This window comes from Adiantum capillus-veneris, chromosome 25 (assembly GCF_014529385.1).
Source record: "Adiantum capillus-veneris isolate H3 chromosome 25, ASM1452938v2, whole genome shotgun sequence".
In the NCBI taxonomy this organism is placed as follows: Eukaryota; Viridiplantae; Streptophyta; class Polypodiopsida; order Polypodiales; family Pteridaceae; genus Adiantum; species Adiantum capillus-veneris.
In genome coordinates, this window is record NC_140955.1 from 4,375,370 (window position 1) to 4,436,317 (window position 60,948).

General features: G+C 41.0%; 1 protein-coding gene across 1 annotated transcript; it reads left to right on the top strand.

The window, feature by feature from the left end:
- Positions 1-29,612: 29,612 nt before the first annotated feature.
- LOC147424345 (protein SLE1-like) lies at positions 29,613-60,113 on the top strand. The gene is made up of 3 exons (XM_086500835.1): positions 29,613-29,642; positions 29,776-29,923; positions 60,025-60,113. Exons 1-3 carry the CDS (start codon positions 29,613-29,615, stop codon positions 60,111-60,113), a joined length of 267 nt encoding a protein of 88 aa, XP_086356961.1.
- The last annotated feature ends 835 nt before the right edge of the window (positions 60,114-60,948 follow it).

The window sequence follows — 60,948 nt, forward strand, 5'->3', positions numbered from 1 at the left end:
ACGAGACTGATTCCTCTTTCCACCTTTGTACTTTTCTTTGGTCCTTCCCCTGACAACTAAGGCTGTTCCTTTGCCTTTGTCCATTGTCTTTGTATTGGTTTCTTCAGTAAGCAGACTTCCTTCTACACCTGCTATGTTCAAACCATCTGGAGGTGCAGAATTACTCAAAGCTGTGCGAAAAGTGTCCCAACTTTCCAGCAATGTGATCCACAGGAACATAGCTCTAACAGGTTCATCAAACTTGACACCTTGAGCTGACAACTGACTATAGTTTGTGTTGAATTCATTCAGATGATTGGATATAGGTGTCCCTTCTTTCATCTTCAAGTCAACAAGCTTCTTAAGCCAGTATACCTGTGAAGCTGCACTCTGCTTCTCATAAAGATCACTCAGCTTTAACCATGCTTGATAAGCCGACATCTCGTCTGCTACATTGAAGTAAATGCTTTCTGCCAAAGTCAGCATAATGGTAGAAAGTGCCGATTCATCCATTTCGCTCCATTCATCTTCGTCCATATCTTCTGGTTTTATCCCCTTGAGCTTTATAGGTTTTATCTGCTTCTTTTGTACCAACACGTGCCAAATCTGCTTCTTCCACCATGGGAAATTGGTTCCATCCAGCTTCTTGATATTGTAAAGAGCAGTGTCCTGTGATCCAGCCATAGCTACGCTTCACAGTGGTTTACTTTCCTGGGAAAAATTCGGCAGAGTTTCCCCTATAAACTGACCTCTGAACCAATATCAACCTGTCAAATGAACCAAGAAAGCTTCAGATTCTGCATAAATTTTGGCAGAGTCTCCTTTGTAGAATGGATCTGGTGTACAAAAAAACAGACCAAAAACAACTCAAAAAACACTGTCTCTCTGACACTGTAAGCTGTGGGTAAACCTGTCCTGCACCTGTACTGTCTCTCACTGTCCTGTCACTGTCCTGTAAGCATAGACTGCGACAATGCCTCAACGGCAGTAAAGCAAAGATGCAATCCCAACTGTCTAACTCACAATCAATACATCCTAGCTACCTATCTAAGGGTGCTCGAGGGATCGCTCCAAGACCTGTATCATCGAAAGGATCTCAACATTCGAGAATCCCCCAGCTCAATAAAACCTCACTCGACCCTCAACAAAGGCTGCAGTAAATCTGACAGTACATAGACTTCCCACAAAGTCATACATCCTCAAATTTCCCAATGTATGCTGTAACTGCTGCGGTGGTTGTTTGCTGCGTGACTCACAGCCAGCAAACCCTCAACAGACATACATCATCTCTGACAATACATCCCATGTGGAAGTACCTGCAATGTCAGGATGAAATCTGGAATATCAAGTAGTAAACACAAGCTACCTGATGAACTAGTGGATGTCGCCTACAGCCTGTGTGTAGATGCGCCCGTGTCGTATGTGACACGCCTCCAAGAACTGTGAGCCGTCCTTCGATGTGTAGACAACCACAAATCAACACTCTGGGAGTGTCGATATCCTCAGCACCTGCAGTCGTAGGCCGAAAACCCCAAATTTGCAGAGTCGGATCTGCATCCGCCGAGACCACGCAGTCGAAAATGGCCTGCGCAGACCTTTGTCGAAGCCGAACGGTGGCCGAGATGACCTCAGAATGAAATTCTGAGAACAGCAAGCCCTTCCGGTTTACCCACAAGATTTGGGGCTGTGTCTTCGCCTGTCGAATTTCACTCCAATCTGAGCTGGTGACTCTAGCCTCCTGCAGTGCTGCCCCAAGCCTCCATCTGAGCTTTGATACCAGTTGAAGGAGTACGAGCGGAAGTGCGACGCGAGAGAGAGTGCGAGAAGAAGAGCACGACGATATGGTGAACTCGCTCTACTGTAATGTGTAGAGCATAGTGAGTTCTTATTAGGTTTTTACAAAAGAATATGTGTACATACCTGGCGGCCCGCCCACTTACCTGGGCGACCACATTGGGCTTTATACCCCAAGAATGGGTATGAGTTCATGACAAAGATGCCCTTATTTTCTTCAACCCTAGATCAATTAAAAACTTGATTCCCATCAACGTGGCTGCCTACCTTGGCATTGATGAATACACGAAGGGACTCCATTGAAGCTTTGGTGGAAAATGGCACTTACGGTTCTATACACCTTTGGTGGGCTCACTTCAAGTCCGCATCCAGGAATTTCTAGATGCGGTGGATATCTACATCAAGGAATTAGTAGGTTGTTATATTCTGTTAGAGATGCCCCGATTCCATAAGTATGATGCTCTCCTTCCCATCACGATCAAGAGATTCTCCTCACCATAGAGATAATTGGAAGTAAAATTTTGGGGCTCCTTGTTTTGTCAAGAAATTAATAAAGAGACCTCTTTTTTCTTAATGATCTATACAAACTCTAACTCTACACATGAAATTTGTTCCTTTATCTTCTCAAGATCAAAGTCATGTACACTTCTTACATCAATACCATAATTTTTTTGAAGAACCCCCCTCGTCTCTAGGGTCAAAGTTGACGATGCGAAAGCAATGAACCAAGGAGAGAAGCACGCGAGAGAGAGAGAGAGAGAGAGAGAGAGAGAGAGAGAGAGAGAGACTTTGAACCAACTAACCTACCTTGGCAATGGATTGATGAATACAATGGGGGACCTGAGGTGCTTATATACTAGCCTTGGGGCCCATAAGTACCCCCCTAAGCAATCGCCCGACCCAATGTGCGCTCCTTGCCGCACTCTCGAAGTAAGGGACTTGCCAATACACCGTGTGCGAGCCACAAATGGCTCCAAGCACACAACAAGCCTAAACTAGCAAGATCAAGAGAGCAAAGGGTGTGTCACTCACCGCTCTACGCTCGCCTTCGTGGTGGATTCCTCGCCGCGATGAAGAAGAAGCTGCAATCGTGCCGCGCTCAACTGCTTCGCCTCCGCCGTGCCTTCATAATGCTCGATCGCACACACACTCTCCCTCTCTCTCTCTCTCTCTCTCTCTCTCTCTCACACATACACACACACACAAGGAGGTGAAGAAGAAGAAGATGGAGATGGAGATGGAGCAAGAGCACTCTTCTATTGCACAAATGAGAGAATGAGTAAAAATTAGGTTTAGTTGGCTTTTATATGAGCTCACCCCATTCACACTTGGGCGCCCACGCTTAGCCGACCAACTAATCCCTTGAATGTCCCAGTTAGAGTGCGCCTCTCATCGGCGATCACCCTTACCCTGTTCCTATTGGTCCGACAAGCCCGGTACCTGACTCTAAATAATACAACGTTTATAGATCATAGGGTGTCCGTGTGCCGTGACGGTTAACATGCCCCCCTTCTTGATGTAGATTCCGTCCTCGGAAGCTATCCAGTTGAAGCTCGTTCGTCGAGATAGGAGAGCAGTTGACATGGATGTGCGTAGCCTTCTTCAGTCACTGTAAAATCAGACAACATTGGCACAGTAATTGCATTCTCATAAGTGATTAAAAAGCATATGCAATTTTAGGTAGACACATTGATTGGTAAAAAAATTTCAAACAATTTGTCAGCAATGAACATTAAATTGCAATGTAATCAAATGCATAAACAGATGTAAAGGTAAAAAATTAAACAAGTCTGGGGTCGCTAATTTGACGGTCGAAAGGCACTAGAGATCGAATATTGATACCATGGGTAAGCTTCTTAATTTTCAGTGGTCAATTAAGTTGTTTAATCGCGAGAGCCAAGTATTCATGTTTGAGGGCTGGCTAGAGGCTATACCTAGAAGACCTTGTAGTTAAGCTACCATAAAAGGAATTTCTCATGAAATCATCGCCTGACTGATTACTTTTTCTTTGACCCCCCAAAGTCTTTTCACATTGATTCAATTATGATGTGTGTGCTTATTTTGTATGCCTTGGGTTTTTTGCTTTTCAAGGAAAAGTGCCCACACTGGGAACCTCTAGGGCTCTAGTACCATAGGCTATACATGTGAGTGAAGTACCAATTTAAGCAGGGATTTCTCTTCCAGCTTAAAATTTTACATTGTGGCACTTTGATTTTTGTTTGTTCATTTTCAGCATTTTAATTTTGTAACTTTGGGGGGTCATATAACATTGTTACCCTCCCCAGACTCATCACATTAGTAAACTCCCTTTATAATACTTAAGCTAAAGGTCAATAGGGTTAAGCCCACTAGAAAGCCCTAGTACATTTCATACAATGCTGCCTAAATCGGATTAATAACTTAAGTAACCATTGCTTATTAGGAAGGCATTCCCCATGGTATTGAGAGAAGATTTCTAATACCTAGCTTGGTCAAACTAGCTTAGTCGGACTGCTTGATTTTTAAACCTAGACAAGTGATTATGACAAAACATTACATTGAATTAAATGTTTGATAGTAAGCAAATGCGGTGAATATTAGGCTACCAATCACAATCAAAGCAGACAAACATGGATGCAAAAAGATAAGGGCAATGCTAATGGACATAAAACACCTGTTTGTGTTGATGGTCGCGCTTGATTTGAAGTGTGAACGAGAGAAAGGTTCCATGAAGGTCCAAATCCTATCAATAGCAACACGCTCCTGTACACACTAGGAAACAAAAGGAATACCTCCAGGAGGCACATTAGTGGGAAAAGAGAACTTCGCTAATCTCTGAACTCTAAAACAGAAACACTCCTATCGTACTAATCTTACCTACCCTCCATCACTCAAGTGATGAGGATCAAAGGTGTTTTATGGCATAGGTTTCTGTTTCACTGTACTAGATGTGACATGTGTAGGTCTGGGTCAATGTTTTGACTTTTATTGCGCATACTCGTTTGCAAATTGCTCTTGCTCTTTATTTTTATTTTTATTTTTTTTTGTGAGTACAAAGCTTTATATGTACATTCCCTAAGATCGGAGATTAAGAGGTCAGGGAGAAAGGTTGAGAGGGAAGCAAGTGAATGATGGATGTCCACAAACACTCCCCCCTTCCTTGGGTAGATCATACCGTTTGAAATGAGCTTGTCACCCTTTGAAACCAATTGTTCCAGTTGGTAATAGGTGAGGATTTTTTCCAGTAGTTTTCTATTACCCTAGGTGCCTCGTCAAGTTGCAAGGGTGGTAAGGTACTCTCCCAGGATCGAACTTGAAGTGGTTCATCAGGTGATTCTTGAACACTGGGAGGTGTGGATTCTTTTGTAGCTTCATGGAGGTCCACTACTATAGATGGAGGCTGTGTAGAAGCTTTTACCTCTATGGATGTATTACATGATGAGCTAGAATCTTCATGGGACTCCCCCCTTCCTGAGCTAGGTGGAACAAATCGTTCTTTCTTTGGTACCCAAACTAGCTCGGGAGCGGGTGTGTAGCATTCTGTGATTTTTTTCTTCCCACGATCATTGATTCGTTTTGGAGCTACGGGATTGGGCTCACTTGGGTCAGGTGATAGGTAAGAGCACAATCTACGTTTTGGCACCCAGATTTGATCATTTCCTTGATAGTAGCCTTGGGCTTCCAATAGTCGTTTAGGGATCCATCGCAACATTTTCTTACTTTTCTTGGAGCGAGTGGTACGTTTCTTAAAAGGCTTCTGTTTTTTAGCACTAGCTATGGTCACTAAAGAAGCTTTAGGGACCCACTTGTATGTTTTCTTCGTTACATTAGGATGAGTCTTGTCGGAAGCGATATGCATTGCTTGTAGCATATTTAAGGGTACATGCATTTCATCCCCTCAGGTGTTACCCAGGTCGTCCCCCTATTTCCCCAAGTGTCTATGGTTGCTGCTAGGTGGACCCAATCCACATTGTCCGACTCAGTCATCCCAGGTAGGATATCCATATAAGGAGAATCTTGGCCAATGTCTGTATCCTTCTTACAAGTGTAACAATATTGTAGTGGGGCCGAGTGAAATGTGGTGTCAGAGTGATGATCAATAATGGTTTTACTCCCTAAGGGGTGTACCTTACCAGTCACCAAATCCACTCTAAGGACAGAGTCTTGGAATTGCAAATAGACATGATTTTTAGACCAATCGTGAACCATTTGTGCTTCCCTCATGAATGGTCGTCCTAAAATCATTTCATATGACATAAGGTGTTTAGAGAAATCCATTACAATGAACGTATGTCGTACCTTGTGTCCTAGAACTTTGATCTTAAGATCCTTGAGCATCCCCATAGGTTTGGCTATGGTACCATTTGCCATCTTTACCACAATGTTAGTAACACTGAGGCGGGGTTTTCCCATGGATTCCCAACAATCTTTTGTAACGATGCTAACTCCCGCACCACCATCAAGAATTCCCTTTATAGTTAATCCCTTGGTAGTGATGGGTAGGGTCGCATTAGACTCGTCGCCTTCAAAATACTGCCCTAATTCGTTAATGGGTACCTCGATCACGGACTCGTGTCCATCTAAGTCAAGTGATTGCACATGATTTTCCTCATCAATCATAATCGAGGCAGGCCTATTTGGTTGCGCAAACTGCGGTAATCCCATTCGTAGCTCTCCGTTAAGGAATGCTCGAAGTGCAAGGAATAACTCAGGATCTCCATACAACTTTGCTATGATCGTGGTTCGGACCTCAGAAGACATGAAGTCCACTAGTTTGGCAACATTCATTGGCATTTTGCAGGGTGTAGGTCCTTGACTAGGAAGTGGTGAGGATGGAATCTCATATTCCTCAATGGGATCATGTATTCCTTCGTTAAACATCCTTTCCAACAAGAAAGGTGTATGCTCACTTTTTGATGTCTCGTCCTCACTCCCTTCTTGGATGATACTAGATATGGCTAACGGTCTATGGTTCATGTGAGGTGGATGAACTTGCGTGGGAAACACTGTGTCATGAATCTTGACATGCATGGGTTCTGGTTCTAGTTCCCCTTGAGTCTCCTCCACTAAACCTCTTAGATGTTTCACCTGCTCAATCTCGTCTACTGGGTTTGGGTACGTCCCAATCTTCTTTTTACGATTCTTCCCTTTTTGCCCCTGCGGTTTATCTTGGGGGTCTTGGATTGGATTTGGAAACACTTGTGGTGTTTTCAGAGGCTCTTTATGGTTTTCTCTTATTCGGTTTTCATTTGGTTCCATGTTACGGTTTTCTTTGTCGGTCTTTCCCTTTGTGGTATTGGTTCTAGTCTCCATTGTCTCGATTGAATCTGAATCATCCTCGAGGTCATTCATATACACGGGGTCATCTCCTGTTCCTATGTTTGTTTTGGAACTTGGCTTTGAATTTCCCGTATTCTGCGACCTCTTCCTTCGTGTCTTCTTTTTCTTTGCTTGGATAACTGACGCGGTATCTCTCTCTTCGAGGATATGGCCTAGCCCTTGAAGCATGGACCGTGTAATCGCATAAGCGGGTGCGACGGGTGGTATTGGAGATGTCACACTAGCAATTTCGACCAAATTTAGGGGTGTGATTTTAGGCGCATTTGGGTTATAGGGGCATTGGGCAATCAAGTGATCTATGCCACAACGATTACATGTGAGTATTGGCATTGCAGACGTGCTCCCTTGATTCATTTGCATCTGTGCAGCATTCTTTTGCAGCCTAATAGGGCACTCCGCTGCCCGATGTGGTCCACCACACTCGTAGCATTGAAGAGGTGGCCTCCTAGCCTGGGTGTTGATATTTTGACCTCTGGATGCGAGAGCAGCAGCTTGATAAACCGGCTTGACGTGCCCCCAACAATCTTCCATGTAGTATATAGGACACTCCTCCAATGTATCAAGTCCGTAGGCAATACTAGTGTCTATTTCCTCCTCACAGCCATCTGCATAAGCATTAGATGGCTCGCAACCCACTTGGTTCATAGGGGCGACTCTTGGATGCGGGGGCTGCGGTCCTAGCACAGGAGGTGGTAGCGGTGTAGCTTGTACAACATTTTGAGATCTAGGGACCATGTGTTGCGGTAGTTGCTCAACAGGTGGAGCAGGCATCAATACAGGAGCTCGAGGTGCATCCGTCCAGGCTACAAGTGGTCTATTTGCCATCATACGTTTGATCATTAAACAATCCTTAGCTTGGTGACCATACCTACCACATGCGTTGCAAGTTCCATTAAATTTTACTCTAAACGTAGGGCACTCAGTAGTGCTATGTGGACCTAAGCAAATGGAACACCATTGTTGCTCCCTTCTTGGATACATGTGACTATTTTGAGGGGGTCGATTATCCTTAAGAGACTCTTGGATTGCCTTGGTGAGGTTTGTCAAGAATGTCTCAAATACCTTTGGCTCATTGGCAATGGGCTTTGCAGTCATGGGTTCATACTCAATGGCTTGTGAGCTAGTGGATCTCGTGTCAGTAGACACCCTCATGCCTGCTATCATCAAGTTGTCCTCTAATTGGATTGCATTGGCAGTGACATCTTCCCAGGTTGTGATACCTCTAATCACTAGTCCATTATAGATTCCTTCATTCCTCAACCCTCGAATGAATCGATCAAGCAGTTGGTTATTGTTGAAGCGCTCATTTACAGGGCAGCGAGAGTTTAAGTGCTTTAGACGACTAATGAAGTCCCTTACTGACTCTCCTTCCTTATGTTCGGCCTTCTGTAGCTGAGATGCTACACCCCAAAGCACACCTTCTCGTATGTACTCCTTTAGAAACAACCTTCGAAGGGTAGGGTATATTGTTTTCTCGTCCACCCTTAGGGTTCTATACCAATCTCCAGCCTTCCCACTTAATGTCAAGCTTAAGGCATTGCACTTATGTCGTTCGTTGCGTTCCCCTAAGGAATCACATACTTGTTCAAACACTTCAATGTGTTTTCTAGCATCTTCGTCCCCATTGAATTTTTGCGTGAGTTTGGAAATTTGTACTGCCTTACTTCTAGGATCTCTATCAGATGCATGACGCATATTTTCCGCGATAGATCGACCTATGGTTTGAGAAAACGTTGCCAAGTCACCTATGTGAGGAGGCAGGGCCGGTGGAGGTACTCTTGGAATCATATGTGGGAGAGGGACGGGTACCGGTCTTGACATATGTGTGGATGATGTAGGATATGGAACATAACCGGGCATAGGTCCACTCGGATAAGGGCTAGGGAGCGGCACTCGACGAGCATAAGCAAGTGGTACAATTGGAGGTGTGGGGGCCATGGGTGCATAAGGGGCTAGAGGCACATACGGTCGAGGCCCCATATTAGGTACTACGACACTAGGTAGTGGCACTGCGCTAACCGTAGATGTCATCGGTACATTCTGTGTCAGGCTTATCCCTGGAGTGAGCACTGTGTTTTCCTTAATAGAGGGTTGAGCCAAGTTAGGGAAGCTAAAGTTGTCGCTCGGAGGCTCAGATTGCATAGAGACCCCAGGTGAAATGACGTAAGATGGGTCCATGGGGCTCATTAGAGGAGTCTCCATTTGTGATAGAGTAGGCTATTGAGCCTTGCTCGTATCCAGAAATATCATGGGGCCAGTTGAGAGTATATTTACCCCTCGGTTTTGCCTTTCTGATTGAATAATGCCATGGATAACATTACAGATCATTTTCTGTTGATCTTCGAGGCTCGTGGCACTAGAGGTGGATCGTACAATCTCTATCCATCCTACATGGTAGGCGTGGCCAGAGTGTAGATCCGTCAACACCTTAGTGTGGAGGTCATATGTCCAATGATCATTAATGAACAATCCTTCTAGAGTCGACGTGTTAAAGGTTTCTTGTGAGGTAGAAGCAATGTTGCTCCCCGTGGTTTTACTTGTCACCAACGGTACTCTAGAGGGAACTTCTGAAGGAGGCAGCTCAACAGGGCCTTCTTGGTAAGAAGTTGGCAGGATATCCACATGGACACTCTTTGGGGGTGTGGGGTCCACGTGCGATGTGAAAGGAGAGTCCACTTCCCCACCCCCTTCGTGTGCTTCATTTGCATCAGGTTCCGAGCGAGTAGCTCTACCTAATGTTTCCATGAAACGGCTAAACATACTAGTACTAAGCTGTGGAGCTTCGGGAGGTGCATGGCCTTCTCTCTCAGTGTTTTGAGTAGGGTATGCTTCCATGATTTCTGAGTCGGAGGAGGAATCACTAGCGGCTATTTTAGGGTCTTGGGTGGTGCTACCTTGTGTCCTCGCTGAGGGTCTAGAGCCTATCGTGGATGGGTAATGGGTGTCCGTATGAACAGAGGCACCCTCAATATGCTCGTGTTCTAGCACCCGCCCAGAGAGTAAGTGCATGTGCTTTTGATACCCTAAGGTGTCAAAAAGCTGCTCTAGGAGGCCTTGTGACTAGTTTTTAGCGTGTTTTTTGTTTGTTTTTTTTGCTAGATTTTTTAGAGTGTGTCGTGGAATGGGCCGTGTGATAGCTCGAAACGAGCGTATCGCTAGGAGGGACGCGCTGTGCTTTACAGCCCACCGTTTGGTTCTATTTTGCTCCAGAAAAGCCCGAAATAGTCTTTTCCTAGCTGGGGAACTAGGCTCCAAATAGCAAGTCTAAAGGTGCAAGTGGGAAGAGGAGGGAGGAGAGTGGAGGACTTGTCCCACATGCTCTCATTCCCTCTTGAGGAGGTAGGGTATATATATAAGAGTGAGTCTAGTATATATCATAGGACTGAGGCCTGGGCCGGGGCTTGGGCTTGGGCTTGGGCTTGGGGAAATGATCCCGATCCCGATCTAACTTTTATACAACCAACCAGTCCGTTTTTATAACTCACGTTTTTTATTTTCGAAAATCTAACCTCCCCCTCGCTCACGTTTTTATTTTTCGGTTTTTTTTTAAATTTTTTTAAATTTTTTTTAAAAAAAAATTTATTTACTGTCCCACCTACCTACTGACCTGCTAATCAGTGGTTCACCTAATTACTAACCTACTTAATTAACTAACTGTGCGCCTAACTGTGCACAAACCAGAAAACACAGAAAATGCAGAAATTGAAACTTGACAGAACTGTGCAGTGAAAACACAGAAAATGCAAAAAAACGCAAGAAATGCTAACTGTGTGACTAATGCTAACTGTGTGCAAACAGAAAAACAGAATTTTGCTAACTGTCTAACTAATACTAACTGTACGCAGCAAAAAAACAGAAAATGCAAACTGTGCGCAACAGAAAAACAGAATTAACAACTTGCAGAAAAAATACGCCTTCCTCTCCCTCTTCTTTCCTACTGCAAACCACTCATACAAGAAGCACAAAGTGCCTCTTGGGATTAGTGCAGGGCTATTCCCCGGCAACGGCGCCAAAAATGTGCGCTCCTTGCCGCACTGTCGAAGCAAGGGACTTGCCAATACACCGTGTGCGAGCCATAAATGGCTCCAAGCACACAACAAGCCTAAACTAGCAAGCTCAAGAGAGCAAAGGGTGTGTCACTCACCACTCTACGCTTGCCTTCGTGGTGGATTCCTCGCCGCGATGAAGAAGAAGCTGCAGTCGTGCCGCGCTCAACCGCTTCGTCTCCGCCGTGCCTTCGTAATGCTCGATCGCGCACACACTCTCCCTCTCTCTCTCTCTCTCTCTCTCTCTCTCTCTCTCTCTCTCTCTCTCACACATACACACACACACAAGGAGGTGAAGAAGAAGAAGATGGAGATGGAGATGGAGCAAGAGCACTCTTCTATTGCACAAATGAGAGAATGAGTAAAAATTAGGTTTAGTTGGCTTTTATATGAGCTCACCCCATTCACACTTGGGCGCCCATGCTTAGCCAACCAACTAATCCCTTGAATGTCCCAGTTAGAGTGCGCCTCTCATCGGCGATCACCCTTACCGTGTTCCTATTGGTCCGACAAGCCCGGTACCTGACTCTAAATAATACAACGTTTATAGATCATAGGGTGTCCGTGTGCCGTGAGGGTTAACACCCAAGATTTGGAAAATAAGTAAAATAAATACCTACAACCAAAATAAATCTTGGGATCACATTGGGATATTCACTTGAGATGCGTTAACTTTAACACCCTCTCTGTAGCTTGCACATAAATAGTGAGACCAAGTCGATGAAGAAGCTACCATGGACACTCCAACAACATTTTTTTGTGCAAGATACACCTCGAATTTTCCATATCATCATGTCACTCAAGAAGAATGCCATCTTGAGCACAAGTTGCCACATAGAAAATTGAACTGTAGACCATACTACGTCCAATAACCCCCATTGCTGAATTATGAACACATCACGTCCAAACTTTCCTAAATAATGAACGTTGAAACACATCATGTCCATAATCCAACAGCCAACAATGGATTGGTGCACTCATTCATAGTGTTTTACATATGTTGCATTGGTTCCTTGCTAGATTCATGTGCATTGAACTCCGACCCACGGGTTCAAACACCGATAACTTGAACTCCAACACATGGGTCCAAATTATTTGTAGAGAGCATTGTTTGCCGCTCTTTGACACTCACAAGCCTCTTTCTTGGTGGCTGAAGCCAGTGGCAACAATGACATCCAGTTGACTAGATGACTAGAGTCTTTGCAAATGCATTGTTTACCCCTCTCTGCCACTCACAAGCCTCTTTCTTGGTGGTTGAAGCTAGTGGCAACAATGACAACCACTTGACTAGAGTCCTTGCAAATGTATTCTATATCACATTAGAAAACTCCTTATTATCCTTCCTAGAGTCATTATCACTACTTTCCTCATCATGCTTGCCTTTGCCTTTGTCCTTTCTAGAGATATTTCTTTGCCTTTGGATTTTCATTCACGAGTCAAACAAAGTATCTCCTTGCATTTATAACAATAAATCTTGGACCTCGTGGGTACTGAGGTAGCAAACTGAGCACTGGTGTTTCCATCCTTATCAAGCTTTCCTTTGCCTCTGTCCTCTAGCAAACTCATACATTTGATTTTGGCTTCACAATTTTGAGCCAAAAAACTTGAGGTCTTTCATTTGTGCATAGGCCATTAACTAGGTACTATCCACAATCACTAGCAAGAGAGAGGCAGCGATGGAGTAGAGGTAGAAAATGCCGAAAGCCCCAATTTTTAAAACGTAGTCAAAGGAGGAATGGGAATGCCAAGGGCAAAGGGGACAGAGAGAGGGTGCTTGTTCTTCTCAACACGTGTGGGACTCCTCCAAGGCTCTTCAAGCATGAAGTTTTGATACCATGTTAAAGTTGATGATGCAAAAGTGATGAACTCAGAGAGGGAGGAGGGGGGGGGGGGGAGAGAGAGAGAGAGAGAGAGAGAGAGAGAGAGAGAGAGAGAGAGAGAGAGAGCAACCAACCTTGGCAATGGGTTGATAAAATACAATGGGGGCCTAGGGTGCTTATATACTAGCCTTGGGGGGGAATAAGTGCCCCTCTAAACAAATTTCCCTACCTAAGATTTGACAAATAAGTAAAATAAATACATAAAACCAAAATAAATATTGGGATCACATTGGGCTATTCACTTGAGATGCTATAACTTTAATAGGTACGACCAAGGATTTCATTAATGTAATCACGATCGGGTGATTACGTCAATAACTTTAGTATTTACACAAAAAATCACGTGATCACGTTAATTGTTAACGTAACTTTGATTATGGCCTGCAAAAACCTATAGAGCCAGTTAGACCTCCGGGTTTTCCATTTTTCCCTACGGGGCCCGCCGGGCATTTTCATTTTCCCGACGGGCCCGTCGGAAAAATGAAAAAGCCCGGCGGGAATAATTAAATATAGTCAACAGTGTGCTAACCGTGGTCTTTTAGCTAGGAAAATCCTTGGGGAGTGTATCCAAGTGCCGGGTATAGTCATCTCCTTGTGAATTGACCTAAGGTTACAGAGTCACAAGTCCTTTTTTTGGGCCGAACGTGATTCTTAATTCGGTAACCACTTCTATAATTTTTTAACCCGTTTATCGACATAAAGATACGAAACCAAAACAACTGAAAACTTGGAGAATCATGCTCATTGCAAATCAGCCATTGGTCCAAATGAGGGCTGTAATTGGTTTTAGAAGATGAGTCGATAGTCAAGGGTCGGATGTCCTATACTAGTGTACTGGGCAAATAAAGATCCTTGAAGTCTTGCATTTGAGTTGATTTACACTTGTGACTCCACAATATAAAAGCTATAATCCTTGATTGGGTTAAAATAGCTTTTATATATTGAATTGGTTGCATGGGTGGGCTACAATCCTTCACTGGGTACAAGTAGTCCTCAATTGAGTGATTATATTGAAGATTTATTTGCGTTAGTTCATGCATTGGTTTATATAGAGAGTGCATTATGTATTACGATAGATTATTAGTGCATGAAATGACCAATCATATATTTTATTGCTTTCGTTTGTTTTCTTGTAGCCATTGAAATTAGATGTGTCTTATTGTTTGCAAATCAAAGTGGACATATAAATAATCATTATAATAATAATTGCATAGAGAGATGCTTAGCATTGTTATAGTTATTATGCCATCAATAGACTACATTGTAATGTGTATGGTTGCTCACAAAATAGGTGATCGATATGTGGATTGACTAGCGTGCATTGAAAATCTCATATTGTGTATCATGGCTACTTTCATATTGAATGGTTTTTAAATTATAATATATATTGAAAATAAGAAAAATGTTTCAAAAATTGAATATCTGGTTCTTTTGTCTTCATTTTTAATTTAAAAGCAATGGAGCAAAATGTGGGCACAAGTGGTACGAAGAAGCCAAAGAATAAAAAAGCTCCTGACAAAGAGTGGGATTATGCTCACAACATATGCGGTCGATATATGGAGTGGCAATGTAAATTTTGTCACACAAAAAAATCAGGCGGTGCACCACGTAATAGGGATCATTTTTTGGGTAGCGCTAAGAAGAGTTATAAGAAATATGAACATCCTCAGGCACCTGCAGTTGCAAAGCGTTTGAGAGAAGAGCTCGCCAAAAAGGGTGGTAAGAGACAACAGATATATAGCTCTGTGGCTTTGAGTCAAGAGTTTGTAGAGCCAAATATTAACTCCGTAGATCCTGTAGTGACGCCAAGTAACCTTGGAGAACAACCTGCACAAGGAGAGAAATTACAGGTAGTGTTCCTTTTAAACGTCACAATGAAGGTGTCAAATGCGTCAAAAATCATTGCATCAAAGATTTCGAGTGCAGTCTCTAGAAGAAGCACAAACTGCACTCCGTAAAGCAATATTCTTTACTGAAAGTGCTTTGGTCATGGTAGACAGCAATCATTGGAAGGCTTCTTGGAAGAAAATCGGTGAGTTTAGTCCAGGATTTTCAGCTCCTTCTTATCACACGATAATAAATGTTTTCTTGGACAAATGTTACATCGAAGTCAAAGAGCGTGTTGGCAAAATAATACTTGGGAATATTTCGCTTTCAGGATGTACGATTGTGAGTGATGGCTGGTCAAATGTTTAGAGAAGGCCGCTGATCAATGTAATGTTGGTTTGTCCAAGGAGAGAAACCTTTATAAAGGCGATTGATAGTTCTGGTGCAATTAAAAGTGGCAAATACATTTCTGAGGTCTTGATTAATGTAATTAAAGAAATTGGTGTTGAACATGTCGTTTAAGTAGTCATGGACAACGCAAAGAATTGTAAAAACACCAGTAAATTAATAAAGAAGTGCTTTCCACACATTTTTGCCAATGGTTTTAATACGCACAGCTTAAACTTGGTGCTCAAAGATTGGTACATTAGCAAAGAAACCACATGGTTCGCCAAAATAATTGATACAGTACATTTGGTTGTGGAATTTATCTTGAAACGACAAAGAGTGCTCGATTTGTATAGGATGCGCATGTCAGTGATGTTGAAACTTCCTGCTGAAACTCGGTTCTGCACACACTTTTATACCTTGGAATCACTTCTTCGTAATAAATGTGTTGTGATTGGCACATTCAATTGCACGGCCTTTGATGAATGACAGCTTGTGTAGAAAGAAAAAGTGAAAGATAAAATACATGTCTAGGTGGTAATGTAAACAAGGTTGCTTGGTGGAGGAGTGTAATGGATGCATACCATGTAATGATGCCCATTATGTTCGCGATCCGCAATCTTGATCAAAGGGCATCAAACTTGGGCAAAGTGTGGATGATATGGTGGTCAGTCCAACAGTCTTGAAAATCGTGAAGAGCTGAAAGAGTCTGTAGTAGAGAAGGAGTGGCAATTACCATTCTCTGGAAAACATCAAAAAATTTTGGCTAAGTATTTTCATGCAAGGTGGAAGAGCGCTCATAGTCCACTCCATAGTGTTGCTTACATGCTTCATCCAGAGTATTGGAATTTAGATTTGATGTCCAATACAGAGGTGGTAAGTGATTTCTATCACGTGGTCAGCATGTTCTACTCTAATGTCAGGACCGAATTGATTGCATCAAAGAAATGAGTGCATTTACATTAAAAGAAGGTCTTTTTGCGAATTATTTTGTAGAGGTAATGGCAAAAGAGCAACCTGCATGGAAGGCCCCTTGCAATGAAAGTACTCGCACAATGTGCAGCAAACTCAAGTTTAGAGAGAAACTGGAGTATGTATGTTCACAACACTATTTGCAACAGACTATTAGCAGATAGAGCAGAAAAATTAGTGTATATGTTTTGCAACAAAAAGATATTGAATCACATCAAAAGTACTGGGTACAAGGAGGAAATGCCAACCTGGTTGTATGATTGTCAAAACGAAGATGAAGAAGAGTTCAATGTTGGCGTATCTCAATGCACTATAGACGACATAGAAGAGAATTTGATAATAGATGTGGAGGTTGAAGTACAAGGAGAACCACAACACTTAGACTTAGAACCAGATAACAACTCAACACATTCAATATAGCTTGAGAGTAGAATGAGTAAATGTGAAAAACCATTGTAAAAGACCTTGTATTCAAATGTGTTTTGAGTAATTACAATGCTTCATTTGTGATATTACATAGTTTGTCGATCTCAATTGTGTTTCCCTGAAGAAGTATCTTGCTCATCAAATAGATTTCTAATTGTGCTAGGGGTATCTTGGCGTGCTTGCTTGAATTTATATTCGTTTTCCATGCCAAACATAATATATATTTCTTGTGGAATATCTTGTGAACAGATTGCACATCGACTACTATTTTTCATTAAACAAATAAGACAAACTAAATGATAATAATGACCACATGTCAAGGTATAATATCCACTCCATCCATCAAAATTCTTGTAGCAAAATGGACATTGGGAAGATGAGGATGCATCTGAAGTAGACGAGGGGACCAAATCCGGATGCATGACAAGGTGGCTGATGTGTGTCCATTGATTCACTCGCTGTGTCAGATTTTGAACGTCCTGACTTAAGCGGTGAATTCTTTTTTCCATCCGAACTTATGAGGGTTGGGGTGTCTAGGTGGCTATAGAAAGCTGTATTTTTTCTGCATCTTTCTCTGCTAACTATGTCGTGTAAATATCCTTCTCTCTTTTTAACTGTAGATCAATGCCTTCCACTATCAATACCAGCTTATCTCGCGTGAAAGTGACACAACTCTACCTTAAATCATGAGTGGCAACAGTTGTCTCCTTTGACGATAAGTCTACTATTCGCTGTTGCACAAAGTAAACATATAACATTTTTGTAAAATATAGTGCACAACCTGCATTGTGTAGGGGATGGCCATAAATCTCCAAATAAATCCTCTCAGCATTTTCTTTGATCGCATCATGATTGCATTTTGAAACCTTCCACCTTTGTTTCTTGATCTCTGCGTCCTCACATGGCCATATTGTCTTGATCCTATCCTTTGTCACTTCTTTATTGATCTCTTTTTATTGCATGTGGTTTGGATTTTACCACTTTGAGAGTCATCGAATAGTACGTGTTGCTTGTTGTGTCGACATGCCGTGTGCCAGAGACTTCATGCGCTGAAATGCATTAACAACCGCTTGTTGTTGATCATCGGGTAGTGATTGGGTGCCAATATCTTGTTCTTCATTGACCATTTTCTCTTAGAGCTGCAGCCAATAGATAGACAAATATTCAATATCATTGGAAAATTATATTCTCACAATTCAATAGTCTCACAGCTGCAGAATATAGAAACTTCTCATGCACAAGAAAAGTGCACGGAATCCACTAAATCAAACCCCAACAAATGCGACTAATTGAACCACAAGGCAAATTTGAAATACTGACAGTTAAATGACAATTTTGATATGACTAAAGATAATTGACTCAATTAGGTGAACCACTTCAAACCAGATAATACACCTCAATAAGAAATAGAATACCCTGGACAAGACATGTATATCATAGAAATGTTTCAATTGGATAAAACGATGGTGCAAGTTTAACAAGTGGACGTTGGATAGGGTTAGGGTCTGTCTTTAAATGCTCTTTGAAAAATATCAACACGTCAGAAGTATTCTTTCTTTGTTCCCACTCTTTTAACTTCATGCAAGTTGAACAATCTACTTTAATTCAAATAGCCCTCATAACATCTTCGTCCGGGTGGTGAAAAACTTCTTCTGGAAAATAAACTTTTCTGTCTGCACTCCAAAAATCTGCCAGCATGTCAAATAGGTAGCCCAATGCATAAATGTCACTCGCTTTTGTGTATGCATCTGTGCATTGTGGATTGTATAGTTCGGGAGCAATCCATGGTCGCTTAGCCATCTCGGCATTCCCTGCTCTCTGTGCATCCAAAACTGCTTCGTCCGACTGTTGGCTTGGATGCAGATAATTATTTGTTGTGTGCTTAGCTGGTGTTCTCAACATCATACCCCAATTAATGATGACGACGTGGGGCTTATTGGTGCGAGTAAAGTCCAACATTATGTTGAACGGGTGTAGGTCACTGTGCACTATATCGACTGAGTGGACAACCGCAATGCCATCGATTAAGGCATGACAAATGGCTGGCATCTGTTTGATCACTGCTTTGATCCGCACCGTGTCTATCTCGCTTACAGGAAGATTTGCTACAGGCAATGACCACCAACCGTGTTGTAGCCTGTGCATGTGTCGTCTGAACAATCCGTGAGCGAATGGTAAGCAACACATCATGTCGCCCACGGTACCCCCATTGTAGTATGAAAATATCATGATCCAAGGAGCTTCGATAGTAACCCCAATGCACCTTACAATGGAGGGGTGAAGCGTTTGTATCCCTTGCTCTGTCTGAAAGCTGTCAAATTTTGCCTCACTCCCTCCCTTCTAACATTTTTCCACATATGTAATGTGGTCTGGAAAAAATTAGATGTCTTTGATGGTGTACAATGTGCACACACCGAAGGAGCCTGCTCCAATCCTCATACCTTCTACCAAGGCTTCGTGAGGGATGCCAACAAAATGAGTGCACTTTGCATTCAAAGCGCACGATTGTGCCGGTGTCGATGGCATCGGATCAACCTCCCAAAGCTGCTTGAACATCTTGGGCCATCTTCAATCTCTTGGGTAAGGCTGCTTGGTCCTACACGTTCACACACTTCATCTTTACCTTTTGTTCTTCCCACAATTTATCCCAAAGCTCTAATTTTGACATGTCATAGGCAGGTGGGATATCTTCCTTTAAGTCTCTGCAACATACTTTCATATTTCCCAACAATGTCCTAACCTTGTGGTGGGGGTCAAATTCTCGTATCCCTGCTAGAAGCAACAACTCGTATTGGCCTTCAAGTCGCAACCTACGCTCTGTGTTCTCCCATATAGCGTAGTGAGGTCTTTGATGTAGACATCACTTTCACTAATCTACTGTATGCGATCAGCTGCACACAATGAGATTTCCAAAATACATTCTTTACGAATGGCACGCATAATATATTTCTTTTGATCTGGCGTCATATTTGCATAGGACAATAAAAAACAACATATCAAATACAAATTCATGGTTGCAAATGACACTAACACTCTCACACCCTCTCAAGTAAACTCTTAACCACCACTTGAAGACTTTAAGAAATGTGCAAGGAAATATTGATAAAAATTGAAAATAATCTTCACTTAAAATTGGAATCTGTTACACGTGTAAAATGCAGACCAAAAAAGTGGTTTATAAGAACTTAATTTAGATCAAACAATACATGTTAACAGTCTGACACATTTTAGCATATATTGAATTTTTAACTTATATTTTTCTCCGTGCGCACATACTAATTCAAACAAAGCACACCCTGACTTAAAAACTTCAAAAACATTTAAAACATTGGAAGTATACAAATTGGAGTAGCAAATTGTGTTCACACACCTTTTTACATATAATTTATGTAAATGTAGCAATAAAAAAAGTGATGATAATTGATGCTCTTTAAAAAGATACAAAAGAATATTTAACATGCAAATTGTGTGCATTTAGATTTTTAAACAGAGAATTTATATAAATGAAGCATTAAAAATAGCGATAATGCTTGAGAGTCCTTTAAAAAGATTAAAAAAGAACATTTAACATGCAATTTGTGTGCAAATACTTTTTTACATATAATTTATATAAATAGAACATTAAAAATAGCGATGATTGATGAATAAAGTATTCTTTTGAATATGATTAGCTAGTATATAATTTCAAATGGACAGTTAAAAACAACAAAATCAAACAATTCATATATTTTGTATATGAAATACTCTTCATAGCCACGTTGCCGACCAAGTATTTCATATCCTTAATACTTAAAAAATTAACTGCACATGCACATACAAACTATATGACGTTCATACGGCCGGGTTAATGACCTGAACACCACATTTATGCAAGAATAGATGCTTCTAACAAATGACACTCTATTAGCCGCATTACCGATCGAGTGCCACCTGAATCTCAGGAAAAACAACGACTTGCATACAAACATCATATAGCCGTGTTACTGACCGATGCCCATATGTTTTTTGGGAAAGGGGAAGGGAAGTTGACTTACCATAAGGATACTAGATTCGTCGCATTACCAACTTAGTACCCAGACAGTAAGCCAATACTTACCACAAGGACACCATCTTCCCCGCATCACCGAGGTGATGCCACTATGATAAGCACTATTCCGTAGAACAGCTTACACACACACTCCCATTGTGTGGTAAGGTACCTTATTATTGCCGTGCAATACGACAAAAGGCACGCTACCACACAACGCATACACACACACAACACATACCCGGATCGTGTGGTCAGGTAATCTGATGTTGCCGCGCACTGTGACGCAGAGAACGCTCCCACACGACCCCCCCCCCCTCTCTCTCTCTGTCTCTCTCTCTCTCTCTCTCTCTCTCTCTCTCTCTCTCTCTCTCTCTCTCTCTCTCTCTCTCTCTCTCTCTCTCTCTCTCAAGATGAAAGCAAGAAATAGCACCAAGAGGGCCCGATCGGGCCCGCATATATATAATTCTGTGAGCCCGCTGAGCTTTTTAGTATTCCCGGCGGGCCCGCAGGGAAAATAAAAAATCCCGGCGGGCCCGTCGGGAAAATTGAAAAGCCCGACGGGAATTTAGTGGATTTGCAGGTCACCCTTAATCGGATTCTGTGTGATTACATGTAAATGTGTCAATAAGACCTTGTGATCACACAAAATTTGACGTAATTATATTATGTCCTGGGTACGATCCAAAGATCATGAAATTCCACTTATTCTTGACTCTACCCCTCCCACTCGTGCACCTTACTACCACAGTTAAGCACAACAAGATGAAATTTTCAACCAAATCACTGGATTATTTATCAAAGGATATATCCAGCCAAGTTATTTGCCTTACTGCTCCCTCGTTCTCCTAGTACATAAAAAGGATGGGTCCTAGTGCATGTGTATTGATTACTGGGCCTTGAACAAGCTCAAAATTAAGAATGTTTCCCTATCCCACATATCGATGATAATTTGGATCGACTTCGAGGATCATCTTACTTTAGTCGTATAGATATGAAGAGTGGCTACCATTATATTCACATAAAGCCAGCTGATGTACCAAAGAAAACTTTCCGTACCACTTTTAGGCTCTATGAATTTTTGGTCATGCCTTTTGAATTGATATATGCTCTCGCCACCTTTAATCATATGATGGAGAATTTTTTTTGAAAGCACCATTATTTTATGGGCACTTGCTTTGATGATTTGATTGTCTTCTCCAAGAATGAGGACGACCATTGCCAACATTTGACTATGGTATTTAAAGAATTTTGCAACCACCAATTAGTTACCAATGGGAGCAAAAATAAATTTTTGATGACACAGATCAAATACATTGGACACATCATGTCAGTAGAATTATGAATAGAACCTGAGAAAGTAAAGGCAATATGTGAATGGCCACTTAATATTGCACACTTAATATCTATTGCCGCTCCACTACATGACTTAACCAAGAAAGGAAATATCTTCAGATAGACTCCTATGGAAATTATAGCTTTCAACACATTGAAGCAAAAACTCTCCACTGATCCCGTATTGGTTCTTCCAAATTTATAAAAATCTTTTGCAGTAAAAAGTGATCCTTGTGGTACTAGTTTGGGAGCAATACTTGTACAACTTGGACATGTTGTTGCCTAAGAGAGTCGTCACCTCCGACTTGAGGAGCGGTCAGGTAACGTCTATGACAAAGAATTACTTGTTGTTCTCCATGCTGTAGTATCTTGAAAACATTACCTCATTGGAGCCGAGCTCGTTGTGGAAATAGACAATCACTTTGCATAGCACACAATGAGAGTATTTGTGAGTGTTTGTGGGTGAGTATACCCCCTAAGAAACCCCCTAGCTTGCTTGGGTCACCCCCCCCCCCCCCCCCTGTAGCTCATGCTTGAAGCTCATTGGACCCCTCCAGGCCTAGCCGACCACAAACAGGAGGCATTACAAGCAGCAAGGGTAGCCTTGGTACTAGTGTCCCCCTTTCCCCTTTGAGAGAGAGGACTTGATAAATGCAAAATCAATTAATTAAATCTCCTTAATTATCATTGGACCCCTTGGGTGGCCAACCAATAGGCTTCAGGCACACCATGAGGGAAACATGAGGAGAAACTTGACAAGTGTCCCTTCTGCTTTCTTTGTACCATGCATGCCTACTGTGAGTGTGCGGGTGTTCTCTCTCATCCCCCCTCATGTAGGGCTCACCCCCTCCTTGTAGGGATTGAATATTTGAATTTTTGACACCTCAAGCCCCTCATGCATAGGCCCAGTTCCCACCACAAGCTTGGCCCTAAAGCATTGTAAGCTTGGGCTGGGTTTTCACCTCAAGTACAGCCCTAGCATCTCAAGCATGTCAAGCACCTCAAGAATCTCAATCATCTCAATCATCAAGCACCTCAAGCACCTTATTCATCAAGCATGACAAGCAGGACAAACACCTCGAGCTGGGTCAGCTTCCCACCTCAAGCTCAACCCTAGCTTACCTAAGGTCAAAGGACTTTTACACACATTATTGGAGGTCTTCAATGAAGCTAACCCTAAGGTCTTATGCTCCATTGGTTAGCCTTTCTCTTTGATAGACCATATCTCATTTGGCCCCTTTTCTATTGGCCCCATGTTGAGATAGATCTATAAGCACATCTCAATATCTTAACCCTTGTTCCTGTTATTCTCCCACATTAAGTGATCATTTTAATATGAGAAAATCATCTGGGCTGGTTAGATATTAGTTTTTATGACATTATATTTCACCTCAATTCTACTAAATCACTTTGTTTTTCCTGAATCCCCTTTCTCTTGAATCGCCTCTGTGTTTGCCAAATTGCCTTTGTACAGCTGAATCGCCTCTATGTTTGCCGAATCATGTATGTTCTATTGAACAGCCTCTGTTCTACTGCTTTGTCTATGTTTTGTGAGTTGTCTCTACTCTATTGTTTTGATTTTTGTTTTGTTTTCTTATTTTTCACTATCTTCTTACACTAGGTTATCTAAAAAGCTATAACGCATGCTTTTTTTACTTAATAAACAAGGTTAAACTTGAAAGGTTTTCTTTCAAAAACAAAAAATAGGATCAACCGTATGGGCCGGGGGTGTTTCCCTTGAGCTGGGCACTGCATCCAGGACCCCCTGCTGGGGGTGTTGCCCCCATGCCCCCACCAGGGTTGCGCTCCTAGACCCCATCAAGGACGTTGGCTTAAGACCCCAATCGAGGATCTTATGCATGAATCCCCTTTGCGTCCATCATTGGGATGCTGGATATGGAGAGTTGAAGTGTTTGATCTATGGTAAGTTGTAGGATGGGTGCTACTATGTTGAAGCTAAGTCACATTTAACTTTCAAGATGCACCACTTGGCCACATGCGCAATAAAAATTCAATTGAATCCTAAAAATAAGAAATATCATATGATAGGTTTCAATATGAAACATAAAAAGACTTAAGGTCCATCATTTGTGCACGCTAGTCATAGGGAGCTGATGAAACAAGGTTATAAACACTTTATGACCACAAGATCCTATCTTATCTCCAATCTACCATCTCTACTATCATGGATTCATTGCTCTCAAGATCTTCCATATGCCCAACATATATATATTTGTTTCAAGGATATAGGATCATAAGGTCCACTAATCATCCAAGCTATACTCCATTCAACCATAGAGGATCATATGGTCCACCACTTGATCAATCTATGCTCCATTGAAGCATAGGGTTCCATAAACGTCCAACAAGCTATGCTCCATTCAAGCATAGTGAGTCAAAAGGTCCACCACATGTCCAAGCTAAGTTCCATTCCAGCATAGAGGGCCATAAGGTCCACCACTTGTCAAATATATGCTTTATTGAAGCATAGAGAGCTATAATGCCCACCGCATGTCCATCTATGCTCCATTCAAGCATACAGAACCATAAGGTGCACCACTTGTCCAATCTATGCTCCATTCAAGCATATAGAGCCATAAGGTCCACCGCTTGTCCAATCTATGCTCCATTCAAGCCCATAAGGTCCACCAGTTGTTCGATCTATGATCTATTGAATCATAGAGAGCCATAGCGTCCACCACTTGCCTCCATTAAAGCATTGATAGCCACAAGGTACACCACTTGTCCAATGCTCATTTTAAGCATAGCAATCCATAAGGTCTAACAATTTTTAAAGCTATGCTCCATTCAAGCATACAAGTCCACAAGTCTTGCCACTTGTCCAAGCTATGCTCTATTAAATCATAGAGGCCCATAAGGTCCACCACTTGTCCAAGCTATGCTCCATTCAAGCATACATATCAATAAGGTCCACCACTTGTTGAAGGTGGGATCCATTTAAGCGTAGACAGCCACAAGGTCCATCACTTGTCCAAGGTAATCTCCATTGAAGCATAGAGGGTCATAATGTCTGTCTCCCACTACTTGTACAATTTATTCTCCATTGAAGCATAAAGAGCCATAAGATCCACCACTTTTCCAAACTAAGCTATATTCAAGCATACAAATAGAGATAGATACACTGTATGGCCATCATATCTCCAATATATCATCTTTAATATCATTCGATCATTGCTCTCAAGATTCATTATATGCCCAGCCATAAGTATCATGGTTTATTTGCCCAACCATTGCATGCCCAACCACAGATTTTGTCCAACCTAAATTAACATGGAGTATTTGGTCGCAATTGCCACCACTTGTCTAACCTATAGTGCATTGTAATACGTAAATTGTGGTTTTCAAATTTGACTTTTTTAACATTCTTTTATATGTATTTTGACATAATTTCTACTTGATTTTGCATTGAACAATTATATGTTTTCATTTGCATGCTGGACTTTCAATATGGGGAGAAATTGCACATGATATTTGACAATAAAGTTGTTGGTGTTGGTTGCATGTGTAGAATCGAAGAATATTTCACTTGTGGTGGTATTAAGATGGGCCAAGGAAATGTATTTATACTAGTGGAGGAATGCTTCAAGGATGTGGTCCTTCCTTTTCCTACAAAGGATGCTAATTCCCTTCAAGGCTCACTTTGGGGTGCCATTCGGTGGCCAAAGGTTCAAATATAGTCTACCATAGTGAATTCCAACTTACTTGGACTAATGCAAAGCTACAATGATGAGGAAGAGGATTATGTGGATGCACAAGCTACAAATGCAATATCAATAACAAGCTGCAATGGTGACGAGAAAGAGGATATTGTGGATGCACAAGCTACAAATACAGTACCAATAACGAGACTAGAGTTTGAAACATCAATACAAGAATCTTGGAAAAATCAGAGGGTTATTTTAAAGGATGAGACAATGATGCACATTTTCAATGAGGGAGCCATTTTATATGTAATTTCACATGATTATGTCAACTTCTAGGAACTTGGTCTTGATTGTGTGCGTGTGGCCATTGAAAGAGAAAATGCAAGCAATGAGAATGTGGTTGAAGTGGGTAGAAATACATTAGTGAAATGGCCTATCAAACAGACAACAATGTTGGATGGGATCCCATTGCAACACTTTTTCCCATTGATGGAATTCATACGCGATGTGAATATGTATTTTCCAATGAATACAATGCTCAAATAAGTCATGAGGGTAATGTTGTTCAACGTTCAAGGAAGAGATGATACACTTTCATCAATAGGACACAAAAAGAAAAAGCACAACCAACTTCTAAATTTTATCTATCAGTTGAATCAATTCAAAGGGTTTCATGTATTGATTGTTGTGCAAAAAAATATTTTCAGTATGGAGATCGTGATATGGTGTTGAGGTTACAAAAGGAATTTGGGGAAGAATCTTAGAAGACACAAAAAAACAATTTTTATGATGTTCTCCTCCATTTGCTACTAGAAAGATGAGAAGGTGTGGTACCAGTTCAAGATAAATGGGACTATTGTTTGTTGTAGGGCATGGTATGAGATACATGCAACACCAAAGGCATCATTTTACCACTCCAAGGAGAAATTTGAGAACGGCGCACAACATCATTATGTGCATGGAAACACATGTACATTGAGAAGAGGACTTCAACATACTAGCTTAGCAAGAGCACTGCTTAATAAATTTGTGGATAACAACTCTGAGAAGATGCCACATGGAAGTAGAACAATGTTGGATGGTTCAAGGGAGACTCTATTGGTAATTCCATCAACATACAAACAAGTGGATATTTTAAGTGAAATCAACAAGAAGTTTGAACAAATGGGGTATGAGAAGAAGATTTCACTGTCTTCTTTTGGTACAATTTGGAACAAAGAGTACCCACATGTTACCTTAACAAAGACAAGTGAGCTATCTAAGTGCATTATTTACAGTAGTTCAATCAAAGCAAGATTAGAAGCCAAATCTAACCTTGAAGAAAGAGATCTCCTCTTAAGGGAGAGAGAAGTTCACATGGCACAACAGAAGAGTTAAAAAACCCTATATTATGCATGGTGCACATTTTCAAAAACTCAACTAGATAAATATGTATGCATAATTCATGATAAGATGGATCAAAAGAAGATAAAAATTCGAAGACTATGCGTTGTTTCCAAGGGTATGGATACATGTTACAATTGGTAGGTGGCACTAACTGGCATGATCACTCATGGACATGGAGAAGGTCATTATGGACACTTTGTTTTGAATGGTTTGTGTCTAGCTAAACCAAAACCTTACAATTGGCTCAATTTTTATTTGTGTACACAACTTAGAAAGGATGGATAAGCATCTACTTGGTGATTTGGTAACAAATGGGCTTTTGAGGAGCAATGTTTCACTAATACATGCTTTGAACACAAGGGATGCTTTACACTACCACAACATGAGTGACGACAAAGAGCCTATTGTTCGATCCCCTAAAAGTACAAAAGAGGATAATTTGCGGTTAACATTTTTCAATGTTGCCACAGAACGTATTGCTACAACTCGATAATTGTGTTGGGGAGAATAAAGACCGATATTTATTTGCTTACTTGTCATTTCTTGTTGTAAGGGGGGTTTCAAAACCATCCAGTTAGGATTTATAATGGTTGGACATACACATGAGAACATAGATGCTATGTTTAGCAGGTTGTTTAAGAAGTTGAGAGTTACACAAACTTATACTTTGCCACATTTCATGGAGTTTTAATGGTTGGATATACACATGAAAACATAGATGCTATGTTTAGCAGGTTTTTAGAGAAGTTGAGAGTTACACAAACGTATACTTTGCCACATTTGATGGATACATTAAGAACTAGCTTATCTTCACTGTCCAGCTCCATTCTTGCTCACTAAGGTTCCTGATGTCAAGAAATAATGTGATGGCTATCTTTATGATGGGCAAGACATACTTGTTGGTCACTCCAAACCACTTCAATTTAGGTTCTTTATATGCATGCAAGAGCAAACACCAATGATGCAATATAAGACACATGTAGGTGTTTCAAATTGGAGTGGAAGTATTTGTCTTTGGAAAACAAACAGTGAAGGGAATCCAATGTTATCACAAGGAAACCTTACTTTGGTACCAATGGTGGAATATGTTATGGCCCATGAGGAAGTGGTTCTAGGACTAAAGAATTACATAAGGTTTTGGAAAAATTTAGGAGGTGCTATAAATGTGCCAAGGTACTATAGACCCGTGATAGATTATTGGAGTAAGGTGACTGATGAGATTGGAAAAGAAACCAGATAAGAAGCGTTGTTCTATGAATATTTTTGGCCAAAAACTCTAGAACATCATCAATTGTACAAAGCAATGTGATGAATTTTCAACAAGGGACAGAGAGATTTAGGCTTGGAAGAGTTGAATGATCATTTGTGGACCTTAAGGAGATAGACCAAGGAAAGAATTTGACCCCATGATTGATGTGCAACAAGGTGACTTTGTAATGCTACTACCAAGTGACACATAAATATATCCTCTTTGGATTGCCATGGCTTTGTCAAACATATACAAAGAGCCTACATCACCAGAATATAGAAAGCTTTTGATTCAATATTGGGCACCTTGTGCTAGAAAGAGTGGTATGACTGATGCTCAAGCTTACACCAATTGTTGGAAGGTTTTTTGGGCTATAAACTACAAGGACCCACAAGTGTGGGAAAATGTTGATGCAATTGTTTGGTCTTGAAGACTTAATAAACAAGGAACATTTTTTAGAATTAAAATTCTTGAAAGGCATGCTTTAAAATCCAAAGAAGGGCTAACCCCTGCACATCAACCATGTTTGAATCAAAGGCTTGATATGGCATCAAATGAGAAACAAATATATGGGAGTTTATATTGTCATTGTACTACTCAATTTTATAAACAAGATTGGAACTTTATCTTTTTTGCTTTAATTAATTCATGGTTTTCTTCTAATTCCTTCCTATATAAGCTCTTAAATTTTGGTGTTCTTCAACACCAGAATTTACAAGATCATCATCTATAGCTACCAACCATAGATGAATATACTTACCTTATTTTTTTCCACTTTAAATGGTAAATTACCAAACTACATGAATATGCTTGATTTGAAGATTTCCATTATTAAGGAAATTTATACAATAACACCTCATATGGTCTTACACAATAATGACGATGGTAACAATTGCAATACCATAATTGGGTATCTAACCTCGTGAGTGTTTAGGCACTCACAAATCCACCTTAACCACTAGGTTACGACCCCCTTGCCAGGAATCTAAATCAATCTCTCTCTCTCTCTCTCTCTCTCTCTCTCTCTCTCTCTCTCTCTCTCTTGTGTGCTAGTGGGATAAATATACGAGGTTTGTTCCTATGACTTCAAAATTCTCTTTTTCTTGAATCTTCATCTTGTGGACACATTTATTGAAGGAGTTAAATGATCAAGGTGGGGAAGTTCCATTCAACCTTCACACTGGTAAAACTACGTAGGCTCCATGTGCCACCAAACACAGACTACACACTCACTTGCTTGTATTATAAAAGGAGGGCTTCCTCTCCTCTGCAGTCGTTGAATTGGCTAGAGCTCATATACACAATATACACTTAGTCAAGATGTTGCACGCTCTTTCTGAAGAGGCACAGGTAACACTCTACTTTTTGAAGAGACAAGATTTTTTGTAGCCATAGAAATGCGTGTGAGATCATCTCTACTTGTTTTCTATCCTACACCATGTGATTGAATGAATGAAGGCTTCTTTGATGTGTGTTTTGGTAGCAACACATCATGGAGGGATGGTGCAAGGGTGGGCAAGCACGGGTGGAGCAGCTTGGCCATGAGGGCTACCAGGAGATGGGACATAAGGGCGGCCAGGCATGCCCCCAGCAGATGGGCAGCAAGAGCTACCAGGAGATGGGTCACAAGGTGTTGGACGGATACGTTGCGTTGGACGCCAGCAGAGTGAGAACTCACCTAACAATATTTGTCAGCTAAGGACGAAGCTCGACCTGCAGGCGCGTGGAAGCAAGTATAAGGTGTCAACCTACACTCGACTGACTCCTAACTAATTTCTATAGAGGTCTCTACCCAATGTCTAAGTCACAGCCTTCAAGAGTGCATAAGAGGAAACTTCCTACAACGCTTTCTAGAGCTGAACACCCATCAAACAATCTTGAAACACCACAGAACTTGAAGGAGACCCTACTAACACCAATAGGTCGCTCTCCCTAAGGTCTATGAACCAAAATCCCAACCCAAAATACACGGTGCAAAATCACGTAGGATGTCTGGCCGAAATTTGCAGGTCTTTGTTTCCAAAATCTAAAGTGCCTAATGTGTAGTTCTACTCAATGTGAACGTGTGGATATGCTGCAATGCAAAATCGGACAACGTATGCTCACCAAATCACCAGATGAAGCTCGTAGAAGGAGCTCGCAAAACCGGACCGTACGCGCACAATGTAGGTATCGGCCCGTAGCTCTTGTCAGGGGCAACACGCTGCACTTCTCCGCACTCAATCCCGACCACCGGTGCACACGTAGCGTCAAGATGAAGTTCACATTCTCTCTCGTACACAGTACGCTCACTCACAGACTTCAAAAATTCTTTTCAAAAATGACAAAAGGTCTTTCATTAAGGTCAAAAAGTGGTATATATACCTTACAATTCTCAAACCATAAAGTTCCAAATCAACCATCTACTCAATCTAACTATCAAAATTGGGATACAATCTGGAAACTTCTGTAAGCCCCAATATTTACAAGGTGAAATGTCAAGTTTTCTCAATAGATGAATAATTACAAAAAAATGATAATTTGCCGAGAAGTCAGTTTTCGTAGGGTGTGTCCAGCTTCTAACACTCCCCCCCCCTCCTTGCTCATGTCATGCCCGACATGGCTGTTGAGCTGCTTCTTCATCTTATGGTTTCGCGCATCTTGAGTAGCGATTCATATCTTGCATGTAGATTCATCATTGTTGGGCCAAAAATATCAGTGTTTATGGTGAAGAAGCCGGTGTAGAATTCTTCCTAGGCCTGGAGGTGATAGGATGGCATAAATATTATCCTTTGATACAACGCATGTATCACCTCCTTGGAAGACTGACCAGATAGATCACAGGCGCATCTGTAAGTATCTTGGAAGAAGAAGATACTGTCTATCACCTGGCCTTTCTTTAATGTCTCAAATACTGCTAAAAGAGTTTTGCAGTTTTTCTTCATCATGATGCACGTAAGGTCAGGTGAGCCAGTGAACAATTTGATGGCGCTCGTTAGGGTTTTCACCATGTATTGGACACTTATTCTCTCACCTGCCTTCAAGCCCGACAGCTTAGGATAATTCAGCCAAGTGGGTTGGCTCCTTTGTAATATCTCATGGGCCTTCCACGTCCTGATCCTTGGTAGAGGACAAAAGCTGAGGTTGTCTCTGATGTTTTTGGGTGCCTCTGCCAAATGGATTAGGTACTGTGGGTACTTCGTCAGCCACGCCTTCCTCCATTTTGGCTGAGAGTCAACTATTAACCTGGCCCCTTCTGGCTGGGAGATATCTGCGTTGTAGAGTGGCACTGTCGGCTCTTCTCTAATCCTTTTATTGATGGTGGCGGCTTCATACTTTAGCAAAGGATATGGGAGAGAGGGCTGAAGCCATTTGCACCTGAGGTTGCTGGCGTCAATCTTCCGGATGGTCATGGATTTGAAAACCCTCTGCTCCCATTCCAAGGCTTCCTTAGTAGTCTCTCTGATCTCCACCTCTATTGCTTTACGCAGCTTTTCTTCCTCTTCCTGTGTCAGATCTTGTGGCTCTTGAGAGGATCCTACTAGGATTTCCTCTTGCATAGGTGTGTCCATAGGATCTACCACATTTTCTAAATCTATGCCCTCAGTGGCTGCTAGTCCTGTGCCTTCTTGCTCTCCGGCTTGCTGTCCTCTCAGCTCCTCAATCTGCTTTAGGAGTTTCTGTTTTTCTGTTTCAGCTTCTTCTTCCATGTTCACGAGGAGGTCGTTCAACTCGGCGTTTATCTTCTCCGCCTCCTCGAGCTTGCTTTTGATACTTTCTAATTCCTCTTGCATGGATTTTTGTTCTTCTTCCATTCGTGTTTGCATAACAATTGACCCTTCTGCCATCATCAATCGTTGCTTTTTCTCTAGAGTTAGCTCTGTCTGAAGTTCTTTCATCTGTTCTTCATAAATTTGGCTTTGCGTAGTGATGTGAGTCAAGCTAGTAGCTCTGACTCTGGCAGGAGATGCCCGTAGCCTCTGGATGGTTTGATCTTTCACTTTAAGCTGGTCCTTGAGCTCAAGGACCTCATCCTGGTTGGCTTCTTGATCTAGCTCCGCCTTTTCTTTGGCGTTTCGCATTGCTTCAACTTCTTTGGACTCCTCAGCCAGCTGTAGGGTCAGGTTATCCCTTTCCCTCTCTGCATCTATCAATGATTTGCTGAGTTGTTCACACTCCTCTTTGACTCCTTCCATTCTTTGGGCTGCTGCCTGATTTTCATTTTCCATTTCCTGGCATCTTTGCAATGCCTTTGCTAGACTGGCCTGTAGCTCCACTTCTCTCTCTTTCTGCCTTTGACTTTGTCTTTATAAAGAGTCTAGTTCCAACTTTATCTTCACTTCAGTGGCCTTGAGAGTTGCCATCTCACTTTCTAAGGACATGGACTACACTCTTAACCCGGTTAACTTTGTCATCACCACATCTCAATCGTTGGAGGGTGGGTGCAGGTCCACTGTATCTGTGGCCATCTCCTTTAGCTCTACTAACCTGATGCTTTGCATTTTCTCCTTAGGCTCTGTGCTTGCCAAGTCGAATATGACTGTGGCAGCCTCTTCTTTTGTGTATCCTACAGCTAGCAGGTCCAGAAATGTGTTATATGACTCATTTGGCTCTGGTTGCCCACTTCGAGGCTTAGCCTTTTCCTTTGGTTCCTGCTCTTGGCTTTGATCTTGCTTGGCCTCTTCTTGTTCTTCTGGTTTGTCTTGTTCCTCTTTGTCTTCTTGTGGAGGGCTACAAGGAGGTGGTGAGGGCGATGGGCTGGACTCAAGGCTGGCCAATAGAGATGTAGGCTTGTTCTTTAAATCTCAGTCTGCCTTTGTCTTCCTTTCTCTCTCTTGGCTTTCCTGCTCGTCTAGCAGTTTCTGTAGTACTTGCTCCACTTTCTCTTCTGTAAAAGGTACATGCGGGATATTCTCTGCTATGGCATCAAGAATCTCAAAATTTTTAATGTAATCTTCGAATCTGTCCCTTTGCATCCTTCGGGATGATCCTGACATTGCTTCTAGAGACGGCTTCCAGAGTTCACTCAAATCGCCTTTAAGGGCCCTTTCTGCTCTGAAGCTCTCCATCAGCCACTCTAGTCTTGCCGCTTTTTGTGACTTTGTCTCTTTTTCTGGCACTTGGAAAAATTCTTTCTTTCCCTTCTTTTGCTCTGGCTGCTCTTCTTGAACAGGCTCTAGCAGTCTTTTCAATCTTGTGGCAACCCTTGGTGCTTTGGGCTGTTCCTCCTCCTTGTCTTCTTTAAGCCTCAACCAGTCGTTTTGTGATGGAGGGTGGGGCCATCTTCCCTTGGCATGCAATGCCCCATAAATCACCTTAGTGATTAGTTCTCCTGGCACAATATATGTGGGATTCTTGTTAACCATCTTCACTAGGTTGTCATGTATATATGCTGCATAATTGATTAGCTTTGGAGTGCTCTTCATCATTGCCCAAGTGAATGTCGTGGCAATTGCTCCTGGTGGAATTCTGTACTTTTGTGGCCATTTCGTACACATATGGAAGTATTGGTTGTACAACTGACTCATGATTGCCACTTTTGGGTTAGCAATATCTTCAAAAGTGTAGTTATGTTTCTTCTCAGTGTACACCTTGACATCATCTCTTCTTTTAGTTACACTATCCCCCTTGTTGGAGAGGTCTAGTGCATCTGCTACAACTTTCTTGGTGATGACTATTTCTGTTTCTGGCCTACCTTGCAGATCGATTACCCTGGCCACTCCTTCTTTTATTGTTGTCACAAATTCCCAGACTCTCTTTATGTCAACCCCCGTCGGCACTGCTTCAAAATAGTTGTGGAGATCAATCTTCTCCAAGTACCCGGCCATCTTGCTTCTCACAAACTCATTGAGTTCCCGCGGTAGCATTGGTAGCTCGATCACATTCCCTTCAGTGTCTTTGAACACTCTTTGGAAGATCTTTAGGTCGTTGGACTCTAGCAGATCTTCTTGGATCCATGTGCTGGTGGGCTTTAGTGTTCCTTCTGGTATGATGAAGGGCTCCACTTCTTCTAGGTAATCCTTAATGGTCATTCTTTTCTTCTTTGCCGGTGACTTCGTGGCTACCATATGTAGGGATTTCTACACTAGAACCATTCATTGCATGAAGACTAGTAAGAGAGAGAAAAACACACGGATGAGTAAATAGAGCTAGAGAGCTTAGATTATGAGAAAAATGGAAATTGGTTACAAGCATGAGAGGAGGTCCTCTTATGTAGGTTTGAGGTGGAGTTCTAGAGAGTTCTAGGTAGTGTTCTCGCACGGCTAAGTAGAGAGTGAGAGCAACATGTGTTTACCCTTCAATCTCCCTCTTAAACACATGCTTAAACTTCCTAAGGTTCACTTGCAAGAAGAAATGCGGTTCATGGTGTTTCTCAATGGATACAACACCTATGACCAACATTGATACAAAAGATTGGATACAAGATCAAGGTTCAAATGTGATGATGGTTCTCAAAGGATACAACATCTATGATCTACATTGATACAACATGATGGTTCACAAAAGATTAAGACTTCAATACAAGGATCCAAAAATAGGAGTTGGGAAACTACAAAATGTCATCGTATTCAAAAACTTTCAATGAGCCATGTTTGGAACTCCCTCTAGCATGTTTTTTTATTAGAAGTAGAAGCAATAGAGATGGTTGGAGAAGAGGATGAGGAAGTAGAAGTAGATACGGGAGCAATAAAGTTGACTTGTTCACCTTCATCACAATAGTCGCCATCACTTTCATCATCATCACCACTATTTGTGTAGTGGAGATTGTTGGGAATGCTTTTACCTCTTTGGTTGACGTTGGAGGTATTGTTGGTGTTGGGGACTTGAGTGTTGGTGTTGCAAAAGTGAGGTGCATGCCCTGTTTTGCCACACTTGGTGCACTTGTTGACTTTGTAGCAATTGGGGGACAAATGGTTTGTCTTGCCACAATGCTTGCATGGAGAGGTGTGCTTGGTAGATGATACATAAAGTGCATTATTAGCAATTACCTCTTGATTTATGTGCTTCTTTTCTTCTTCTTGAAGTGAATGTACTATGCTTTCAAGAGAAGGAATGGGCTCCTTTTCTTTATGCACCGTTACAATATTATCATAATGCAATGGGAGTGATTTAAGTAATACGGCTATCTTATCTTCTTCTTCTATGTTGCATTGGATATATGAAAGTTGAGTGCAAATGCTCTTAAGCCTATTTACTAGGCTTGATAGGCTCTCATCATTTTGCATAGTGAGCCCATATAATTGCATTTTTAGAGATATTTTTGAATGCTTTGATTTAGCACCAAAGGTTCTCTCTAAAATCCCCCATGCATCTCTAGGAGAGGTAGCTTGATCTAGATGGTGTATGATATCATCCGCTACACTAGTGAGGAGAATTCCCAATGCCTTTTCATCTTTAATTTGCAATTACCTTTGTTGTGCACGAGTGAGTTGAGTTTCATCTTCTCCCTCTTTGGTGATTACATTCCATAAGCCCTTTCTCATTAGATAACCTTTCACCTTGACTTGCCATGTATGAAAACCTACACCATGAAACATGCATATGCCGTCTTTGCCCATGATGTGTGTGGCAATGAACTTGTAATGCAAGGGAGGTCTTATCAAAAGACTCTCTTGATGGTGTCTAACCCTTTACAACGAAGCAAATGGCAATACGACAATGGAGAATGATAGCAAAGTTACCCGTCTTGAATGCCTTGTGTAGTGAGCTTGGTTTTTTGAGTTGAAGCTCCCTCTTGATTTGAGGCTTCCTTGCCTTCTTGAGTGCTGAAAAATCTCTGCAAATCAGTCCTTCAATGGTGTATTTTCTCCTCAAATAGCTCCTTCCTTGATGTAGACTAGTTGCTAGTAGTAGAGAGCTTGCCGGAGGTGTTAAAAAACACCTTTCTTGATGAGCTATGGCCTCAAAACTCCAAGGTTGGCTTGCTGAAATTCCAGATCTGAAAATGAAAGTGAGCTTGAGAATGGCTCGAGAAGGCTCAATGGAACAAGGCAAATAGCTAGTAATACTAGCTAGTCCGTTGCCAATGGCTTCCAAGTGCATATGAAGGCTTGGGGAGGCAATGAATGACCTCAAGCTTTAATGGAAAGCTTGCTGCTCCGCAACAGTACAGAAATTCCAGATTTGAGATTTCTTCAATGATGTAGCTCACGGATGCAAGAGATGGGGTCACTAGCTAGTAGAGATGCTAGTAGAGTGAGTAGAGAGGGTTGAGAGACAATGGAGAGAATGAAGTGCAACAATGGAGAGCTTCCAGAGCAGCCCACGAGCTGTTTGGAGGCTTATTCTCAGCCAAGGAAGAAGAGGTAAAGTGGGTGAAGAGAGAGAAAGAAAGGAGGCCACCTACTTACTTGACTAGTGGAGCCACTAAAGGTAGAGAGAGAGAGAAAGGAGGCCACCTACTCCTAGATCTAATGATGAGGATTTAGATTGGCCTTGATCCTATGGCTCTGATACCAGTTGTAGGGATTTCTAGAGTGGATACACACTAGAACCATTCATTGCATGAAGACTAGTAAGAGAGAGAAAAACACACGGATGAGTAAATAGAGCTAGAGAGCTTAGATTATGAGAAAAATGGAAATTGGTTACAAGCATGAGAGGAGGTCCTCTTATGTAGGTTTGAGGTGGAGTTCTAGAGAGTTCTAGGTAGTGTTCTCGCACGGCTAAGTAGAGAGTGAGAGCAACATGTGTTTACCCTTCACCATAGATCCTGTTACACTCAGTAGTCCGAAGTTAGCGTTTTTTCCATATTAGCTCAAAAACTGAGTTTTATCTATCCAAATGACTTGAAAATTGAAAATAAAGCTTAAAAGGAACTCTTAAAACTGTGCATGTGCTCACAATGCAATTCTGGCCAAAAATTTCCCTCTAGACATCCTACGCGTAGGATGCCTTTTTCATCAGAATTGGGTGATACTTGACATGCTGGTAGTCCTTGGCCTATGGAACATGGCTATGTGCTTGGATATGGATTTGGGCATCAAAAAGTGATTTTTTTTGGGCTGATTCAGGCTTTAGGTCACAAATTGGGTAGAAAGTCCATAACAGGTAGCAAGTGATGTCCAAATGGGTTGAAAATTGATATATGGGCTCATTGCACCATGGTATTGGCTCCCATGATGTCACTCTTTGCACAGAAGGTCGAAATTCTGCTGGAGACATCCTACACGTAGGATGTCTATTTCATCAAAATGGCATGGGATTTGTTCTGTGTGTAGTCCTTGGCCTATGGAACATGGCCATGCTCTTGGATTTTGATTTGGACAAGAATTGATGCTTGTAAGAGCTTGTGTAGTGTTTTTGGGCTCCAAAAGTGTATTTTGAAGGTGTTGGGGGTCAAAAATGATTAGAATGGCTTCAAAATTGATATATGAGCTCTTGAAGACGATGTGATTGGATCTGGAATGGACAAACTTTTTGCTTGTACTGACCACACAATTGGTCGGTTATATGCTTGTGAATGTGTTGTGCAAGTTTCATGTGATTTGGACAAGTTTTGGTAGGTCTATGGCCCATTATTGCCTCTATGCCCTAACTTAGCGTTTTTTATGCATATGAGGTCAATTTTGATCCAAATGTGATGAAACTTGGTGGCTAGAACGTAAAGGTCATTTAGAAAATGTGTGTGATGAAAAATGTTGGGATCTGTGCCCAGAAATTCCCTTGAGACATCCTACGCGTAGGATGTCTCCTTATGATTTTTTCATGGATTTTGTCACTAGTGCCTGCCCTTGGTCCCCCTGAGTCCCTTTTAAGCCTAATTCCAACAAAAAAATCAAATGGATAGAAAGTAACTCCCTGTGTGGATTTCAGAGCCTCCGAGCCGTTTTCTGACTTTTGGAGTGCTTTTTGGCGATGAAATTTCTTGATATTGATCTCCATAGCTTCCCGATCCCTTGGGGATCCTTGCCGTATGGTTTTTGTCGACTTTGGCTTCACCGGAGCTTCATTTGGCAATTTGTCTCTCTAGAAGCATCCGTGGTTGCGTTTACATATCTTCAATGATTTGTGGTGGTCTACCACCATAGGACTTGGTTGTTGATGGTTTAGGAAAGCCGCTCGTGAAGTTTGGAGGCAAACGGGCATGCGGTTTGGCCGCGAGAGCTAGTTGACGCTTTGTGTGTCTGATGCCGTTTCTGAAGTTTAGTGCCGCTTCGGGTCACTTTTTGGTCATGTGGGCCACATAGACTTGTCGAGCATGTCGAGATGCTCCTACCCATGAATTTTGGTAGCATTAGGGTGCCTTTTCACCGATTTCCCATTTGGTGGCCTCTTGCAGGATTCTAGGAATTAGGGTTTTTTCCGATGGTTTTCTACTGCCTTTGGACATCCAAGACTGGTCTCCTATGCTAGGGTAAGCTACCGATGAAGTCTCATTGCTTTTGGGTTAACCGTTAGGTGGCCGCCTCGACTTGTAGGTCTCTACTGCCCGCTTTGTGTGTGAACCCTAAGCTAGTTTTCGCGACAAAACGACAAACATGCGTGAAAAGCTCAAGGTGGTGAGCTTACCTCTCATGTCTGAAGCCCGTCGGGTAGTCGTGCGCGTCGTAGAAGCTGCTGGAAGGTCCGTTCGCTCTAGGTGGCAGAAGCTCTCTCCAAAAGGTCAATAGTGAAAATGAGCTAAAAATGAAGTGAAAAATTCTTATAATGGGGGTCCCCGAACCACTTTTCATGAAATTTGACATGTGCTCCCATCTTTTTGCGAGATGCGGTTTAGGCTCAAAAATTTCTTGATTTGGACTCCATTTGCTCTGTTTACCAGAAATTTGACATTTCGGTCAAAATCTCGCCAAAACACGCTTTCCACTCCAATCTCATAATTGCACCCCCACTGTACCGTAGGTTGTCCTATAGTAACTGATCATCCCCATATTTTTTGTTTTTCATTAAGACCGTTTTTCACCTATTTTTTGTATTTTTGATTTTTTTCTGCCGAAAATAAGCAAAATTAAAAGGAAAATAGCAAATCCAACCCAAAAAATCCCAAAAATCATAATAAATCACAAACATCATTGCAAAACATTATATACACTCAGATGCAATTTTTATGGCCGGATTCCTCCGTTTTACCAATATTTTGCCCGAAAAATGGCTATTTCTACTCATACACACACACCTAGGGGCTTGATTTGGCGTTTGGTCCCATATACCTATAGATACATGTTGTATAAGGGCATATGTACTTGGGTTAGTCCAGAAAAATTTGTAATCAAACAACAACCCTTAAAATAGTTGAAAATCATGTCCTTTTTTTATCTTTCTGCTATTGATTCCGTATTTGAGAATGCCTCCCCCCCTCCTAGCCGGAGTCCTCCCGGACGACAAGGTATCGCCTCAGAGTATGTACCGTGCATAGGTTGAATATTTTTTTGCTAATTCTTGGCCAATTAATGTGGCCCTATTTTATGCATACTCGGTCAATGCATGGAAAAATTAATGTTGTGCAAGAGAAGGGAATAAGCAAGATGCTTATTGGCATTCGCCGTCGAGGTTTCCTGTTTTCTTTGCAAGTAACAGCTGTAACTCTATTGCTCTCTGTTTAATTGTCTTTTTTGCAAAAGGCAATCGCTTTGCCGCTAGTGTTGATATAGCCGTAGTTGTTTCTATGGAGAGGATTGGCTTGGCCGGAATGGCTATGGACCATATTTCTTTTGCTTTCCATTGGTAGCTTGTTTTTGCCGGTTTTTGTAGGTGTTTTTCTACTTCCTTTGTTGCCACTGTTTTGTTGCGGATTGGCATCCACATAAGTCGGTTGTCCTTTTTCAAATGCAGTTGTCTGTCTTCCGTTGTTGCTTGTACTGAAGGGAGTTCCTTTTGCTTTTGTTTCGGTATCCAAATGCCAGTAACAGTTGGGTTATTGCTGAGCATTTTCTTTGGGATCCATAGCTGTTTTATGACCTTGGTTTTTGGTTGAACTATCTGCTTTGGCTGAATTCCTTCGTTGCATTGTTTTTGGTCTTCCATGTCATTTCTGCCCTTCCGCATCCATACTTGTTTTCCTTGTTTTGTTAACCTAGATCTTTGCACTGTGGTCGGTGACTTTGTATGTATGTAGTTAGCATGGTTGGCTTTTACCTGTTTGTTAGCCTTGGGTATCATGTTGTTCTTTGGTGGAATTCTTGCTTTTGGCTCTTTTTCCAGTGATTGCATTGCTTGCAGCTGATTATTCCGGTATTGCTGATCAAAGGCTATCACCTGTTGTGCTTGTGCATACTGAATTTTGACTGCATTCGCATTCCAATCTATCTGCACATTGTACTCTTTTTTCCAAGGTTGTCCCAACAACATTGGGTGTTGTGTGCTTTCATCCTCGACTACATAAAATTTGTGTGGGTAAATATATTGATGTACTTGTACATGCAATATAGTCCAGCCCAATGTTGTCAACGAGTGTGATGTACTTGAGGAGTAGGATGAAGTTGACCTGTGGATTTGAGCTGTTGGTATAATCCGTAAGAGATCAAATTTGCTTGAGCTCCAGAATCAAGCAATGCTGTCAATTCAATTTGATTGCTACCCAGTTTGACTGCAATTATTGGCTCCTCTGTGTTTTCATCCCACTTCATTATTCGAATGGCATTGATTTGCAATGGTGCTCCACTTTGTTGTTGTTGTCGCAGAAGTCTTCGTTTTGCAACGCGTTCTTTTGCTTCTGCTTGAGCTTCTTCTCATACTCTCTGTTTTTCCTTCATTCGTTGTTTTCCTTGATGAATTTGTTGACACATATCCTGTGTGAGTGGTAAATGATATTTCTTCAATCGACATCCACTAATCCAGTTCGGCATTTCTTCACCTGCTAATGTAGCAAGCTTGACAACTCCACTTTGTGATAGATCACTAATCACAAAGGGTCCCATCCCTCGCTTTTTAAGTTTCTTGGCATGTTGCTTCAAAGTATAAAAAAGTACATAATCACCTGTTTTGAACTCTTTAATGTGCACATGCTTGTCAAAAAACTCTTTTTGTCTTCTCTTTTTAGCATAGATTGAAGCTACAGCTCTCAAGCGGAGTTCGTCTAGCTTTTCAAGATCATCTATTCTTGAAGAGAGCTCATGCCCTATCCATTCTAAGCGTTTCACTACTCGTAGAGTTGGAATTAAAAACTCTAGGGGTAGTATAGCATTTAGGCCAAACACCATGTTGTACGGTGTTGTTCCTATTGATGTTTTGTAAGCTACCCTGTATGCCCATAGTGTTGAGTGTAGCTGCTAATCCCAATCTGCTCTTGACTCTGACACTATTTTAGTGAGAACCGTGCATAGTGTTTTATTTGTGGCCTCAGCTTGTCCATTGGCCTGTGGATGGTATGGAGCAGATTTCCTATGTATGACCATGAATTCCTCTAGCAGATATTCAATGACTTCATTAAGAAAGTGCGTCCCACGATCACTGACAATTTCTATTGGTAAACCATATTGTACAAAAACATTCTCATACAAAAATTGTGCAGTGGTCCGTGCATCTGCTTTTTGCGTTGCCTTGGCTTCCACCCATTTTGTGAGATAGTCCGTAGCCACAATGATATATTGGGTATGGGTGTGATATGCAGGGGGTGAGATAGGTCCCACAAAATCAATGCCCCATTTTGCAAATGCTCTTGCTCCCATCATTGACCGTAGTGGCATCTCATCTCTTTTTATCGGCACCTTGGTGCGCTGACATGCGTCACAACACTTTACAAACTCTTCAGCATCCATATGCAATGTAGGCCACCATATTCCTGCGGTTAAGACAATTTTTGTTGTCTTATTGCCTGAAAAATGGCCTCCACTTATTCCGCTATGTGCATGTTCTAGAATCAGCCGGTATTTTCTTTCACTTGCACAGATTCTAAGTTGATTGTCCTTTCCTCGCTTATAGAGTTGGTTCCCAATTAACTGAAAGTCGCGATCTTCCAGCTCTATAGCCCTTTTCCGTGCTCTTGTGATTTCTCAGGAAACGTCCTGGTGGTTAAGAAATCAATGATATATTGACTCCATGCAGGTGCAATGTTTACCTGAAACAATGTCGCGTGATCCACTGGTCGTTTGGCACTACATATAGTACAATTGATAACATAAGAATATGTGTCCGCATACATAGTTGGCCAATAAATCCCTAACTGTTTCAGTCTCTGGTGTGTTTTCCCTGTTGAACAATGAAATGCACAATCCTAGACGTGTGCTTCTTCAAGGTAGCACTCAAATTCTTCCGGGTTTATACATAATCGTAGAATTTGGTCCGATCCTAGATGATACAGGCGTCCTGCTATCAACTGGAAGTTTTTTGTTTGCCAAATTGTTTGTTGTTTGGATCTGTATTCCATATTATCAAACCTAATTCCAAAGGAAAGAATGCTAACAATTTCCTGTGACCATTTGGGTATCATTTCAATATTGAAAAGATAAGCATCTGGTATGTCATCATCTACTCCTTCAGGAGCTTTCCCGTTGTGTATCCTTGAAAGATGATCCACTCGTAGATGGGTTTTACCCTTTTTGACCACCATTGTGAAATCAAATTCTAGCAATATAATAAACCAGCGTACAATTCTCCCTGTATTGCATGGTTTATTTACCAGATACAAAAGAGCTTGATGATCTATGAAGAACACAAATTTGTTTGCGAGCAAATAATGCCAAAATTTCTTTACAACATAGATCATTCCTAATCCTTCTCATTCGGTGGTTGTGTAGTTCTTTTCCGCATTGTTTAACTGTCGGCTTGCATAACAAACTGGAAAATCCATTGTTCCGTCTCCAGGTTGAGCCAGAATACTCCCGATTGCATATGAAGAAGCATCAATGTGAACATGGAATATCTTTTCCCAATCTGGTGCTTTAAGTACATGTGCTGATATAAAGTTTTCCTTTAGCTTTTGGAATGAAGTTTCACACTCCTTGGTCCAATCGGAATTGACGAGCAAACGATACAGAGGTTGTGCAATGGCTGCATACATGTATATGAATCTTCGATAATATCCGCAGTGTCCCATGAAGGATTGCACTTGTTTAGCATTAGTAGGCCTGGGTAGGTCTACTATGACTTTGACTTTGTCTAGGTCAGTGGTTATCTGCATTGCATTTATACGCCCGTATAACAAAAATTATACATATAAAACGTCAATATACGCCGTATTTCCGAATAGCCGTATAAAACATTTTTCGATCGAGTTATTTTTCGATTGAAAAGTATTTCGATCAAAAAATATCTCGATCGAAAAACTGTATATATATACAATCGTCGCCGTATTTGATCGAAAAGCATTGTGGACTTTCTTGGAGTTTGGAGAGCTTGGAGCTTCTGAGAGTTTGCCAGATAGAGACGGCGTCTTCGATTTACAGCGGTTTTCAGGTATATTTTTTAAATTTTCAATAAATACTAACTTTTTTTTTGTGTTGTGCCAGACTTGTGTGGTGCAGTAGTTTCGGCTCTCACCACAAAGTTGGCTTGCAGGTCGTAGGCCACTTCGTGGTGTGTAGCCATATGGATCACTCCAGAGGTGTATAGAATATAGTTTCCTTTCCCGTGGTGTGTAGTTATAACTCACTCCAAGGAAGGCTTAGGGTAAATTTAGATTCTCACTCATATGGTGTAGTAGTATATCTCTCACCATAGAGATGAGTTAGGATTAGAGGTCGACTCGTGGAGTGTAGTAGGCATGATGCTACACCTCTCACTTCAGAGTGGCCTATAAAATTTACAATCTTAAAGTAAATCATTATTGATTATTCTACATAGAAGCACAAAGATTAACGTTCGTCATTTTAAGAGTGTAGAGATGCATACTTTATGCCCTCTTCATCTTAATACGACTTTCGTTATTTTTGTGCTTCTATTTCTGTAGTAACATCATTGTTCATCAGCAGATGACTTGGTGTTACTCTGAACGTAGATATATACAACAATTGATTTACATTTGAGATTGTTGAGCTGTTTGCTGATGGTTTTGTTGTGCGTTCCACACACTCCATTAGAAATAGCTTATAAAATTTACAATTTTAGATTAAGTTTTTCTGTCATATGTGTTACATAGAAACACAAGCGTTACCACTCGTTATATTAAGAGTGAAGAGATGCATATTTTCATGCCCTCTTCATCTTAATGTGAAATACTGGTTACTCGTGTGTTTCATATTCCAAAAGAACATCATTTTTCATCATTAAATGACTTGGTGTTGTTTTGGACGTAAACACATACGATAGGTAACTTACATCTGCAATTGTTAATTTATCCGCTGATAGTTGTGTTGTGAGTTCCACACACTTTATCAGGGATTAGATTGATGAAAACTATCAATCGATTTTACAACAGCATCCAAGACTTGTGCTGAGAATATCTCACACTAGCTGAGATGTTCACATATACGATTTTCCAACCCTTTAGATGTAATTTCTTTCATCTTCTCACACTTCTGCACATAGCAGGGTCCAGTTCTTGTGCTGAGAGCATCTCACACTCCTGGCCTGTTTCTCTCTCTCTCTCTCTCTCTAAATTAATTTTCATGGTCGATTCGCACAATGTGGTTTGTAATCATAAGATTTTCTCTTTAATTTGCAATAATTTAGTATTGTTTAATAAATTTGAATCATCATTTAATATATATATATATATATATATATATATATATATATATATATATATATATATATATAGGGTTAACACTCATTATATAATAACTATGTTACTATGGTGTACAATCTTTTCGTAAGATTCTTAATTTATAATTTTGTCATACAGATATGGCAGACACGAAGCTAGCGAAACATCAACGAAAGTTTGTCTCCAGTGAGACACTTCCATTACTCGTCAGAGGTAGAGATTAGGCATTGTTTAAACCCTGTCGCTCCGGAGCATTTTTATCATCTTACAGAGACTCTAACCAAGTCTGTGTTTGAGCAGCTCCAGGCAGAGTTTGCACCAGCTATTTTTGACATAGCCCTCCTGACATCAGGTGCTTTAGTAAACATGGTCAAACAAACCATTGGACAAATCATGAAAACCTTTCAAGAACTGAAAAATCCTGCAATTACTTCCTTGCCAAACATAGCTGAGCGTATACATCTTGTGCAACAGCTTTACACGGAGTTCAAGAGCAAGGAAAAGTTAGAAAGAGCAGCAAAGCGTGCAAGAGTGGAAGCCAGCTCTTCTGAAGCTGCTGTTGAACCAGAAATCATTCTTAGAACAGAGCCTGCAACGTCATCCGTTGCTACATTAGACCTCTCTCAGCTACCACCTATTTTACACTTTTTACTCGACACAGCCGTCTTCAATATCCAAGCTCCATAGCTGGGAGAGGGAAGATGGGCACATGTGAAGCGTGTGGGTGTCACACATCCCGCTTTCAAAGATCAAGTGTATGTTGCAAAAGTGTTCAAAGTACACTTACAAGGGCCCACCATGGAGCAACAAGTCAAAGACGAAGCAACAATTTTGGATATTTCACATCGAGGTATTATCTACCCTCTTGCCATGGTGCGCCACGTGGAGCGACCAATGCTCATTTCACGATTTTGGAATGGTGGCCATGTGGAGCAATGGATCAAAGAATGCACTGCAGATGGCAGCCAACGTGTCATCCGCGATTATGTACTCACTGCAGGAACAATAGAGCCATTCCAGGAGAATATTTTGCAGATCATCAATGCTCTCCTCCAAACTCTAAAGTATATACATTCGCATAACTACCTCCATAATGATCTACACTCTCGGAATATGATGCTGCATTTTGGTGAAAAAGGTGTTTACGCCGGCATTGTGGATTGGGGTTCATGCACCAAAACAAATACCACAGCCGGTTTTCCTCCTCTACGCGATATGCAGATGGAAACTAGAAAACAATATGAGAGAGATTATCCATGGGCAGCCCCCGAATGTATATCTAGTAATCCTCCCTCCTGGACCAAAGCTATGGATATTTATTCCATGTGTCATACATGTAAACGCATTTTGAAGTGCTTACCAGAGACCCAAGAACAAAGCAAGAGACATTTTTTGAGTAATGTACTTGCTCATCTTGAAACCGGCAAGCGCCTAAACCCCAAAACCCGGCCTAACGCTTTTGAACTCTCCTTATGTTTAAATGGTGCCCATAGAGTGGGTTACAACATTGTAATGACATCTGGCTTACGACCAGCTGATGATTAATGAAAACACAGTCTCATGATTTCATCATTGTTTTACTTTTGGTGTCAAATTTAATTGTATGTTTAATTGAACAAAATATCTATGTTTGTCATTTGATTACTATCCAATGTCAAATTAGTTGAATGGGTATTTAAAAGTAATGACATGTTCACCTAATATGCAGATATGGAAGAAGAACTCAACCACGCAAACAATTTTTAAAGAAGAACAAGTTAGATGTGGACAAGCAGATCTTTCTACTATTGCGAACATTGAAGAAGATGAATCTGAGCTGCAGGGCGAACCATTAACCCTTAAAGAGTGCAAAAAGCTTTGCCCTAATCACTTTGTACGCCATCAGCTATTTCAAATAAGTGGCAATGCAAAAGATACAGCTCCGTTAAAGCTCTCTCATTTGCAACATAAAGGACTGGCACGTGTATTGCTGCAAAGGTTTATACGACAAGAGAGATGTCTACCAAACAACAACCAAGTAGCAATTTACTTTATCCAGCAATGCTATGTTCGATATGTTTTGCTGAAGAGAGTGGATTGGTCAGATCATCCAGGCACCGATGGCGCTGGACGTGGACGCATTGCATAAAAGGTGGCAGCACGCAATGCAAATAATCCAATGCCTCCTCGCAAGAGTCCTATTGTTTTACTTCCTGAAGAGTCAGAAACACTGACTGAATTAGCCAGCCAAGGACAAGACCTTGCCAGCCAAGGAGAAACACCGGACATGCTTCGTGGCCGTATTCTTGAGCTTGAAATAGAGTTAAGTGATGCACAAGCAAAGCTTCAATGATATGAATCATTGTATGGACCTTTGCCAGATGATACTACCACTTCACATAAAGATGGTGCTCAACCATCCCCTGAGCTAGGAATTACAGATTTTACCATAGACCAACTTATAGCAAATCTATCAAACTCATAAGTCACTCAGAAGCTTTTTGTAATCTCAAAATTATATCAAACTCTTTTCGATTGAGTAATTTCCCAGAACCTTGTTGTAATTTCAAACCTACATCGACTTTATGTAATTGTTATTCGACAAGATATTATGGGCAATTTATATTTGAGTGTGAGTGAATATGTGCGTATGAGAGAGAGAAAGAGAGGTTTTGATGTGAACGACAACGAGATACCACTTTCTTTCATCATATGCAAAAACTTGTTAAGTATTACAATGGTACTCTCACAAATCATCTCCATCTTCAAAAACTGCAACCATATCATCTACTTCGTCCATATCTGAGCATTCTGAAACTATCTCCCATTCCATATCATCTTCATCATCAACTTCTGCAGAAATAGCTTCATGCGTTTGGAAGACTCCATATTGCTTTTGAGCGGCTCTAGTTGCAATGTTTTGAGGTTTATAAATAAGTCTCATATTGCAAAAAACATACACCAAATCAGCAGCCCGTTTAGTATGAAGTCTGTTTCGCTTTTTAGTGTGCACAAAGTCGAATGCTGACCAGTTTCGTTCACAACTTCCACTTGATGCAGCTACTGATAAAACTCTAACTGCAATGTGTTGCAACTCCACTTTCTCTCCACCATACTCCTCCACCATAAAGGTGCACTTGTTTTGCCAACGTCATCTATATGCCACGGATCTTGAAACATACCAGTTCTGTTGGCATAATCTACTCGTTGATGAAAAGCTGTTTTTCCATCTTCGTGCCCTAAGAGTTGGGAGCACACTGTTTTGAAGTCGGACATAACTTCTTTGTTGGCAGATTGCTGATGCATTTGAAACTTAGGATCCAATACAAAAGCCGCACCATGCAATGACGTATGCAATTGCACCCAATGCTTGTTAACAATTGTAATCATGGTAGCTTTATCATTTGCACCAAAACTGACATTTTCTCTTAGCTTGCGTATAGCCTCTGACATATACCAGTAGACCCGACCAAAAATAAAAGAATCTGTGTCAACTGCTCTCCAAAGATCTACAAATGGCTTTGACACAGTTACTATTCTTTCTACATTACGCCAAAAGACTGGTGAGTTTACTATTTGTGCACATCGACCAGCTGCTTCCTGATAACTTGGATACTTGCTGAGTCATCCATCCCATCTTCTGTCTGCTAAGGTTTCCATCAATGCAAGCTTCAACTCTTGCAAAGTAGCAAGAACATAGTATTCCGTAGCAAACCTTGTTGCGCAAAATATTTGCAGAGCTTTATTTGGTGACTTGGTTCGAAAAAGAGCATATGAAAATTGATGCTCTCTAATGAATTTCACCACATGATTTGCATCCAATAAAGTTTTCTTCACACATGCCATTTTACCAATATCTTTTAAAAGAAAATTTAAAGTGTGAGTTGCACATGGTACCCAAGAAATCTCCGGATACTTGACTTGAATAGCTCTTCCTGCTCCTTTGTAGTTGGCCGCATTATCTGTGACAATAGCAGTCACATTCTTTGGTCCACCTGCCTTTGCAACTGCACGCTCATACACCCCTTCTAGGTAGGTGATAGTCTTCTCTTTCAATGAGCTGTCAATTGCTTCCACGAACATAGCCCCTCTAGGGTTAATAAGCATTACATTGATTAAAGGTTTTGTCTGACAGTTAGTCCATCCATCCAATGCTATGGTGCATCCATATGCTGGAACAAACTCTAGGACTATGCATTTGAGAATGACTTCAGTACTGTCTTTGACTTTATCAAGATATTCAGTTCGCATCTTGTTATAGTCAGGAAGCACAAATCCTGTTTTGGCTGTACTCATCAAAGCATCTTGAAATATTGGATTGCGCATAACATTGAACAATATGCACACGCAAAAAATGCTTGTGTCCATTTTAAATGCAACTCAAGAAACCATTGTTTACCTAATGCTTCAGGCATTGTCTGTCCATTGGATGACGCTCTGCCGGATTTGCTTGTGCTAGGAACTCCTCCTGATGTAGAAGCATGTCCATGAAGAGGGTTCAATTGAGAACTTTGATCATTTACTTGAGTGGTACACACCTCTTCTGTTGCCTCATTGCATACAGATGGTTCAATATTCGCATGGATATCTTTAGAAACATCACCTTTATGTTTAGCTGCAAGAATCAACTTTACTTTGCGAGAATACATGGCAAATTTTTCATGAATATCTTTTGGTGGTGCCCCGTACTTTTCAACATTGCCAGGGACTTTAAATAAATGCTCTTTAATTATGGTTGCATTACCACTGAACTCGTGGCCACAAGATTTACATTTAAGTCGAGATGTATTTCTCCCAGCTTTCAACTCATGCACATAACTCCACTCTTGTCCTTTCACCATGATGCACAAAAATAGTTTGCTAGTAAAAACAAAGTCAATGATCATTTTCATAATCAAAATCAATTAAAACATTAAATTAATTTAACTAACAATGATTAAACGAAATTAAAATAATTAAAAACAATGATTGAACAAACATACAATAATAAAAAACAATACCATTGGATTACATATAAATTGCATCGATTTATCTAAAGTGCAAGCTTGTATCTTTAACATATTACGATAATCAATAATTACAATTAAATCAAGTATTAAAATGATTATCATTATAAATTACGATACATACAAAAGCTATAAGTGACATTTTTAAATGTCAAAATGATAATCACTTACAATACTTGATAATTATCGTATCTATGTAAAGTGCGAACAAAAAGTTCTTACACTTTACCATAGATTTTTAAGCGATTATCTATCTACAATGCGAGCATGTGTATGCTCTCACACAGTACGGTAGATTTTGCAATCCAAATAAAGATAAGAGAATATCAATATTTTTGGACATGTTTTTCCTAAATTTTTACTCTAGTGAGAGTATAGAAGTGTGAATAGCTCTACATAAAACGTAAAAATATAATTTTGTTTCATTATATTCATTTTGAAGTGAGAGAAAATATCTACACATCAAAATCGAACTTTAAATTACATAAAATTAATTTTTATGTAATTATATTTTTAAACTAATTATCTCATGTGAGAGGACACTCTACACATAACGATAATATCTTACTTTTTTTTTATTAGTCACTTTCAAGTGTCAATTAATTGAACACATTGACAAGTGATTCTTATAATTGCAGTTTGTATCAGGTGAGAGATTAAACTCTTCACAAAATACAAACTTTCAACTATTTACTAAATTTTCAAAACAAATTCACATATTTGAATCACAAAACTTAAAATTCTATTGAATTTAGATTTTTATTGAATTAAAATTGTTTTAATTTTTTACAAAATATTTTTTGATCGTTTGGTGAGAGTACTCACATGGAAAACACTGACTTTGAAAGCTGGTATGAGGCCTTTCGCGTGTTGCTATATATACTAACATATTTGATCGTTATAATTTTTGATCAAAAATACTTTCGATCGAAAAAATTTTCAATCGAAAAATCAAGAAGTTATACGATTGGCCGTTTATGCTGATGTGGCACCGTATAATACGGCCGTATAATTTAGATAAACGAATAATACGCCCATTATTCGCGTATTATACGTCTCCCGAATAACGAATAATGCAACTTAGGTGGTTATGCCATTTCTTGAGACAATGTGTCCTAAGATGCGGCCTTGCTTAACCATAAAGATACACTTTTCCAGGTTAAGACAGATTCGATATGTTCTGCATTTTTCAAAGATCTTTTGCAAATGGTCAATATGTTCCTCTCGTAGTAGAGAGTGTACACAAAGATCATCCATGTATATTTCTAAGAATATTCTCAGGTATTCTTTGAACGCGTGCATCATTAACCTTTGGAAGGTAGCTGGGACATTAGTTAAGCCAAACAGCATAACTCGATACGCATAAATTTCCCATTCTGTGGCAAACAATACTGTTTTGTGTTGATCCTCCCTTGCAATTGCCAGTTGGTTGTATCCTGAAAACCCGTCCAGAAAGGAATAAGCCCATTTTCCGACCACCCGCTCAAGTACATGTTTTGTGATTGGCAAGGAATAATTATCCTTTATGGTGGCTGCATTTACCTTTTTGAGGTTTACACACACTTGCAGTTTTCCGTTCTTTTTGGGAACTACCACAATGGGTGACACCCAATCTGTATGTTCAATTTCATAGATGAATTCAGCTTCCATCAGCCCCGGGGCGGTCACTTATCAAAAGCTTCCTATATCATGTGCATTCAAGAGGTTATTAATAATACCTCAATATACATACTATATTTATACTACGTGCCTATTAAAAAAAACCCCACCCCCCTCTGTATGTATACATTTTGATACATTTTGACCTTTTAATAATCCTCTCCGGTTAACTCACGTGATACACATTCTAAAAAGTGACCATCGTGGGCCATCAACTTATCAATCTACTCTTTGATTCGTTTAGAAAATGTATCATTGTATGTATAAGGACGTTATTTGCTAGGTTTTGCATCCGATTTCAAAGGAATTGTATGTTGGCATATCGATGGATCAACTCCTTTGAGGTCTTTATAGGACCATGCAAACACATCTTTATATTTCTTGAGAAGTTGTGTTAGCCGTCCTTCTTCTTCAGGCTCTAAATCGTTTTCTATATAGACCGGCTGAGGCTTTTCACCTGGTTGCACGAGGTCTATCCTTTTTGCATTTTCTGGACCATCATAAGATTCATGGTTGGTTCTTTCCCTGACTGGTGGTGTTATGATGATTTTTCTATCCTGGATGGTAAATTTCCGATAGTGTGATGGTACATTCATGTTTCCTTTCTCTGACTCCCCTTTACCATCACTATCTTCTTCATTAGTCCATATCTCACGTAAAGACCATTTCAGTTCTTGGTATTTTTGTTTACGCTCCAGTTTGGTCCACTCTTGGTCTTTTGTTGTTTCTTTTTTTGATTTTTGAGATTTTGTTTCTGTTTTAGCTTTTTGTACTTGTTTTATTTCCTCTCGCGTTCTTTCCCTTCGATCTTTTGAGAATCTTCCTGATATTTGATCTTTTACACAATCCTCTGCTTTTACAAGCATCAAATAGTGAGTTTTATCTTTTATCCTCGGCATCAGGTTCTCTCTCCCTTTGTTTCCTGTTCGTTTCTTCCTATAGCATTCCTGGCGTCTAGGGTGCTGATTAGCAAAATCACAAAACCTGATATTCTCGGTTTCCCTTCCACGCTCACTTGAGGTGTCTGAACACTCATTATCTGCATCACCATTTACTTCCAGATGTTCAGAGGAGTTATAAAACTCTTCTTGTTTTGGTGGTTCTATCGTCTCATCTTCTCTTGGTATAATGCTTACCATGTAGTAGGGTAGCACATCATAGCATCCTTATCGCAAAATTTTGTTTTTGGGCTATCTGTAATGGTACAGACATCCAATGTTGCTAGTATGTGTTCCCATTCTAGAGGTTCCAAGGCATCTTCAGGGAAAGTTTCTGGAATATACTCCTTGTCCTCAATCGCTCTTTCTAAGACACATTCCTGCCTTCTTAAGATTCCACAATGTGAAGCTCCACACATCCATAGCTCTTTTTGTTGCCCTAACCATGCTGGAAGTTCTGATCCTGTTACTGTACTTGAATCAAACTCTTCCACAGGTGTTTGGTTCACATCTTTGGTAACTATGGTCTTTCAAGTGTATTTTAGTTGTTGTCTCGCCATGTCTGAGGTATATGTGGTCGTAACCCCAATCTTGGACCATCTTCAATTGACGCATGAATGGTCTTCCCAAGATGATCTCATAATTTTTCTTTTTGTCGAAATTGACTATTGCAAATGTATGCTCATACTCGATTCCACACGAAGTGACAATCACTTTTTCTAAGAGTCCTAGAGGCTTCTCCATGAATCCATCTGCCAATTGCAATTTCATTATGCTAGCTCTTAAAGCTGGTTTTCCCCATTTTTTCCAAATTTCCTTGGTGGTGATAGCAACTTCCGCTCCACTGTCAAGAATAGCTTTGGAAACTACTCCTTGGAATTCTATTGGTAGCGTGGTGTTTGCATCTTCTCCCTCGCAATACTCTCCAACCTTGTTTAATGGTACTGGCCTAGTGTTTAGTTGAGGCTTGTCCAACTCTCTAATCCCTTCATGTAGCCTCAAGGTGGGGTCCCTCGCTCCAAAGTTTTCTAGGCATTTACCTACTGTGGTCCACATGTTTGGTCGTAACCTTAGGAGTTCGGCTAATGTGATTGTGCATGCCACCGGGGTGGACAATAACTCAATCAATCCTTGTGAATCCATCACTTTGTTAGAATAAAGTCTTTGAGATGGGATTGCTCTCACTTCAGACTTGGATTCATACTCTCCTAGGTAAGAGGGTAAAGTTTTTAGCGAGTCTGGTTGGCTGTGCCCCAACTAATTGATCCCTGGTCTCCCCCTTGTGAATGTATCTCAAAGTTCATTTGTGACCTTGCCTCAAATTCTTCAATAGGAGGTAAGATCACATTCTTCTCTTTTCTCTTTCTATTCATGTGGTTACTCGTCCTGTTAGCCTCGTTGGCCTCACAGATTTTCTTCCACAGATCGTCTAGATGGTTACAATCCTTACCCATTTCTGTCAATGTTTTAGGTTGGAACCCGTCACTTGCCTCATCTGTTGTATTTGACACTATGATAGGTTCTCCTCTGGACTCATAGGCATTAGTGAGTCTTTCCTTTGTTTCTACTTGTTCCTCTAAAGTTGGTTGGATAGGGGTTGGAGATGGTGCTTCATGCCAATTTGCAGGTCTACCCAGCGGGTCTTCCATCAATGATTGAGTTGTTTCAATTTTACACATTTCCAACCTTTGTTTTTCTATTTCAGCATATGGATAAGTCATCCACCTTTTCTCCTGGGTTTGGTTATTTTTGAGTCTGGCATCATAAGCTTTTAGAAGCGCATCCAACTGCTCATTTACCTTGTCTGCCAGTACAGATCCTCCTGATCCTGCACTTTTGGGCTCTACTATTTCCTTGGGTGCTATGGTTGCTGGTGTGTGAGCTTAAGCTAGCTAGATCCTCTTACCGCTCTAATCTATCCTTTGTATGTTTCAACTCCTCGGATAGAGATGTTTGCTCTCGTTCTTTCCTGGCTTTCACACGCGCCTTTCTAGATTTCCAAGTGCTTCTCTGATTTTTTGTTTGAACTTTGGGCATCGGTTTTTGGCTCTTGCATTATGGGTTCGTTCGTCATTCTTTGAGCTTGGGCTCGTGTCACCGCCTGAATAGGTATGATTGTTTCATTTTCTGACCCTCCACTGGAAGGTACTGTTTCTAGCATGTTCAAGGTGGTTTTTGCTCCTTTGCTCGGGTTTTTAGGGCAATTGGGAATCAAATGAGTAACTCCACACTCGGTGCAATATGCGTTGACTCTAATGATTTCATCATGAGGGCAGCCTCTTAGCCAATGGTCTCCACCACACTTGTAGCAGAGTCCCTTGGGTTGTTGAGGTGCTCCTTGAGCTTCCCTTTGTTGGTACGCATGTCTTTGTCCGCCCATGCCTCCATTGGCTATGAACAACAATGTTCGTTTATCTAAGCTATATCTTCCTTCTCTTACTGCCTGTGCAGCTGTTGGTGGTCCTGTACTTCCTATCATGCTCCATGGTTCTGGTGTCGAGGGTTCTTCCGGTGGATAATAGGCAGAGTTTTCCGCATATCCGTTGGGATCTTCATAATATGCATGCATAGGCACCAAAGCCTTTCCTCTGATTCGGTTATGGTTGGTGTGTATCTCATACCGATTGGTCATAATCTTGGTAGGAGTGGTTGGGTCCCCAACACCGGTTGTGGTCTTTCTACACCTACAGGTCCTGGTAGGTTGCCTGCTTGATACCTACGCATGGGTGGAACTTGAGGAGAAGCTACCTGATCTTGGGGAGCGTAAGGTCTCTCTCTCACATATCCTTTGTTATAATAACATTCCTCTATCTCATGGTTTGTCCATTTTTGTTCAATAGCACACCACTTGGGCTGTTTAGCCTGGGGTTTGGTGTAGAAGTTAACCTTTTTTAGCACTTCATCTACAAGCAGCTCTTGGTTTACAGCTACTTCTCGTTTCGGTGCTGTCTTAGAAGACTTGCTTCCACTTTGTTGTGAAGAAGAATCATCGTCAAGGTCCTTGAACTCCCCCTCTTTGTAGACGCACAATTGTCCACAAGGTAAAGAGCCTCCTTGGTCAACTCATTCAACTTTGTGCTCCTCTTCATATGTAAGTCTTTCTGGAGATCCGCATTCCTTAGTTCTTGGATGAATATAAGCATAAGTCTGGACTGAGCTGACAGATCTTCCACTGGACAGAACTTGACATATCGTTTTAGTCTTAGGGTTGCCTTTCGTACAGATTCCCCATCTTTCTGTTTGAATTTATGGATTTATGAGACGGTATTATGAGCTATCCCCCTTTGTGAGAATTACTCGATAAATTCATCAAACACTTCCTCCATAGACTCAAAGTCTCTACGCTCTACAGAGTCAAACCAAGTAGCAGCGTCATCCTCTAGGGTTAGTCCAAACCCTAAAAATTGGGTAGGGAAGTCTAACACCTCTTCAGCTCTAATTACACGCACAAAGGCTGCTACATGATCTCTTGGGTCTCTGTTTCTTGTGTCTTTCTTGTTTACCGATTTTTGCACTTGAGAAGGTCTAATTCTACGATGGTCTACAAACCTCATCATTGGATCTCCATGTCCTAATCGATATACCTCCTCAGGTCTTCTGTAGTAGGCTGGTTCCTCTCCCAGTGGTGCTCCTAAACCATAATTTCTAACAGTTCTCACCAGAGATGGTTCATCTCTTCGAAATCGTTCTATGGGTGGTCCTCCAGGCTCTGTTGACCCTTGAGTCTTTGGCTTACTCTCTCCTTGATACCTTGAATAGAGTGGTGGTTCTTGCAAATCCCTTAGCCCTCGCGCGGCTTGATAACCATCTTGATTTTGGTCTTGTTCCAATGTTGCACTCTGTCGAAGCCATGCTTGCAATGATGACTGAGTTATTGGTTGGTTTTGATTGTTGAACGTCTGTGGTCGGGGAGAAGTTGAGGTGGCGTCATAATCTTCTGAAAAGGGATTCGTTGACTTTCTAGGGGTGTAGGTGGCTCTTGGCACTTCGTCTGGGGCGTATGTTGATGCTCCTGGAACTATCGCCTTTTCTACCTCCTCTGAGAGAATACGTTGGTATTCTTGCCCGTATCTATCAACAAAAACTATACCCTTCCCCATAGCAGTTTCATAAGAGAATAAGTAAAGAACCTTGTCTTTGCTTAATTCGTTTAAGTATGGTTCTTTGCTGCAAAAGTAAGTGACTATACCCTCACTCTCATGCTTGTAGATTCCTACGTTCTCATTATAAGTTGGAACCCTGGTTGTTTTCTTATCATACATAAAAATAGCTCCGGGCCGATCAATGTTTGGTGGCGGTTCTTGAGCTTCTAAAACCATTTTCCCTTTTGCCACGTTATCTCCATATCTGTTGTAATCTTCAGGGTTACTAACTATCAGATAGTGGTTCCCATTTTTGTCTCGGAATCTATCTCCATCATCATAGACTCGAATTATCTCCAATCTCTGAGCCGCCCTCTCTTCGATACAAATGCACTTGCATTTTCGATAGTCAGAATAGACTAGGGCTCCCCTCGAGAGTTTGTTCCCTCGAAGCAGATCACAGTGAGCTTGGAATCATTCAAAGGATTTAGGGAGGTGCTTCCTCCTGGCATTGGTCCGTCATAGGTGAAACCTCCTGGCTGTTGACTACCCATCATGAAGAAATATTTGTCTGACAAAGTATCAGTATCACTACCTTCCTCAATAATCAGTGCTAGTGGATCCAGCCTTGCCTGAATTACACTCTTCTCAATAATCGGTGCTAGTGCCACCTTCTGGTCTCTAAAAATGTATCTTCTTGATCTTAAATTCATCAAAATTATCAATGAACTTTATCTCAAATCCAACCGCTCACCTAGCAAAGGATCAATCTCCGCACAACTTCTTGCTTTGCTGCTGAATATACCTGTACACAAGCGTTTAATTTCGGCAATCGAATCAAAGAATTTATCTTCTAGAGGTTATCTTAGTAATGATTGGTATAACTGGAGAGTTAATCTCAACCACTACTATATTTTATACACTGCTGATGTTCTGGATTAGGTATGCTAATTTGGAACTGTACTTCCCTCGGGTGTTGCTCAATTTACGTGAAAAAGTCTGAATTCAGTCTTTGCTCCATCAAATGGACAAACAAGGTCAAATTCACTTCTAAAAGAAGTTCTGGAACCCTTAAGCCAAATGGAATCTCACTGTCTAAGCCCAGTCAAATTTTCTCTTCAGTAGGCCCCAATAGACATCCTACACGTAGGATGTCTCCTGCTTTGTTTTGCTTGGATTTTTGTACTATGGATTCCCCTTGATGTGCTGAGTCCACAACTGTTTTTTAATTTTTGATTTGGACACCTATAAGCTGGTCAATGGATCAGAAATCTGTTCCGACAGCCTATTGCTGATCTTGATCAGTCTAATCAACTCCAATTTGGACCAAAATTGACTAGGGGGCTTGCCTCAAGCTATACAACACCTTGCTATGCCCAGTGTCAGTATCTGGCTTTAATTTCTTGCTTTAGACATCCTACACGTAGGATGTCTTTTTCATCAGAATGGCTTCAAATTCAAAACACAGGCTCCCCTTGAGTTGCTGATCGCTTTGGTATGCTCAAAATTAGGTTTGGAGTGTAAAATCACACAGAAGACATCCTACGTGTAGGATGTCTTTTTGGAGTGTTTGACCCCAGACTTGACCCACATCTTTCCCTTGATGTCAGCAACCCAATGGTATGCTTAGATTTTGGTTTGGATTTCAAAAGTCCCCAATTTTAGCTGTTCTTGCCTTTTTCAGTCAAAAGTGCTAGTGTCCGCTTTGAATCCAAATTTTCTTACCCAAATGAGGTGAAACCTCTCTCAGTCACTCAATATATCATGCAAGTCATGCTCATGCAGCCATCATATGGTTTTGGTCTTAAAATAATGCTTTGGCACAATTTGGGTAGGATGTCTGGCAATTTCAGTATATCTGGCCCTATCTTGTCAAGATATAGTCAAATTTCCACTTTCCAGTTGAAAATAGGGTAAACCCCACCTTCTGAACACACTGGTCAACTCAAAATCCCAAAATTCCCACCAGATTAGCATCTAGACATCCTACGCGTAGGATGTCTCCTAGCTTGAAATTAATTTTTTTCCTGACAAAAATGATCCTGATGCTCTGCAACTCTATCAGCAACACTCACAGTAACTTTTGGACTTCACTTACGCTTTCAAACACACTTTTGCATCTTTTTGCGTCTTTTACAAACTTGTGATGAATTTACCAAGTAAGTATACATGCATGAAGTGCTCTAGATCCTGAATCATGATGTCCTACTTACTCTACTCCTACTTATCATGTGAAATGGTGATAATGGCGTTTTGGTTGCTTTCTGGCCTTTCCAGACTCTCAAGATCTCCTCTCACCGCTTCTACCACTCCAACTCCTACTCAAGAATTCAACTAATACCTAAAAATATCTTAGTCTACCTAAATCTACCTAAGTCGAAGGATCTAGGCCAGAAACTCGCTTCCTAGACTCCCTCTAAGACCTAGAGAGTCATCCACCCTCTGATCCTATCTAAATGTAAAACGAGACTCTTGGCAAGCCAAAAATCCCTATCCTCAAGGACTAGTCTCGGGCACCTACCTAAGGTTTTCGTCCCCGGCAGCGGCGCCAATGTTGGACGGATATGCCGCGACGGACGTCAGCACAACGAGAACTCACCTAACAAGATTTGTCAGCTAAGGACGAAGCTCAACCCGCAAGCGCGTGGAAGCAAGTATAAGGTGTCAACCTACACTCGACCGACTCCTAACTAATTCCTATAGAGGTCTCTACCCAATGTCTAAGTCATAGCCTTCAAGAGTGCATAAGGAAAAACTTCCTACAACGCTTTCTAGAGCTGAACACCCATCAAACAATCTCGAAACACCACAAAACTTGAAGGAGGCCCTACTAACACCAATAGGTCGCTCTCCCTAAGGTCTATGAACCAAAATCCCAACCCAAAATACACGGTGCAAAATCACGTAGGATGTCTGGCCGAAATTTGCAGGTCTTTGTTTTCAAAATCTAAAGTGCCTAATGTGTAGCTCTACTCAATGTGAACGTGTGGATATGCTGCAATGTAAAATCGGACAACGTATGCTCACCAAATCACCAGATGAAGCTCGTAGAAGGAGCTCAGAAAACCGGACCATACGCGTGCAATGTAGGTATCGGCGCATAACTCTCATCGTGGGCAACACGCTGCACTTCTCCGCACTTGATTCCGACCACCGGTGCACACGTAGCGTCAAGATAAAGTTCACACTCTGTCTCGTACACAGTACGCTCACTCACAGACTTCAAAAATTCTTTTCAAAAATGACAAAAGGTCTTTCATTAAGGTCAAAAAGTGGTATATATACCTTTCAATTCTCAAACCCTAAAGTTCCAAATCAACCATCTACTCAATCTAACTATCAAAACTGGGATACAATCTGGAAACTTCTCTAAGCCCCAACATTTACAAGGTGAAATGTTGAGTTTTCTCAATAAATGAATAATTACAAAAAAATGATAATCTGCCAAGAAGTCAGTTTTCGTAGGGTGTGTCCAGCTTCTAACAGAAGGGTGGCCTGGCCAACGACAATTGGCCACCGACAACATGTTTGGCAGGGGGGCAGCCCAAGCCAAAGGCGTGGACATCGACAAGTCCAAATTCAAGACCAAATAAGTAGATATATAGCTGTGGAGCTTCTAAATAGATGTATAGTTTGAGACTCTAATCGTATGCATGTAGTTCATGTACCCATTTGCATAGCGAAAAATATTTAGCACTCACTAATTTTGATGGTCATGCAGTCCAAATGTGATACCTCTCTCTCTCTCTCTCTCTCTCTCTCTCTCTCTCTCTCCCTGAATGTTTTTCCTATGACGTAGAGAGAATTTTCATACGATGTTAAAAACTTCTCCCCTCTCTCTCTCTCTCTATATATATAAAAGTTTATGGTTTTTCCGGTTCAAAAACTCTCAAAACCCATCGATGGACACTCATCATATCAATTACATCGATCTCTTGGAGTTTGTTCCTACTAGTATTATCTAGTATGGTGTGTGATCTTGTACACTAGTTAACAAATTTGTAGAATAAAACTCTCCGATAAATGTTCAATATTCATCAGAGATATCTTCAACACTCATCAGTTACAGTAGTCTCTGGAAGTTTGTTCCTATTTGTATTATCTAGTATGGTGTGTGGTCTTGTACACTAGTTAACAGATGTGTAGAATTCTAATTAAAAATTAAAAGGTATTCCTAGTTCAAAGATTCTCTCAACAACAAGAGAAACTATGTGCTAGTCTATAGCACATAGCAATAGGCAATGACAAAGCACTTAAATTTGCAATAGTATTAGCTGAGAAAGACGGATACAACATCGCATGCGTGCACGAGAGAGAGAGAGAGAGAGAGAGAGAGAGAGAGAGAGAGAGAGAGGGGGGGGGGGGGGGGGGGGGGGGAAGAGAAGAAATGCTGAAGAAAAAGCTGAAGAAAAAATAAAGGAGAAGATA

What these genes read in the sequence shown, in the direction of transcription:
- LOC147424345 (XM_086500835.1), top strand. Translation starts at nt 29,613, where the DNA reads ATGTTGCACGCTCTTTCTGAAGAGGCACAG. An exon ending in CTCTTTCTGAAGAGGCACAG is followed by an intron (nt 29,643 to 29,775) that starts GTAACACTCTAC and finishes GTGTTTTGGTAG; the next exon opens with CAACACATCATGGAGGGATG. An exon ending in CCAGGAGATGGGTCACAAGG is followed by an intron (nt 29,924 to 60,024) that starts TGTTGGACGGAT and finishes GGCCTGGCCAAC; the next exon opens with GACAATTGGCCACCGACAAC.